This window comes from Lactuca virosa, chromosome 6, assembly GCF_052849685.1.
Source record: "Lactuca virosa cultivar CGN04683 chromosome 6, Lactuca_virosa_CGN04683_v6, whole genome shotgun sequence".
NCBI lineage: Eukaryota > Viridiplantae > Streptophyta > Magnoliopsida > Asterales > Asteraceae > Lactuca > Lactuca virosa.
The window spans coordinates 155,519,968-155,592,056 of record NC_136431.1 but is presented as its reverse complement, the minus strand read 5'-3'; the positions used below and the strand labels follow the sequence as shown (position 1 = coordinate 155,592,056).

Below are 72,089 nucleotides of genomic sequence, written 5' to 3'. Positions count from 1 at the left end.
AAGTTCGTGATTCAAGAATGCTTGCCTTTTGACCACTTCGACAACAAACGTTTGACTTCACTCATCCAAGATACTCTCCAACCACGATATTGCCATGTGAGTCGTACTTCTATTAGACGTGATTGTATTGAAATGTGGAAACTTGCAAAAAATGAATTGATTTTAGGATTTCAATCTTTAGAAACCGGTGTGAATTTAACTTGTGATGTTTGGACGGCTCCTCACGGTTCACCGGATGCGTACCTTTGTGTTACCGCTCATTGGATTAATCCAACTAATTGGGTAATGATGAAGCGTACGATTACGTTTGAATTGTTTGAGTACCCGCACACCGGTAGAAATTTATTTAAAATTTTAGATTGTGTGATCAAAACTTATAAACTTGAAGGAAAGATTTTTTCTATATCTTTTGATAATGCTTCAAACAACACCGTCGCGGTTGGACAACTAAAACTAAAATATAAACCAATTTGCGATGGTGTTTTTTTTCATAGTCGATGTGTTGCACATATCATTAATTTGGTTGTGCAAGATGGACTAACTAGCATTGAAACTATAAAAGATGGTTTCAAAGACATGCTAAAAGATATTTTTAGTTCAAGTAACGCTCGATATCATAATTATATGCAATTTTGTGTCGATGCGAATGCCCTCTTTTTAGGTCCGAATTGGGAAAATAATACCCGATGGAACTCCACTTGCAAAATGTTTGAATGTGCCTTACGTCAAAAAGATACTTTAAAAATGTTCCATGACAACCTTGCGGACCGTAACAAGGTTACGGCTTATCCGGAATCAAGTTGGGATACTATCAAACTTGTTACGGACATGCTTGATGTTTTTAAAAAAGCAACTACTTATTTATCGGGGGTTTATTACCCTACAAGTTGTTTAGTTTTAAACCAAATTTTTTTAATGAGTGCGAAAATAAATGAGTTTGAAATGAGGAGCGCAATGTTTGCTAATATGATGAAACCGATGAAAGCAAAGTTAAAAAAATATTTTCAAGAAATGCCTCCCATTATTACTTGTTCCGCCGCTTTGAATCCGGCTCTAAATGTTGGGGGGGGGGGTGGTTGAGACTTTAATTGAAAATATTTGTTACGATTTGCGTATATTGGATGATGACATTGATTATGCATCAAAGGAAGTTTCAAAATTTAACAAAGTTTTTCAAAATTTGTTTGAAGTTTATTTAACAAAATATGGTTCAACAAACATTCATGACATGATGCAAAATACGGGGGCATCCGGATCCACTTCTCACCAAAATAACGAAACAATTAGGCTTTATAATACTTTGAGGAATGAAAATTCCAAACGAGCTCGGTCTAACACCCCTAGTAGCGAGCTCGGAAGGTACATTGGTTCCGATTTCTTGTCTCAAATGAGTATTCAAGAGTTTGAAAATTTTGATATTTTGGCTTGGTGGAAAGGAAAGGAAACCCAATTTCCGATTCTAGCCGCTATGGACCGTGATCTACTAAGCTCCCAAGCTTCTACGGTAGCTTCGGAATCGGCTTTTTCTGTTAGTGGCAGGGTTATATCACCAAGAAGAACAAAACTCACCCCTTTGTCGGTGGAAGTGTGCATTTGCTTGAAATGCTACCTTGATGGTGTGGAACGGATACAAGATGTTGAAGCACTAGAAGGCACATCGTTGCATGCCGAAGCACGAGTACATGAGGAAGAAGTAGCAATGGGAATGTCGGTGCCACTCACCCTAGAAGAGCTCGAGTATGAGAGAGGATTGCGCAACGACATGGCGGATGACGAATAAATACAATGACTACGGACTTGGAATGAAGACTACGACGACAACAATGTTCCCTTTCTGAAGATGTATTAGTATGACGACAACAATGTTTTATATTTGGATGTTTTGTGTTTTTATGTTTGAAGTTGTATTATGTATTTCTAATATAAAAAAAACGAAAAAAAAATGAAAAAAAAGGTTGAAAATTGCTCCAAAAAATGTGTTGATTCAAGTTGAACAATTTTTTACATACATTATGTTTTTCTACATATACACAAACATAAAATTTAAAACCAAAAAAAAAGTTAATACATGAAAAGATATGTATATTATTGAACAAGAAAAAAAAAAACCTTTTGGCAATATGGTCCATATGGACGTGTATGTGTATGTATATATGTAAGGCTTATAAGCCTTTGCCTTCCCAATCCCCCAAACCACCTACTGTGAAGCCAAATTTTTTTTTTTGGTTCAAGACAATCTAGTGCTTTATACTCTAAACAAAAAAAAACCATTCCTATTTTACACTTATTAGCCCAAAAACAAAAAAAAATAATTAGAAAAGCTTATTTGCGTCGAACCGGTTTTGAACCGTTTTTGGACCGGTTTTTGAACCTGTTTTTGAACCGGTTTTTTGAACCGGTTTTCTGAACCGGTTTTTGCTGAACCGGTTTCTATTAAACCGAACCGGTTTACATATGTTCGGATATTTTTGGGGCAGAACCGGTTTGGAACCGAACCGGTTTGGGGGTGAACCGGTTTTGACTACGTTGACCGGAACCGAACCGGTTTTTTGAACCGGTCCGGTTCAGAAAAAAAATCAGTTTTTGCATGCCTACCACCCACTACCATCTCGGGTAGTGGTGGTCAACGGACGCTCACGGCGGCGGCCACCACCTTACGGTGGTGGTTTTGTGCTTCTTTTCATTATTCTTTTGTTAATTACAATTACAATGCTTGAAACCAAAAATAGACACACACACACACACTGACTAACATAATACACACACACACACACAACCACCCTAGTGGTGGCCGACGGTGGCACGTGGCGGCAATGGTTTTTTCCGGCCAAATAAAACACACCACACAAACTCAACGGAAAATACACCCACCCACGCTATAATCTTGCAAGCAACTCCAGCCACCCCTTGGTGGCCCATGGCGGCGACAGCAAGGCTCTCGGAATAGTACTACAACCACCACCTGGTGGCGCTCGGCGGTAACAACGGTGGTCTTGGGGTGGCGGTGGCGTTTGGCAGCAGCTCCCGGCAACAGCTAACGACGGTTTTTGGCGATGACAGCCACCACCTCACAGTGGTGGCAGCGTTTCCTCTTGGTTTTCCGGCTGAGACTCACTCACACAACGAACAACAACCTCAGGATTCACACAAACTTGCAACACAACAATTGGAAAGCACACCGCGACCTCCCTTAGGGTGGCGGATGTTGACCGGAGCAGAGAGGGAGCGTCCGAGAGCAACATCGACATGGCCCCAATGTTGGTCTTCAGCGACACCCGTCGTCGTCGGTAGCTGCTGAGGTGGTATCGTCCTGGTGGTTGCGTCCTCGACTTCGCCGGTGACCGGAGCAACGGTGATTCATGCTATGGCGGGGGAGATGGCGACTGAGAAGGCCCGAAGAAGAAATGGTGGTGGCTGGGAAGGGATATGCTAGGTTTAGGGTTTTGAAGGTGCACTGAAGGGGAAACGGGAATTGATGTCTTAAACCCGACTCCATAATAAACTTCTCTTCTTCTTATACAATCGTCCCTCCTTCACAAACCTTTAACAACTTAAGTCCAAAATTTACCTAACAGCCCCTAAGCCTCCAAAATCTCTTCAATAAAGTCCCAATAATTACCATTTAGTCCCTGCCTTCCATAATAGTTACAAATTAAATCCGGATTTTACACTTTTAACCTCCAACTTTTAAATTCTTCACAAATTAGTCCGGGACTTACATTTATTAATTTATTTAAATAAACAGGGCGTTACAACTCTCCCCCACTTAAATTAGATTTCGTCCTCGAAATCATTTCTTACCATTCCTTACACGCCCAACCACTTCTAGTAACATGGTCACCATCCTCGGCACACCCTAGCCCTCCTAGGGTAGCTGTGACCAATCTTCGCAAAAGCCCTAATAATCGCAGGTGAACGAGTTCCTCGCAACCAGACAAGATCTACTCGGTCTGCAATCTGTCCCTGACAGACCACTCATACTGAATCATCATTGTTGAACCCAATCCACTTATCCCTCAACTGACTACTCAACTTCTGATAACTCGAGGTTCCCACTGGAAAACAGAGTCACGGACCCCATTACCCTTGTAGCTCACTTATACTCGGCCAAGGCTCAGCTGATCCCGCTGTGAGTGACTTGTCACTTCCCAATCAACCAGCTATTCCGTCCGTATCTGCAACCTAAACACAATTACTAAACACTTCCCAAACACTTAAACTGTCCGAACACTGAACTGCCTAAAGCAGTATGTTGCCACATGGCGTCTTTCCAAAATCTATCGAGACCTTCCCGGTCTCAATTCATCCGTCAGTCATCTGAAACACTAGGTTTCGGCCCGGTCGCTGAGCTAAAAGGACTCCCACTTAGTCGCCTCACACAACTTCCGAATGAAATCCTTCTCTGGAACTAGTTGCCACTAGTTATCATGCCACTGAGGCCCTAATAACCTTCTGACCTAACTGATCGGGTCAATACGTCGGATCCGGGCATCACCAAATCCAAGTCTAAAAGTGATTGCTACCTGACCAATGGTAGCCTTATATCATAAACGACCTTAAGCAATCTGTTGCTTCCTTGATCTCATAACTGTAGTGGCGCTCCTACAGTCTCATCGTCGGCTCAACCAGATCTAAGCCATCTGGGAAATTGCGAAATCGAATCCGTGGATTTCCATATCCTCACTGCTACACCCGAACTGGTGGGTACTACTGTTCTTTCCGCGTCCTAACAACGCACTCACGCTATCTACCAACCTAGTGAATGCTACGGCTACACCCGCAGACTTACTACACTCTATCACTATCCGACTGCTAGTGAATGCTACGGCTACTCCCACAGACTTACAACACTCTAATACTATCTGGCTGCTAGTGAATGCTCCGGCTACACCCCCAGACTTACAACACTCTAACACTATCTGGCTGCTAGTGAATGCTACGGCTACACCCACAGACTTACAACACTCTAACACTATCTGGCTGCTAGTGAATGCTACGGTTACACCCGAAGACTTACAACACTTTCCATACTGGATCGAACACGCGCTTGACCCGCACTCAGCTGAACTCATGTCCTCACTGGAATCCCCAACCTGATTCCCTAAGGCTTGCTAGCAAACATCACGAGAACGCGATCTCCTTATTGGCAAGTTTTTCCGAACTTCCATCTCACACTATCCTCAAACCATACAGCCGCTTGGGTTGTCTTCCTTCCAGACAAGGATGTGAAACTTATCCCAGTTTCAAAACTGCTCCTACTTCTGAATCCTTGGATGATTCTCCCCCACTTTGATTCAATTAACGTCTTACAACACACAATACTGGAAGGATTCTCAATCCTTCTTACCATTCTATGCCCAATATACTGAAACCACGCTTACCATTGCTAGTGCTTCAATACTAGCCAGTCCAAAGATCACACCACCTCCAAGAACCCGAATAAATCTCCGGTAATGACCCGCTAAACCCAGGAAGCTCCGAATCTCAGTTGGAGACCTCGGAATCTCCCACTGCATCACGGCCTCTATCTTGGCCGGATCGACTAGTACACCCTTCTGGTTGACAAGGTGCCCAAGGAATTGCACCCCGCGCAACCAGAACTCACATTTGGAGAACCTTGCAAAAATTCTCTCCCTCCTCAAAGTCTCTAGCACCTCCCTCAGGTGCTTCTCGTGTTGCCCCTCAATCTTGGAATAAACCAAGATGACGCTGTACTCTCCCAATCCCGTAATTTGGGGAATTTCTCTATCACTATTCGCTAATGCTTCTCGGTATGCAATTGGCATATGACATCTCTTGAAAATATAATTCAGACACAAACCGAGGATAACTCAGGGTTACACTTACTCAAACCCTTGGAACGAAAGGATCCCTTGTGCAGTTTCCCGCATGTGCTGCACCGAATCTGGTCCTGCTGGTCTCTCGAAAGCTAATCCTAAATCTAGGGTCTCCTCCCGGGACCCTTCTATGTAAACAACTGATCTGGTTCCCTTTTCCTAATGTGCTCTAAGTCAATATCTCACTCTCGTGCTCTAGAAGTCATCTCATTGAGGGTCTCGCACCCCGAGTTACTCACGATCTCCCTGCTATCATTTGGAGTATGTCCTGTTACCTTACCTTCTTCATTTCCTCATCTGATGCATACTGTGGTACCAAATAAGCTCTTTCCCGAGACTTGACAGTGATCTCTGCCACAGTCTCAGTCATCTGGTGGAGATCTAACAACTCTTGCGCCAACTGCTGCGCCTCAATCGCCTGGGCACCCTCTGCCCAGAATCTGGTATAGAAGTCATCCCATGACATAGCATCATTCGCATCATCACTCAACCTTCTACCAACCTCTTCCTATCAATCTCGTGCTCTGTCCCTCAGGAGACAGGAAGTAAGTCGGATCTTGTCTCCTTTCGAGATAACGTCTGGTACAAAAGTGTTGGTAACATCTGCCAACCATCTGCTACTAACAATGGGGTCCCTAGCCCCATGGTAATCTGGAGCTTCTCAAGCTCTGAACTCCCGAATCATCAGCGTACGCATCCCTATCCTGGCTGCTATCTCAGTGCAGAGTGCACTCATCCTATCGTCACAAATCTCTAAAATTCCCTCCTTGATCATACTGAAGATCACAGGAGTCTAGTCAATGATACTGTGCGTACTATCAGATGGAATGAACTCCCTCATCTGACCATCGAGCTGCCCGGCTACAGAGTCCGAGTCTGATCCCTCGTCGACACCAGAACTACCATCTGGTCTACCACGTAGCTTCACTATACTCGGTAATATACCATCACTAACATCATAATACTCATCAAAACTCGAGAGATCTCATACACTACAAGTTCCCTGGTCTTATCTCAGCCTTCCTTGATTCGAGTACGGATCCTCTACTTTCAGTAGTACGGGCCCATATTACCTTCCACATACTTTCCTCAAGAACTGCCTTGACTCCACCAAGTCCCTTCTACTGCTACTGCTACTGCTCTCTGCTACTCTCATCCTAGGCTTGCCCTAGGGTAATCACCAACTCACTCTCCGCCATCAGCTGAATAAGATGTCCCTGCTTTCTTCCCCTAACTAGCTCGCGAATACTATTACATATTATTCAGACTAGATAATTCTTCGAATGAGAGATCCTACCCTACAACGGTTGGACTCAAACAAAAGCTGCGAAATAGAGCTAGACCTAACCTTCTGAAATTATTTTATCCTTGCAATATCTAACTTAACATATTCGTTTACTAGTTAGTGAAAGACAACTAGAACTCCTAAAAGCAAAAAACAAGCAGCATTCGGGCATTGAGTACACATAATCAAGCATATACTACTCTGGCTATCATATTGACTAATCTGTACTAGCATGCAACTTGTAAAGCCGATACACATATAACAGGCACATAAGGCATCCTCCCTAGATCCTTAGTCCTAATCTAGCATGCTGTTCTAATAAAGCTGATAATCATAACATAGCATAAACTTGTATGGGTAATTTGGGAGTACTTACTTGAGCCCGGCTGATTGCATGCACCACACCCTTTTCTCTTTTCAAAGTTCTTTTCTTTCTAAAAATTCCTTTCGCTTTTCTAAAACTCTTTTCTTTCCTCAAGATCCTTTTTACAAAAATTGATTTTCTTTTGAAAACTTTATACCACTTCCTTAGTTTGAGTTCAGACACACCCGAAAGTGTGTCCGAATCCCTCAAACCAAGGTTCTGATACCAACTTGAAACATCCTAAAAATACAGTCTAAAAATTTCGTTTTAATTTAATAATAAAAAACATAAATAACTTCTTCACATAAAAATCTTAAGTCATGTATCAAGTCTGATATCAAAATATATCATAGTATAAACATCCCAGGCTAAACAAATGGTGTGTGCACTGCAATCTTCCCGAGCTCCTCTTTTGAAAACTGAAGTACCTGAAACCAAAATTGAAAACTGTAAGCACAAAGCTTAGTGAGTCTCCCCATACTACCACATACCGTACACATAAACTCATAACTTGGGTCTAGCCCACTGCATCGGGACCTGCCCGGCATCGGATCGTAATCCGGTACACATTTAAACATATCAACAATGGATATAACATAAACACATAATATAACTCTAGGACTACTCCCAACTGCATCGGGCCGAATCCCGACATTGGATTACCCGGCATCGGACTCTTGCCTGGCATCGGGCTCACCCCGGCATCCGACCGCATCGGGCATCGGGCTCACCCAGGCATCGGGCTTACCCCGACACATACACAGCATAACATATATCATAAACACATAACATAATCACATTATCTGCATCGGGCTTGCCCCGGCATCTGACCGAAGCCCGGAACATATAATCATAACATATAAACTAGCATACATCGGGCTTGCCCCGGAACATATAATGCATGGCATAATAACTAACATACATCGGGCTTGCCCCGGCATCGGGCTTACCCCGGAACACATAATCACATAGCATGTAAACTAACATACATCGGGCTTACCCCGACATCGGGCCGAAGCCCGGAACACATAACACATATCATATAACACGCATGAATCACAAAGACATCACACATACTATAACTACTTCTCGGGACCGCTCCAAAAAATGTGTTGATTCAAGTTGAACAATTTTTTACATACATTATGTTTTTCTACATATACACAAACATAAAATTTAAAACAAAAAAAAAAAGTTAATACATGAAAAGATATGTATATTATTGAACAAGAAAAAAAAAACCTTTTGGCAATATGGTCCATATGGACGTGTATGTGTATGTATATATGTAAGGCTTATAAGTCTTTGCCTTCCCAATCCCCCAAACCACCTACTGTGAAGCCAAATTTTTTTTTTGGTTCAAGACAATCTAGTGCTTTATACTCTAAACAAAAAAAAACCATTCCTATTTTACACTTATTAGCCCAAAAACAAAAAAAAATAATTAGAAAAGCTTATTTGCGTCGAACCGTTTTTGAACCGGTTTTTGAACCTGTTTTTGAACCGGTTTTTTGAACCGGTTTTTGCTGAACCGGTTTCTATTAAACCGAACCGGTTTACATATATTCGGATATTTTTGGGGCAGAACCGGTTTGGAACCGAACTGGTTTGGGGGTGAACCGGTTTTGACTACGTTGACCGGAACCGAACCGGTTTTCTGAACCGGTCCGGTTCAAAAAAAAAACCAGTTTTTGCATGCCTACCACCCACTACCATCTCGGGTAGTGGTGGTCAACGGACGCTCACGGCGGCGGCCACCACCTTACGGTGGTGGTTTTGTGCTTCTTTTCATTATTCTTTTGTTAATTACAATTACAATGCTTGAAACCAAAAATAGACACACACACACACACACTGACTAACATAATACACACACACACACAACCACCCTAGTGGTGGCCGACGGTGGCACGTGGCGGCAATGGTTTTTTCCGGCCAAATAAAACACACCACACAAACTCAACGGAAAATACACCCACCCACGCTATAATCTTGCAAGCAACTCCAGCCACCCCTTGGTGGCCCATGGCGGCGACAGCAAGGCTCTCGGAATAGTACTACAACCACCACCTGGTGGCGCTCGGCGGTAACAACGGTGGTCTTGGGGTGGCGGTGGCGTTTGGCAGCAGCTCCCGGCAACAGCTAACGACGGTTTTTGGCGATGACAGCCACCACCTCACAGTGGTGGCAGCGTTTCCTCTTGGTTTTCCGGCTGAGACTCACTCACACAACGAACAACAACCTCAGGATTCACACAAACTTGCAACACAACAATTGGAAAGCACACCGCGACCTCCCTTAGGGTGGCGGATGTTGACCGGAGCAGAGAGGGAGCGTCCGAGAGCAACATCGACATGGCCCCAATGTTGGTCTTCAGCGACACCCGTCGTCGTCGGTAGCTGCTGAGGTGGTATCGGCTTGGTGGTTGCGTCCTCGACTTCGTCGGTGACCGGAGCAACGGTGATTCACGCTATGGCGGGGGAAATGGTGACTGAGAAGGCCCGAAGAAGAAATGGTGGCGGCTGGGAAGGGATATGCTAGGTTTAGGGTTTTGCAGATGCACTGAAGGGGAAACGGGAATTGATGTCTTAAACCCGACTCCATAATAAACTTCTCTCCTTTTTACACAATCGTCCCTCCTTTACAAACCTTTAACAACTTAAGTCCAAAATTTACCTAACAACCCTAAGCCTCCAAAATCTCTTCAATAAAGTCCCAATAATTACCATTTAGTCCCTGCCTTCCATAATAGTTACAAATTAAATCCGGATTTTACACTTTTAACCTCCAACTTCTAAATTCTTCACAAATTAGTCTGGAACTTACATTTATTAATTTATTTAAATAAACGTGGCGTTACAAGGGAGGTACCAGTTGTTTTAAGAAAGGCATCTATGTGGCAGCAAGGTGAGTTGGAGTGGTTTCAACGTTTTGGGATTCGTGTGTGGATTCATTTGTTATTCAGGGGAAAAAAGTAAGTTGCTTGCAGTGGATTAAATAATCATAGAGCGGTTGATTTGACCCTTTTACGCAACTCTCGTCTGAGTCTAATCGTTACACGGATGAATCTTCTACTTGAAAGATTATCTGATCCTTCTTTCAAGTACAAGTATTCTGCAGCTGTTTATGGTCAGTGGCTTTATTTTCGTAGGTTTCATCAAGATAATCAGGGTTGGAAGTGTTATGTTTGGCCTGTTATTCGATGAGGTTTTCGTTTGGTAATGTTTCAGCGTAGGCGGTCTGTCGGGAAGTCATACCATTATGGACCTCAGGTCTCAGAAAGGTAGAAGTGGTTTTGTAGGGGCTAAACGCTTGTTTTCTTCAGGATGAAAGTTTTGGTCGGGGTTTCGTTGTCTTGGGAAGGTCGTAATATGCACAGAATTTCCGGTTGTGTTCCTTAGGATGTTCGTTTTGTCATGAGTATTAGTAAGAAGAAATTTCGAGGACAAAATATAATTTAAGTGGGGGAGAGTTGTAACATCTTGTTTTGAATTGTTCTGTTTTTAGGATGGAGATCAAGGACCGAGTATTATCAGGCTTCGGATCCTCGAGGAATTGGGTTTTGGACCCAGTTGGGGTTGGTTAATGTATTTTGGTTGCTCGGGTATTCAGTTTGAGTTTTTGGCTCAAAGGGGTATTTCGGTAATTTGTCAGCTCGGGTTTTATGGAAAGTAGATTTTAGTTCGGGATATCTAATTGCAAGTATGAATTGATAATAGTGTTGAGTATCTCCATATCTTTCTATGGATATATGAATGGTCGAAATTGGGGTTATATCGAGTGAGTTATAGCGTTCGGAAGAATTAGGGTTTTGGGGGAAAACCCTAGTACGCGGGGCATACCATGGTGATACGCAGGGCGTAACGAGGAAAAGGAGTTACACGAGGCCTAGCTGGGAGGAACGCGGGGCGTAGAGGGTTGCATGGTCGCAGATGGTTTGTGAGTACGCCGGGCGTACTAAGGGGTACGCGAGGCATACTCCCTTCAGAGTAAAACCCTAATTTCATATCTTGTACCTTATTTAAACAAACTTATGTCATTGGAACCTAACCCTAATCAGCCTCTACAGCCTCTGTTCATCTTAACACCCTGGTTTTGCAAGGAAGTGTGAGATTTGAGCTTAAAAGTGTGTTTGGTGGCTTTTCTTAAGGATGTTCAAGAAGAAGAAGGCGGTGTTCAAGTTTGGATCATGGAAGGAGCTTTTGGATCCTGCATCTAGAGCCTCTTGGAGAGCTTTTGAAGGTAAAAAGATTGCATCTTGCCTATCCTCCTTGCTAGTTGAGTTAGGGTTTTCTAGAGTCCATTTGTGAGTCCATAAATCATCTCTTGTGACTTTGGGCAACTCCAGAGGTTAGGAAGGCTAGATCTGGGACTCTTGGACTTGGTTATAGTATAAAAATGCAATCTTGATGTCTTCTATGGTTTCATGCATGAGTTAAGACCTTTGGAAAGGTCTTAATGAGGAAGAATGAGTTGTTGGGACTTTTCATAGCATGCAGAGGCATAAAGTTGCCAACTTTATGCCTTAGAATCATTTAATCGACCAAGATCTAGAATTTGAGTGTTGAGCCTGCATGCATAAACACTTAATGGATTTTGTGCATAAGTTATTTGTACGCTGGGCGTATTATGTAGTACGCTGCGCGTACAACCCTTTTGCCCAGTACGCTAAGTATACAGAAGAGGTACGCTAAGCGTACGCTCTCAGGAAGACTTGGGCCTTAGCGGACTTCAGACCATTTGAACCTAATGGTTTTGGGCCTGGACTTGCTGGTGTTTGGACCTGAAAGTATCTTTGGATCAATGTTGATATGGTTAGGCCTATTGGGCCTTGTGGCCCAATATAGAAATGGACTTCGCATTTGTGGGCCTCAGGTTGGACCATTTCTTGGACTAAGTTGCTGTAGACCTTCACAGGTCAATTGGAATCAGGTTTATAGACTAAGGAAATTATTGGGCTTTAGGATAAGGACCATTGGAAACGCCTGGGCTCAATTTGGAAAATTGGGCCATATTTGGGCTTTGATGATTGTGAGATATTGGACCATTGGAATGCCAAGTGTTTGAACTAGAATAAAATGTTTAGGCCTCAAGGTAAGACCATGTAGAGGTTTGGGCCCAATTTGGAAATTTGGGCCACTGGTTGATTAATTGGCCTTTGGGCCTTTCAGATTATAGTTTGGGCAATAGTTTTGGACAGGGATAGGTTGGGGTAAAATGGTCTTTTTACCTCAGGTATGAAGTTATAATTATGGAGTAGAACCCAATTGCTAATTGGGTGTCTTTTGGTATTGTTAGCTCGGGAAGTTGTCAGGGCAGCAGCTAGGGATTTCTTTCAGAAAGCTTCTACATTCGAGGTGAGCCTCCTCATTATATCCATGGGTCGAAGGCACCAATGTCGGCCCATTATGTGTTATGTGGTATGCTAGTTGTTTATGTGATATGTGGTATGCTAGTTGTCTCTGTGATGCTTGCATGGAAGACCCCGGGGGGAGCCCGTGTCATTTGGATATTAGACCATGGGGGGAGCCCATGGCATTCCAGGTAAAGACCATGGGGGAGCCCATGACATATCAGATAAAGACCATGAGGGGAGCCCATGGTAACTATATGTACGTTGCATGATATTTTGTGGTTGTATGTTGTGTGGTATTTTGGGGAACTCACTAAGCTTTGTGCTTACAGTTTTCAATTTATGTCTCAAGTACTCTGGTTTTTAATTGGAAGGGCTCGGGATTATTTCAGAGCACACACCGCATGTTTCCGTTTTCTGTGAAATACTCTGATTGACAATGCTATGTAAAAAATTAATTTACCCTGGTTTTTATGGGAAAGATGTGTACTAACGATTTATTTTTCTAAAAATAAAAATTTTTAAGTCATGATTTTGGGGCGTTACATAGGAAAACACACCTTACATTATCAAGTCAAAACTAGAGATTACAACTAAGGCCAAAGGGCCTTCAACACGTGATACTAGCAAAAGCCATACAAAGTAAATACAAGCAAACAGGAGAAAGAGAACAAGCTTCACATTTTTCTTCACACCCCGAAGGGCAGCACACGGTACAAAAGTACCTTAAGAACCAACGGCATCATCGCCACCAATAGCACTTGCATCAACACCACCCGTTTCCACGCCATCACCGCCACCGCCCCCCATCGCTGCATCACCACCACCACCATTGCCTGTGCCGCCTCCGCTAGTTACACCAATCAGGATGTCATCAGAAACCTCACCCACATCCTCCAGAGCACAAAGTTTCCGCATCCCCGCCATATCCAAATGCCCCAGGCCCAAGAGAGAAGCATGGTCCATTATGGCAAAATCAAGTAGTTCAGCATTGAGGATGGTACTGTGGCTAGACCAGGAATCACTAGCTTCGGGATCATTTCACTTTTAAAATTTGATACTGTTCATACTCAAATTCATATTGAGCCCAAATCTTTTGATTCGACTATTATTCACTGATCCATATCTTGAGCCCAAAATCTAAATCAATTATTGTTCATGTCCAACTATTGAGCCCATGAATCGATATCTTAACACAAGGAGCCCAAAGATTCATTTAATCAGTATGATGCGTATTCACTATGTTCGTTCTTCATCATAAGCATACAGTGGTTGTACGTTCCAATTTTCTTGACTTGTTTTCTTACGTTTTCATTTTCTTCTTATCATTCCTAATAATTGATTGTTAATCTGAAATTGGGAATCAATTTCATATGATTTGTTATATGAGGAAATGGATTTTTTTCAAGCTGAAGTTGAGAAATCATCAAATTGGTTCTTTGATTTTGATGAAATTGATCAAGAATACTTGAATGTGATGAAGAACAATGTAACAAACACATTTTGATCTGAAATTTGGTATTAGAATCATCAGTTTCATGTTTGTTGATTTTTTTACTTCGAAAAGTCAAACGTGATTTTCAAGTGATGAATCTATGAATTGGAGGCTGAATTTGGTTGATACAAGTCATATATGGGTTGCGAATATTGAATATGTGGTTGATTTGGGTTTAATTTCGAAATGGGTTGCTCTTGTTCTTAATGTCGAGGGTTGTGGCAATTGTTTTCATTTGATACTTGAACTATGATATGGAAATCGAAGTTGTTTTGTGGTTAATATAGATTTCGAAATAAGAAGAATTGTTGTTGAGAAGAGTTAGTTTTAATTCTGAAAGTCAATTTTGGATTAGAATCCGTTTTTGGTATCGAATGTCCATGTTCGTGGTTAACTGATCAATGTTGGAATCGAAATTGGTTTTTGGAATCGTTTGTGTCGAACAAGTTGGAAAAGCTATGGATTTTGAGCAGATTTCAAATTTTCGTTTTTAGGGACAGTAAGTTTGGCGTATGAGAAGGTTTGAGTCGACATCGACAAGCAGATGGGCTAAGTCGAACATAAGTTTTAAGAATGAAGAGTCGAAAATCGACTGAGTTCTGGGAACAATGGTCAATGTATGGAGTCGAATGCCTTGGGATGTCGATTGTTGATCTTTGAGATCAAATTCTCTATGTCGACGATCGAAGGCTTGGGGTGCCTAATCGACATTCGCGGACTCTTGAGTCTTGAACGAATGAGTTTCAAAGTTGAGGGTTGATATGAGAATATGGTTGAGTGATTGTTGATTTCGAAATAGGTCAATCGAGCATCGAGCTTCGAAATGGGAGTCTTGATTTGGGAAGGTTTGATTTGGAAGGTTCGAAATGGGTATCGACAAGCTATGTTCGAAGGTCTTCATCGCATTTGTCTTCGAAATGCAGTGAAGAAGAAAAAATTGTGTCGATTCGAATCCCTCAACTATCAACGAATTGACATTTTCACCCACCTTCGAACTGGGAATAAAAATGGTATTAAAAACTAAATTTTCGTTTCGAATCCCTAGAGTTTATGCGAAATGGCAGAATTTACCCAGTTTCGAAATTGGGCTGAAAATTCTAAGAAATTGGAATATTTTTGAAACAGGCCCCTGCAGTTGATGAGAATTATCACTTTATGCCCAGTTTCGCAATTGGGGTAAAGTTTCGCATCTTAGGCTATTGTGGAGCACCGGGTCGCAGCAGAATTTCGAAATTGACAATTTCTACCCAAAATTTTGAAAATTTGTCAAAGGCGGTCCGTGAACGAATTCGAAAATTGAAGTATTTTTGGATTTTTTGGATTTATGCAAAACGTTTATGCCATGTGTTTTGGATAGAAAAATTCCGAATTGAGCGTTTTTTCATTCCTTTTTGGTTTTATAATCATTTTCCGATTATAAAAGGGGGGGGGGGGGAGAATTAAATATGCGAATTCGAAAGTTGAATTTTTCATATTACGTGGACTTGAAGACCAAAGTGACCTTGAGCAACGAAGTTTATGAAGTGATTCGACTGGAGATTCGGAAGTAATTAGTTCATGATGGGTTGGGACTTATTGAAGATTTTTGGGGTGTGCTTTTATGCTTAAAGTTCGGAAATCTTGTGGAGGTTTGGATACTCCTAATTTCCTTTTGATGCTTGGTTTGTACGGTCTCACACTCTAGAACCCGGATTGGAAGGTCATTGAAGAATTGAAGATTTGAAGTTCATCTCTACATGTGTCACGCTTGAGGCTTGGTTCATGAAGTTGCTAGATTTTGGAAGATTGAAGCGGGTCATCCATTCTTAACTTTGAGGGGGAGAATGTTGGGGTGCAAAGTTATCCATGTATGACTTTGTAATGGTTTGACTCTTGTAGACCCACTTGCATGTGGTAGTATAGCCTAGTGACATGATATATATATATATATATATATATATATATATATATATATATATATATATATATATATATATATATATATATATATATATATATATATATATATAGAGAGAGAGAGAGAGAGATAGAGAGAGAGAGAGAAAGAGAGAGAAAGAGAGAGATAGAGAGAGAGAGATGAACACCTCTATATAAAGTGGGTTTCATACCACTTGTAGAGGTGTGCTTGAGAGGTATAGTTCATGGTGACTAGTGAGGTATTTATGAAGTTCTAGTCTAGTACCCTTTTTGTACTCATTTACTATGATCGAATACATCTTTTAGCATCCAAATCACTATGTTCTTTGTGTTCTTTAATTTCCCATGCCAAATCAAATGATCATAATATACATCAAATAATACACTAACATTATTGTATTATTCTGTAAAGGCCCACATGCAAACATATTTATAGTGTTTTAATTAGATGAGATATGTATTGAAAAATATTTTTCCTTCAATGCAAGCCGTCTTGCACCCTGACAGATACTTCTGCCAAATTAGGACTGTCTGGTCCTCCGGTTAGAGATTCGACCTTATATAGCAGTCTTGCAGGCAGTCTCCAGTATCACACCTTTACTCGCTTAGACATTGCTTATGCGGTTCATCAGATATGTTTATACATGCACGAATCGCGGGAACCACACTCTGCTGCTCTCAAACACATCTTATTGTCTTAAAGTGGTAAGGACAATAATGTCTCCCAAATACATCTTGTGTTATATTTGTAGTTCCATTGATCATGGTCTTCAGTTATATGCATCTCCCGACCGAGGTCTTATTGCCTACATGAATGTTGACCGGGCAGGTTGTCCTTTTTCTAGCCACTCCACATTGGGTTATTGTGTGTTTCTGGGTCACAACCTGATATCAGGGTCCTCCAAATGACAAGGGAGGGTTTCAAGATCCAGTGTTGAGGTAGAGTATCGGGGGTAGAAAATGTTGTTGAATCTTGTTGGATCTGCAACTTACTTCGTGAACTTTTTTCAACCACCTCCTCGCGATAGTTTATTGTGACAATGTAAGTGCGGTATACTTATCTACAAATCCCGTTCAGCATCAAAGGACCAAACACATTGAGATGGATATTCACTTTGTTCGTGTCAAAGTCGCTTTAGGTCAGATCCGAGTCATGCATGTGCCCTTCTCTCACCAATTTGCTGATATTTTTACGAAGGGTTTGCCATCGTCTTTATTTTTAGACTTCAGATCGTTTGAACATCTGTAAACTTCCCGTTCCAACTGCAGGGGGTTATTAGTGTATTATTAGTTGTGATTGTATCTTTGTATAGCCCATTATTGTATTATTCTATAAAGGCTCACATGTAAACATTTTTATAGTGTTTTAGTGAGATGAGATACATATAGGAAAATAAGGCCCACATGTAAACATATTTATAGTGTTTTAATGAGATGAGATACATATGGGAAAATATTCTGCATTCACATTTTTCCACTTAAACCACTTCACCCAACATGACTTTTACCTATTCAAACTAACAAAGTGATAAAAAAATAACTTGAAAACAATAATTAAAACATGGCTGTGAAGTTGTATCAATACCAACAAATTGCCACAACCATTGAAAGAGGCACATCTTCTATAATCCTCATTACATGTATACTCTCATAAAATAAGTATATTTTGTTGTATACTTGTTTTGTAGGATATATTGAAAGAGCTGTACAAATGTTAATGTTATTGGAAGATAAATTCATTAGGTGAATAAATCGTTTCACACTATTTTGTAAACACAATCACTCACATAAATAAAATCCACTCATTGTACAAATCCAACCCCAATGCTTGATTACATGCCAATAACTTAAGGTTTTCTAAGTCCAAGGACCAAATGAAGATATATTTTACGTAAACCTTGGCATATTAGCTCGGCAATTCAATAAATGCTGCAAGCCCTCTATCCACTTTTGTTTTTCGTCTTTAGTGTTGCATTCAAACTCTATTACTCTTTCAGAGGTTTCTATCCCGAAATATTGCCTCTCTTCATTGCTATCATCCGTCTCTCTTCCAGGCCATGCTGGGACATCAACATAGACTCCAGAGACTACAACTGCAGGAGTAGCAATTCCACTTTCAGATGAACACAAAGCAATATTATAAATCTTATAAGTATGATATCATATATAATTCTTACACTTCTTTTTCTTTGTAAAAGTTCCTGCCATGTGCTTGCTTTTCATTTTTACTACCACCTGTTGGTAAAATAGATGTTATAATTTGGTATTTATGTAGAATCTTGAGAGAATTATACATATATAGATAGTATTGATTGAGTATTACCTGCCATTTTGTATTGACCTTGAAAGAAACTTGCTTCCAATGAAGGTCCCCTGTTATTGGAGAACAAAAGTCAACAAGTCAACCATTAGAGAAGTGATACGTCATTTAGTTTGTTAGAATCGTAATTAGTACGCAATGTTTTTCTGTTCAGTATATATTGATGTATTGTATTATTATTCAATGATGATGAAAAACACTTCTCTCAATTTTCTCTCTCAATCAATTCATTTCTCATCTTTCTACAATCGATAATCACATAATAGTTCAAAATGCTTCCTCGAAACTCACATTTTGCATACTTTTTGTGAAATTACCTTTTCTTGTAAGCTTTAAAAGTTCCCCCCCTTTAAAAACAAAGTTTAAGGCTGCCAAGACATTTAACTCTTTGCCTTCTTCAACGTGTTCCTCAGCCAATGCCATAGTTGTAGGACCCTTTTGCAGCCTAGATCGTAATGTTGCAGCTCCTCTCAATGCTGTAGGATTTTTTTTTTATAATATTTACAGTCACCCATAAAAGTGTTAATCAGTTAAATGCGAGAAGTAACAATGTAATTTTATTAATTTGTTTATTATAAAATCAATGCTTTTTTTCTTATTATAACATTGTACTTTAAAAAATCTATCAAATTATACAGTAGAGTCATCTAAAAAAAAATCTCTGTTATACCGGGGTATATTTTTCAACATATAATGTCCTAATAAGAAACACTAAAAGTAGAATGCTATAATTGGATCCATTTTTTCAAAGTGCAATACCTAAATAAGAAAATGGAAGTACAACTTTTTAATAGAAAGAAAAGAAAGTAGGTTTGCTAGAACACACAAATAAGTGAAAGTATATTGTACCCCATGAATTTTCTGAAGATGGGCAAAAAAAGTTAATTTTTTTATTGGGGCAAATATTTTTGAAATGTCAAAATATATTATTTTTGAATAAACATATTTTTTGGCACGCCCGTGGTTATTATGCATTTCATCTAGCCCTAGTAGTAAAACCTCTTTCACATAAAGATTGCCAATGGCATCTTTCGTTTCCTCTATTTTCATAATTAATCGATGCATTTAATTATTGTCTAGCTAAAAGATTGACATTTTGGTCGTGTTTGTCACACACGGGACATGACTAGACAGGATGAGGAGGACATTCACGTCTTTTCACAAACAAGAAAGTTCACTTTTTTGGTCACGACAAAAAATAGCAATTTTGTCCCATTAACATCAGTTCAAGTTCAAGAGTTGTAGTTCCAGTTCCGGTGTATGCATGTTTGTCCTCTTTAATTAGCAAAAGAAAAGAGGCGTAAAAACAAAAACCAATTATTACCAGTGGCTGCTCCAGCAGTGAGGGTCATTATATCACCATTACTCCTGGCAATAGTAGCAGAATTTACAGCTGATAAAATCTGGTCATGCTCAGCTCCCATGTCCTCTGCAATCTCTATGCAGTGTGATGCCACTAGAGCTGCTGCTGCTGCTATTGCATTTGATGTTTTTGAGCGCTCCTTATTACCTGAATTTTTGCTTAATGTTGCTGATGAAGCAGTAAGAGCAGCCACTGCTGCAGCAACACCAGCCACTGAAACTGCTGCATGCAGTTGAGCATTGTGTGTTCTTATCTCATGCTTCCTCCTCTCTTTCTGATCCTTTATCCATCTACCCATTGTCCTTCCTCTCATAATGTTCCTGTATAGCTGTAGATGGAATAATTAATGATGGGTTTAATTGGAAGAACTAGCAACTTACTTTCAGTTATTTATTTACTACTGAATCTTTATTTCATATTTTCTCTCTTATAGCATTGTACTTCAAAATACAAAATGATTTCACTGCTATAATTGGATAACTTTTTCCAAGTAAAGTGTCCTTATAATTTTTTTTTTTAAAGATAATGTTGTAACTGGTAGAATTTTAAATAAACAATTTGCATAGAAATGAAAGAAATATGCTATTATAAACAAAGAAATAAAAGTAGAATGTTATTCCTTGCATTTAGCCCTAGTAATTTGTTACAAGGCTACTTGCCAAAAATAGTAACGTACTTTCATTTATTTGTGCATTATAGCATCCTACTTTAATTTCATATAATTAAAACATTCTACCTTTCAATTTTTTTCTTCTTGTTACATTCTACTTTGAGGTATCTATCCGAATATAGCATTTTATTTTGATTTTGATTTTTATTAGGACATCACACTTTAAAAAATTTATCCAATTATAGCAATGAAACCGTTTTGCATTGTATTTTAATGGCATTGCTACAATTGGGTAGATTTTTCAAATCACAACGCTATAAAAGAAAACATGAAAGTAAGAGGCAATAATATACAAAACAATGAAAGTATTTTTTTTTTTTTTTTTTGATTTCTTGCATTAAGCCCATTATTATAATTCTAAATATGTAGGTGGTCAAGGTAGCCTATATTATATACATACCCCATTTTTGAGTAATTGATGATTAGAAAGAAAATCTTGGTTGAGAGCTTGATGAATCAGAAACAATTCCTGCAATGGATTAGATGACGGGTGAGCATGGTTTCTTGCTAATGCCCAAACCCCGTTTTTGTTCAATTTTTCCAGTTTCAGGTTTTTAGTTCTTAGGTTTGAGCAGATGGATTTGGGTGTTTCGATTTTTTGGTTTTTGGGTGTTTGAGTTGTATACATCAATAAAAATAGCAATTGAATATATGGGCTTGTTGAAGCCATAATCCATGAAAGCATTACAAAGATATTTCATTGAATTTTGCATGATGTAATAATTGCAAAAAGCCTCCCAAAAATTTATATCTAACTACACAACTAATGGAATGGAATGGAAACAAGAAATATCTTATTAGTTAATCAAATAAAGAATTAGTATGTTATAAAAACAACATAAGATATGGTTTGGTTTTTACTTTCTGTTTCAAAACAAAAACCAAGCCTAGCCTAAAGTTTTTGTTTTATTAAAAGCAAAGAACCAAACCATCGTTTTTTTTTTAATATCTCGGTGTTCAGTTACTGTTTCTCGGACTTTTTGTGTTTTTGGTTCAGTCTTATGGCTATAAGATTAAAGTACTCTAGCTGATTAATACCCAAAAGTCCAACATTATGCTGAAAATTTTAAAAACAACCTTTGATACTATGTTACTGGATGCCTAGTTCTATAAAGTATTTGATGTTAACCAATTCTATAAACATCCTTTCATTGTAGACCAAAAGCAACTAAAAGATAGCTAGCTAATATACATAATACTCACCTTCATTTCATCACTTTTTCTCGGAGAAACTGGAGGGCTGTCTGGTTTTGCTAATGGTTGAGGTTGCTGCAATAAAATGAAAATATACAAGTTTAATTAACATTTAACAGAATTTTGAGATAGAATGTATATTCTCTTATTCATTTTAGGTTTTGTTGCAAAACAAAATATGAACTAAATCCTATAAGTCCCTATATAATGATAAATCGCATGATTACTGAAAGATAGAAGCGAAAAGGGATCTTACATGTTCTTCTGACACTGTAGATGAACTCTCTTGATTACCTTCAGCATTGCAAAATAAATTCTGGTTTTCAACAAAAGTGTGGGAAAGAGCTTTCGAGACTTCCACAGATGAAACACTCCATGACCTCCCCAGAAACTCCATGGATTCCGTTGGGGTGTGGGGCAGTGGACATGCTGCCGGTAGCCAATTCTCCACGCCTTCCTCCTTTATGTTTTCAAGCCTATTTGCCATGCACTTTATACTTGTGGACACTACATATTGTTTATGAAAATTAAAATAAAACACCTCTTGCATTCAAATTGCCTCGGGCGATAATAACAACACGTATTTACATTTTATTAGCAATAATAGCAATATATAACTTCATTAAACAAGTAAAATCTTAACAATTTTCATGTTGCATATTAGTATTATTGCTAAAAAAATGGAAGTAGCATCACTATATATATTACTATATATTATGGGTAAACAAATATTAATTAGTATGTTTATATTATGAATTACAGAATAAGTACTATTGGGTAGATCCCTGCGACGTGCTATTTAAATACACTTGATGGAGGCTGCAACTTGTCATGCAGAAAGAGATGAGATGTGAGTGAGGTCAAAAACGAATAGACGAGCTTATTATTTAAGCATTTTAACTGTTTACCTTCAAGACTTGTGAAGAACAAATAGGAAGTTGAAGTGGTATATATGCTAATATGCCTGAAGTGTGGCTCGATCATTTGGGTTTTCGAATAGATATTTTCCAACTTGTAAGGCTCCGGCTCCATTCCTTTATTTCTATTACCTTTCGTGGATCCGGGCTTTATAATGGTATGTTATAGAAAGTGACCGATAAACTGAAAAATAAATATTCAAAAACATGGCCTACAAAATAAAAAGAGATGTGTATTGTCACATATGAAAATATGCCCTACAAAGAAACGAGATTAATTCTAGTGGTATAATAAGTTGTATAGTATTTTATTAATTTAGCCCCCACAAATGAAAGAAGGATTTGTAATTTTAAACATAAAGAAAATTGTTTATATGGGAAGCGGCCGACTTCATGATGAGAAATTAGTGAATTCCGGCTTTTGGGGGGTTCAAAGTATGGAAAAGGGTCCCTCCTTCCTGCTGCATTCAGCCTTAACCGGTACAAGTGTTAATTTGTTAGGAACTTTGTTTTGTGTTTTTGTTTTTTTTTTTTTAAATCAGGTTTCATATTATATGCTTTTAGATTAGAGATAATTACAAATTTAGCCAAATACACTAATTACCGTATAAATTTAGCCAAAAAAAATCAAAATTGCAATTATAACCACTGAAATCGCAGATGGAAATGACCCATCTGCGATTTTGCCCTTCTATCTGTGAAGGTACAAGCGCCTAAAGCACAGCTGTGCTTTAGACACTTGTACCTTCGCAGATAGAATAGTCATCTGCGATTTTTCATGTTCCACCTGCGATTTTCGGTTGAAAAAACTATAAAACAGTTTTTTTTTTTTTTTTTTCATTTTTCACTCTTCAATTTAGAAAAACTCTCTCTCTCTCTCGGCGATTCCCTCTGACAATTTCTTGAAGAAAATTGACGATTTTTTCAACAATCCCGAAAATATGGTTAGATTTTAACTATTTTTATGTTTTAATTAACATTTATTTAGTATATGTTTTTATTATTTTATTATTTATTGTATTAGTTTGTGTAAAAAAAATGAAATTATATTATTTGTGATTGGGTAATTTTGTTGTATTTGATAGATTTAATATTATTTATTAGTAACCTTGAAGTTTTAATTTTATTTTGTTAGTGGTTGTATGAATGTACAAATATAGACTGCGTAGAATGTGTATTGGCTTGTTGTACATTTAGTAAAATGGTTAAAATATGTTATTTTTTTTAAGTTCAAAGTTAAATAAATTGTTACAATAATGTTTACAATATGTTTGATTAGTGGTTTAAGTTGAGAAATTGATATAGCATGGTTAGAATATGTTATTTGTCGTTTGTATAGTTGTTGTATAACTTGAAAAATTGTATATACTTGTCGTATAAGTGGTCATATATCTTGAAAAATGATTATAATAATGTTTACAATATGTTTACAATAGTCGTTTGTATATTTGTCGTATAACTTGAAATTTTGTATATACTTGTCGTTTAAGTTGAAAAATTGTTATAGTTTGGTTAGAATATATTATTTTTTTTAATTTGAAATTTAAAAATCGTTTATATACTTGTCGTATAACTTGAAAAATTGTATATACTTGTCGTTTAAGTTGAAAAATTGTTATAGTATGTTATTGTTTTTCAGCGTAAATATAGAAATTATTGATTAAATGTTGGTTTTTGCATTGTTTATGTTTGTAATTTGAATGCTGGATTATTATTGCATTTAATATTCAGATATTTTAAAATGAAATAGTTATTTAGTTTTCTAATATGTTGTTGTTTTTTGTGCAGTATGATTCTAATAATTTCAATGTTAAAGCTATTGTGAACTTAAAAGGATCGGGGTGTAACATTTGGGAAGTGTTTGAGGTGTTAGATGGTGTCAGACGTGATATTTTTAGACAAACAGTATTTGGTTACTTGTTGGACGTCCCTCGTTTACAAGGGGACGAATTGCTGTTCCACAAGATGTTTCTTCATCAGATACGGTCGGATGTTGTTTTATCTCCAGATGGAATAAAACGGTTATATTTTAGAGTGGGTGATACGAAAATGGTATATGGCCCGGAAGAGTTTTGTTTGATAACCGGGTTGAATTTTGGCGAGTATCCTAAAATGATAGGCAAAAAAGTGTCAGAAAAAATAGTTAGTACTAAAAAAAGATGTTTATTGCGTGAATGTCTATTTCCGAACCATACAAATAGTTCGGTGAAAATCGGTGACCTGAAAAGTTATATTTTAAATCATTCATTCTTAGAAGTTGGCGACGCTGATGCAGTTAAAGTATGTTTGATATACATGTTGTGTGAATGATTTTTGGGAAAAAAGATATAAATGATCGGGTGCCACAAGATTGGTTTTTTTTTTGCTGAGAATTTGGATGTCTGGAACAGGTATTTTTTGTTTACTTTGAAAGTTTCATATTATTAATGTTAATGTATATTATAACTAATATTTTTTTGTTTTGTTAGTTTTGCTTGGGGCAACTATTTATGAGATTTTACCTATGGCGACCTTGAGGATACGTGGAACAAGATAAATAAATATTTATCACTGCCGGAGCGTCGTCAAACTTTAAAATACTCCGTCTTAGGATTTAAGGCTGCATTTAGGGTATAAAAAATTATTTATATTTAAATGCTTTTATTGTTATGTTAGTTATTTTAATTTTAATTTTTATTACTATAATTGTAAAAATTGTAGATATGGATATATGAGATGCTTCCGGCTGTTCGTGCTTGTGGATTTGTATTGAGAAAAAAAAATAGAGACATGTCACGGATGAAACGATGGAATGACACAAAAAATTTGAAATGAGTTGATGTGAACAATATTTTTTCAATGACAAAGGTTTATAATTTTTTTTATTTTTAATAAAATTCATTATTATACTTTTATATGCATTTTTAGTATGTTCAATTTTTTAGGAGGGACAACGACTAAGAAATAAAATGTCACCGAGTGATGATGAGATGACATCTTCTTATTATATGTCATTGCAATAGTATATATACGGTGAACGGAAATCAGTTCCATCCCCCGTATGGGACCATTTTAGGAGACAAGACGAATCTTCGTCTAGTATGTCGTCTAGTGGTCGCTCTCACGGTAGAGGTGGGCGTAGTGGGAAACCCAGCTTAGAGGAGGTGTTGAAACGGCTACATGTACTGGAGCAACAGGTGTTTATGAACTGAGAACCTACTGAGGTGTTTGTTGAAGAAGTGAATAATGAAGATCTATGGAATAACATCAGTTTTGAGGAGTCTGCAGTCTTCCAAACAAATTTAGGTCAACCGGTTAGTTACACGCTACATTTTTTTATATAACTTATTAAAATATTTGAAAATTTTTGTTCATATTTTATAGTTGAAAATGTAGGTTGTAGAAGATGAAGGGATGAATAAAAATAATACAAATGAAAATGTTTTTGGTGATATTGAAGATGAAAAGGTTATTATATATATTACAGTTACGATTTTAATAATTAAATTTTAAGGTGTCTTTCGCTAATAACTATAATGTGTTAATTTTAATGTAGGAGTTGGAGGAGAGGAATGAGAATGCGTGTTGTAGTAGGAACAAATTTGATGATGATGTGTTTGATTTAAATGATGATAAAGAGGTTGTTATACTTATATTTATTTTATTTTTTTAGTAGATTGAAACATTTTTTAATTAGAGATTATTGCTTATTAATTTAGGTGTCGGAGGAAGATGATTTAATAATTACGGGAAATGTAAATTATTATGATGATTATGGTTTTGATGGCAAAGAAGTTACAACCGATAGACTGGGGGCTCGAAATCCATCAAAGTATTTGTGCCCTCCTTACACCGAGGTATTCGTTTAATTTAAAAGCTTATATCGTAATAATAAAATTTTATTTTTATGTGAATTATTTGAAAGATAGAGATTTAAATATTTGAATATTGTTTTAGTTGCACATGACACCGAAGCAAAAAAGAAGACCAAAAAAGAAGGTTGATATCAAATCAACAAGCCCCGTTCCTCCTCCAACATTTGCTGTTGTTCACGACTTCTCCGTGTTGCACCTGCAACCTTATGTAGCAGGCGGTGAGGTTGTGATCCAGAATTATTGTAACATCCCAAAAATACAGTCTGAAAATTTCATTTTTAAGTCATAACTAAACCATAGTATTAAATCATTTCAAACATACTAAAAGAGTTATATAAAAAATTAGAGTATCTTTCAAAACACTTGTTCATTTCATCAGAGTAAAACATCCCAGGCTGGCTAATCAATGGTGTGTGCCATGCGATCACCCAGAGCTCTTCCCTCCGCTACCGGAAGTACCTGAAACCAAAACTGAAAACTGTAAGCACGAAGCTTAGTGAGTTCCCCAACCTACCACATACCATACACATAATCACATACTGGGCCTCGCCCCTGCTGCATCGGGACTAGCCTAGCATCAGACTTGCTCCGGCATCGGGCCCCGCCCGGCATCAGGCCCCGCCTGGCATCGAGCCCCGCTCGGTATACATATCTGTTTCTCTTAGGCCTCGCCTGTCTCTGGGCCTCGCCCGCTAAACATATACAAACATGTAAGATAAACGCATAATACATAACTAACATACACTACTGTATCCTGTCGTAAAGGCCTCGCCTATCTTGGGCCCCGCCCCTGTCCTGCTACTGATGAGTCATGGAACCCCATCCACACTCCTACTGATATTGAGATACGGGCCCAGCCCACACTCACTCCTTCCCTAACTTGGGCCTCGCCCCTGCTCTGCTGCTAATGAGATATGGAACACCGTCCACACTCTGCTATAGGTGAGATACGGGACCTCGCCCACACTCACCTCCTTACCAGGCACATACATGTATCACACAGACAACAAGTATACTCTATCATGCAAACCATTCCTTGGGCACCCGCCCGCTATCGGACCTTGGTCCTGAATATCATACTAGCATACGGTGCCTAGGGCTAACCCCCGGGTCTTCCTACTCATAACTACATGGGTCGGCATTGTGGCCGTAGACCCATCCACACAAAGGGAAACTCACCTGCACTGCTGAACTTGCTGATAACCCTCTACTGCTGACTGAAAATTCCCCGACTGCTGCTTCTTCGGCTCCCCGAGCTACCAAGATCATAATATTACTTAGCTCAATATCATAGTCTTTTCTCAGGGTAAGATTACTATTTTACCCCTACCCCAATATAGTCCATAACTAAGGCCCAAGCATAATATTTAAAAGCCCAAACCCTAGGTAGGCTTCCCAAGCCCACTAATGGCCCAATTTGCTACATTGGGCCCAATCTCTTTATTGGGCCTTACCCTAAGCCCAACACCCATACTTGGCCCATATTCCCTGACTCCTGATGGCCCATTAAGGCCCAAAGACCCAAAGTCCAAAGCACAGCCCACACCGAGGCCCAAATACTCAAGGCCCAAACTGGCAGCGTTACGCGGGGCGTAATTCAATGTACGCTGGGCGTACAGGCTTGATGACGTGTACGCTGGGCGTACCTGCACGTACGCTCGGCGTAATGCTCTGTTAAGTCCTTTCTCTATTAAGAGCTGAATACCTTGATCCAGAAGCTACCAACTCAGATCCAAGTCTTATTTCACGTCTTAAACCATAAAGTTGCTTACTTTATGGCTTCCTTGACTCACATAAACCCCAACTCCAAAAACCATAATCTATTTCCATGGGTGAAGGTGTTAATCCATGCATGAACTCATATAAGTCCTAAAGGTTGGAACTTTACTGCTTATGGGACACATATGACTCTAAGGGAGGCAACCCTGGTCTTAGAAACATGCTTAAGTCTCAAAGACTCATTCTTGGGACCAAAAAGTCCATAAACTTGTACTAAGAGAGATCTAAGAGACTAATCATCAAGCTCAAAACTTTTTACCTTGTAGAGGTCCGAAATGAAGCACTTATCCCAAATCTATAAGCTCTAGCTTCTAAGGTTCCTCCTTGCCAATCTTCTTCTTTTCTCTTACAAGCTTTAAACCACCAAAATAAGATTTTCAAGGTTAAGATCTCACAAAATGAAGGTTAGGACGTTCTAGGGTTTCTTCTGAGGTTGGGGAGGCTGATATGGGGGCTAGGGTTGAAGTCATTATGTTCTTTATATAGTGGCACTCCCAAAAATAGGGTTTAGAGGCTGTTAGCGTACGCTGGGCGTAATTCTCGTATGCTGGGCGTACGCCTTAAAAATCCGCGATCTTTTTGCCCCGCTACGCTGGGCGTACACCAGCCTTACGCTGGGCGTACCCAGCTAAACACGCGTGCACTTTGTGCATGCTAGGGACTGCATTGTCAACGTTTCCATTAAGGGCCATAAATGTCAATATCTTCAAAGTGTCATAACTCCTTCATTCTAGATCCGTTTCCGATGAACTTTATATCCACGGAAAGGTGGCGAGAAGTTCTACGCGTCTAACAACACTCCCTGGCCCAAAACCTTCTCAAATAATACCTCTAGGACTCTTAAAAGACTAGAACGCCCCTAGCCTTGGCCTCTGAAATTCTATAACTGAGTAATTTAGAACAGGGCGTTACAACTATTTATTTCATTCATATAACATGCAACATCGTTTGTTTAATTTGGTGTTAGATAGAGATTTTTGGAGCGCCTTGTTTGGGCATAAACATGACGGACGGTCGGAGGCAGCGGTAAAATAATTTTTATTTTATTATTTTATAAGTTTTTTGTTTTTTAGTTAATAACAAAAGTATCATAATTTTGTGCAGCATATGACCATTTGGTATAGACTACTGATGGAGAGACGTTTTGATAGCGACCGGCATACAATAATGCCTCCAAATTTTTTTGCTTGCCATGTTCAGGAGGATGGGTACGATTGGAGGGCGTTTATGTCTGGTATTGCTACATACCCCAACTTCATGGTTGCTTGGTGGGATGTCGATATGGTAAACTGAATTTTATTTTTTGAATTTTTTTTCATTATTGTCGTTATGTTTTGGTATTCTGATATGTAAACATAATTTTTTTTTACCTTATATAGGTCCTAATGCCGATTCATTCATCCCCTAATCACTAGTTATTTGGGGAACTACGATTGGCGTCAATGGAAGTCCATCTTTATGATAGTCTCAGTAGATGGGATTATGAAAAATTCAACTCTGATGGAACCTTTACCAAATTTGAAGCTCGGGTGGCAGATTATTTAGACAAGATTGACTATTGGGCCCGGAGGAACATCCCAAGGATTCCATTGAATATGCAGTTCATTTTCGAAACAAATGTTCCCCAACAAAGTAGTCATTTGGGAGATTGCAGTGTTTTTGTTTGTATGTTTATGGAACAATTAGTTTCAGGCCAACCAATACATGAACTTATTGACCCAAGGAACGCAGCTTTAGAGTTTCACCAACAGATGACAAAAATTTATTGGGGGTCGAGTCTTGGTCCTATGTAGTTGGATTATATATTTGTATATGTAATTGAATGTTGGATTTAATGACCTACTAATAACTTCAATACTTACAACATAACAACGACACCACCATTTGTTTTAACGTTACAAGTACACTGCTCTAAACATAACAACAAATACAACAATTTATTGACGTAACAACTTCAAAACTATCAAAACAATATTAAAAAGCTTACAACTTGTAAACAATAATTGCCAAAAACAACACCCAACTACAAACCAAGGCTATCTTTAACTTCTTATTTTCTGATTGAAAGTGCTTATTAGAGTTGGCTACTTTAGCTATTACCATAGATGATTGGTCCTTCTCTTCATCAACCCAACTGATAAACCCGCATTTTGGTCCCTGTAAATTTAAACATTGACAATAAGAGTTGTTGGCATATAGTCATGAGGGTGTAAATATGAATGAAGTTAAGAACATGATACCATATATGGGCAAGCGTAAAATAATCTTCCTGGGTTTTTAGTTGTGCCCGAAATCCTAATGATACATTCACCTCCGCAATTACAGTATGCCATTCGCCTTATTTATTCTATCAAATATGACTTACTTTCACAGATAAATTTCATGGAGTAACTTTACACCCATTTATAGAAGAAATTGTATTACAGACAAGTATGTTTGACTATGAAATGAACTGGTTTGACTATGAATTCAAAAAGTTGAACCATGAACTGCAGACAAGTACATTGTCTTGTCTTGTCTTGTCGGTCAGTGATGTTTGACTATGAAATGAACTGGTTTGACTATGAATTTATAAAGTTGAACTATGAAGTGCAGACAAGTACATTGTCTTGTCTTGTCTTGTCGGTCAGTGATGTTTGACTATGAATTTAAAAAGTTTAACTATGAAGTATGAACTATAGAGAAACACCAATTTGTATATAATTATAATCGGATTCGTGTGATGATTGTAAAACACTTTCATTGTTTGTGAAAATGAGTACTTACACCGAAAGAAGCTTTTCTCAGCTACCAATATTCTTGCATAATCTTCAAAGAACAAATCCTAATACCTTCACAGCCATCAAGAAAACGGATACCAACCGCTTTCAATTCTGTTTTGTGGCTTTAGCTTGCGTGGTATAACATATTTGTTTTATTAAGTTAATTAATATTTCTTGGTGAGGTATCTCGTTTATTCTTTACTTATCACTAATATATGTTTGTTTTTTATGCAGATTCGTACCTTCCTTAGGTGCATAATACCGTTAATATATGTTGGTTATTTACCCCTTCTTGGCAACTATCTGACAACAATGTACTTCGCAGTGGCTTTGGATGGAAACCATGAACCCCTACTCTTAGCAATTGGTTTGGGAACCTTAGTGTAACGCCCGTAGATCCGGGCTAGTCAGATTAGAGATAATAGGGGTCGAAAACGACTTTTTGACAAAAGATTATTTAGAATAAATAATCTTACCCAAGTTTTAGAATATGTCTCAAGGTTTCCGTACATATAAAGAACGCCGAAATCCAAGTTATGCAGTAGCCATAGTATCGTATGATGTAACCTGTTAGAGGCATAGTATAGGGTGAACTCGAACACCTATGTAATAGTTTCAAGAAATAATAAAGCCTTCGTTTTGTTATGTGGTGTGTTAAACTGTTATGTGATTTTTGTATGGTGACTTGGGGACTGCGAGACAATACTTGGGACGAGTATGAGTAGGTGTGAAAGGTAGTAGATGCATATACTACCGGAAGCACATGACTCACGCTTGGATCAGGGAAAGTCACAAGGTTACCAAGGAGTTAGTAATTCATTTCGTTTTATTCAAATATGTCGTTACCATCGTTTCGGTAATGACTAAGAAAATGATTGTTATTCCGACCCTAGTGGTCATATCAAATTGAGTCCGACTACGCTGAGTATGTTATGTGGTTCAGAGAACCAAGTTTGATGTAGCATCCGACTTAAGCCAGAAGATTGAAGATAGTCAAAGCGATTGTGATCGTTGTTAAAGTAAGAAACTTGTAGTTAGAAGTACTACGACGTGATTAAATCACATAAGAACATGAATGAAGGTATAGTCTGTTCTGGAATTTGACTCTAAGAGACCTGAGTCTAAACGTTGCATCATACGATGAGAGGTCATTAGAACATGACCCATCGGTCTATTATTATAATTGAAGGAAGAAACTTATCTCAAGTTTGTTAAATAAGGAGTCTCCAATAAAGATCGAGATCGTGACATGAAGATCATGATTGAAAGTCTAACATGAGATAGAGAGCGGATGCAAGATCGAGCACCGCTTGTAGTCAAGGAGTCTAAGAGTTAGATACTCGTTCGAAGAAACATCGAAGTTATGACTTAGGATAAAGAGATAACGTATGGAGTTATCACGTGAGCCCTGTTTCGTTGATGATTCCGGGACGTAATCATCCTAAGGGGGAGATAATTGTAACGCCCGTAGATCCGGGCTAGTCAATTTAGAGATAATAGGGGTCGAAAACGACTTTTTGACAAAAGATTATTTAGAATAAATAATCTTACCCAAGTTTTAGAATATGTCTCAAGGTTTCCGTACATATAAAGAACGCCGAAATTCGAGTTATAACGAAGAAGTTATGACCCGTCGAAGTTTTACGGCAAAACCGGCACGACACCGGGAAACGTAAATAGTAAATTTACGATAGAGCGAGTTTTAGCCTTAGCGATCTAAACAAAAGTCGTAGAAAACATTAAACCGAGAGCGTCCATAAAAAGAACGCCCAAATCTGACTTCGTATGAGGAAGTTATGATTTTTCTAAGATTTGGCATAGCAGTGCACGACCCGAAACTCGAATTTTAGTTCGAGCGGTTTTTGTCATATGCGACCTAAATGAGAGTTGAATATCTCATTAATAGGAACTCAACGACAAAAAGATAGACGAAAACGGAGTCCGTATGTAAAAGTTATGAATTTTACGCGGACATTTAACAGTGTAATCACCTCCTAATGTTAAATTTAAGATCGGTCGAGAATTAGCCGACGGAGTAAAAAGGAAAGCTGTAGATTTTATTTTTACCTACGCGTGGATATAAATAACGTCAAAAACGGAACTCGTATGCGAAAGTTATGGACGAAGCTTAGTCTCTACTTTTCGAGCGCGGCGAATTCGATACAGTTTTGTAAATCCGAGATAGAATGAGAATTAGCCAACGAGGTCTAAATGAAAGTTGTAGTACTCATAAATACCAACGCGTGGATATAAATAACGTCAAAAACGGAGCTCGTATGCGAAAGTTATGGACGAAGCTTAGTCTCTACTTTTCGAGCGCCGCGAATTCGATACAGTTTTTGTAAATCTGAGATAGAAGGAGAATTAGCCGACGGGGTCTAAATGAAAGTTGTAGTACTCGTAAATACCAATGCGTGGATATAAAGAACGTAGAAAACGGAGCTCGTACGTGAAAGATACGGACGAAGCTTGGAGGCTACTTTACTATAAAATTCCTATAAATAAGAGATGAACTCTTCATAATTTCTTCACACCATAAGCCTTTCTTTCTCTCTCTAACTTCTCCCTAACCTCCCTAAACCCCTCCCAAGTCTAGGGAACCTCCCTAGCACGAGAAGAAAGCCCCGGAGCGCCCGACGGCTCCGAGAAGAAAAGCTTTCGGCTCGGAAACGCTGCTCCAGCGAAGCCCGGTTTTTAATAAAAACCCGTTGTAAGTGAGCTACGCCTATACTATATTTAATATAGCTTTTATTTAATTATAGTAACATTATTAGGACCTTAAAATAATTATTTGGGCTATTATTATGAGTTATATTGAGTGTTATTTAACGCTTATATAATAGTAATAATAGCTAGACTATTAATTAGTCGCGGTTAACGTTAAAAACTAAACCCTAGTGGTATTGATACTAGGTTTTGTCGAGGAAAATTGTTTTGAGATAACAAAGCGCTGTCTGAGTTCGGAATCACCACCTAATCAAGTGAGTGCATAGTTACTTTCATCTTACACATAGATATGAAGTATTTTATATAAATTACGTGCTATGTGTGCATATTATTTGAATACTTGCTTTCTATGTTGGATGAACGATTTTATAAATGTTTTAAATAATTTAGACTGTATATGTATTTTATATCTACAAATATGTTGGGTAAAACATGGGTAGATGAATAATGAGAAATGAAAGATGATACGAGTGAACATCGGCAGCTATGGACTTAGTGCCTATCGAATAAACATTGGTAGCTATGGACTTAGTACGTGTTAGATAAACGTTGGTAGCTATGGACTTAGTACCTGTTAAATAAACGTTGGTAGCTATGGATTTAGTACCTATTAGCTGAACACTGGTAGCTATGGATTTAGTACCCGATGAATGAACTTTAGCAGCTATGGAATTAGTGCTTTACGAACAAGCATTGGCAGCTATGGACTTAGTGCCTATCATATAAACCCTGGAAGCAATAGGCTTTGAAATGAACGAATGCAGGATATATGATTCTTAGGGTAGATCCTTAAAAGTAAGGAAGATAATGGGGATGGGTAATTGGGTTGATGGTTTGATGTTTAAACATAATAATTAAATTATTGTGGGTTGAAAACCCTATGTACTCACCAGGTTTCCCAACCTGACCCACTCAGTTTATTTATATCACAGGTGTCGATATGAAGTTACATTACACTGAGAGATTAAGGAGATGTAAATCACTAGTGATAATGAATGTAAGTTCTGTTTATGCTTATGTTTCTGTATTGACGATGACATCCCGAATGTTTCAAAAACGAATAAAAATACATTTATTCGGAAATGTTTTGATAACTTATTTATCATGTTTTACTGGGAACAAATTCCGCAACATTTTTGTTAAAAGAAGTACTCTGATTTTTATAAAGCATAAACAAAATCGGTCTTTTTTGGCCGTGAAAAATGGGGATGTCACACTTAGAGTGTGAAGAATCATGGAGATGGTTCATGATGAAGTTAAAAGAGTGTTTAGGTGAGGATACAGAGGTTGGTTTCATAAGCAACCTATGTGTTAAAATAGACTTTGCTGTTCAGAGTGTCTACCCAGATTCGTATCATGGATATTGTCCTAAAGATATAGCTCGAAAAATACTAGATTCTGTCGGACATAATGATACGGAAGTTGAAACATTGTTTTGGAAGTCATGCAGTGCATATAGTGTTCATGATTTTTACTTGTGTCTGGAAAGGTTGCAAAGTGCATGTAGGAAACCACCTTTCTGCACCTTGCTTAGGAGTCCAATTTTCTGGCTTGACGATATAGCAATTTCAAAATGGACACGAGCATTTTTCCCAAAAGTACGTTACAATGTTAAATCAATTGATGTCCCTGAAATGTCGCAAATTATATCCACGTCCACACGTGAGTTTCCTATAACAACGATAATTGAGTTAATCAATACGTCGATAAAATCAAAGTATGCTGAATGGGCTGAAGTGGCAGGTAACTTTATACTTATATTTAGTTTTTCTTGTATTTTTATTTTAAAATTAACAAATATTGCAGGGAGGTTGTCTGGTGGGTTGACCCCTTATGTTGAGAATAAGGTTCAAAAGTGTGTCAACAAGTCTTATAATTGTGTGGCAAGACGTTTGTATGGGGATACATTTGAAGTCGATGACAATTTTGCCACCAACAAAGTACAATTTGAACGTAGGGTATGTAGTTGTGGGAAATGGCAAAAAAGCGGTATACCATGTGGCCACGCTATAGCATCTCTAAGAACCCGTACGTCTGAAGCCATTCACGAAATGGTTGATTATAAGTTCAATGTTGTCGTGTATCCAGTTGCATTTGGATCTGAGTCGGTGAATTCTATACCATCACATGTGCACTGTGAAATACCAAATGAAAGGGTGGTCCTGTTACCTCCCTAAAAGAAGTAGCTATTCATGTACCCCGTTTGCATTTTATGTCCTATTATGTATTAGTTATTTATGTACGACGTTGCATTTTATGTCATGTTATGTACTAGTTATGGGTTAATGTTTTAATGAATTGATTATGGACCTGTTATCTTAATTCATTTTTAATTGCGATTGAGGAAACAACATACATTAAAAGTAAGGGAGATTTATTAACTACTCACATAACACACGTACAAAAACAAGCAACGTAACTAACGAAAAACAAACAACTTAACCAACATGCATATTAAAAGTGAGGGGCATTCTTTAAAAGATTCCATGCATCTCCATGGGTAAACTCTCTACCATTAGATTCGAAACGATATAGTTCCAAAGCCACCTGTATGAGAATGTCTTCATCCATATTCGCATGTTCATTATCCAGCTCGTTATAAATACGTTGAAAATGCTTGACCTTTATTTTCAAATCCAGAAACTTCGCTTTGACATCTCTTCTTCTTCGATATTGAGTACGCCCCATTTGATGGTGAAACAAATGACAGACACGAGACCAAAATGATCCAGCGCGAACTTCTGGCAGACCCAGTGGAAAATCGTCCTCTACAGTTACAATCCAAGCTTGAACCAAAGCGACCTCCTCTTCGTTGGTCCATCTAAGTGGTACAGGTGAGTCCATAGTTGCAAGGGGAAAAAGTAATTTGATACAATTAAAATGGATATGAACAACTATTTATAGCGACTCCTTATTTTCCCGGTGCAATGGCTTGTCAACTCAAGTAACAGTGTATTGTGTTGTCATTCGATGCAATGGCTTGTCAACTCGAACAGTGATCTCTTGTGTTCTCAGTTAGTGCACTGCGTTCTTCAGTTAAGTTGGACTATGAATTGCAGACAAATTAGAAGATTGGACTATGATATTGTGTATAAACTACTATAAATTGACATTAAGTTAAAAAAACAGTTTACTAAACGATGTTACAGTTATTCATATATTATTTTTGAAAATCTACTCTCTTTGTTTCACTAAAAATGAGTTCAATACCATGGAACAATGAGGAGTTCTTGGTTCTTACACGTGCATATATTCATGTGTACGAGACCAGCAAGTTGAACGATCCAATGTTTTGGACTCGTTTAACCAATATCTTCAACACTGAAAACCGAATGACTACAGCAAACGATCGTGACGAACTGGCATCTTAGCAAGATGGTATGAAATGAAAACTGAAGTTCTATTATTCAACGATCTTTATACCAAAATTGACGACACCCGTTTAAATGCTACTGAGGAGGTCATCTTGGAAGCTGCTAAGGAGGAATACAAGTCATTAAGTGACGGGTTTGAATTCCAGTTTGAAGCCCCTTGGAATATTTTGAAATATATCCTGTTTATTTAATATCTATTTCTATTTATTAGGTATGTACTAGGTTATTTTCATGTATTACGTATGTATTGGATGCACATCCTATGTTTAATTTTAATTAATAAATGCTCATTGCATTAGTTTTCACGATACATTACAATACATTACTAACAACAATTCCATGAACCATTAAACTTAAAACATTACAAACATTACTAAAAACAACGCATTAAACTTAAACTATTAAACTAACAACCATTACATGAAACATTAAACTTAAAACATTACTGATAATAGAGCGGTCTACATGAAATACTGATTATTTTTAACAACCTTCCAAATTTCCTCATATTCGAAGTCTCTGCCCTCACACTCACAGATGTAAAAATCTGTAACAACTTCCAAGAACTCTTCTTCGTCTCGACAACGAAGTTTGGTACTTTTTGCATAATTACATGCTCGATTGAACCATGTGACTTCTTCCTTTACATCCATCCATTTACTAACAATATCTGATTGTTTTCGTTGTTGTCCTTCTCCCATCTCATGGTTGAACAAAGCTGTTATGCGGGTCCATTCATCACCTACTAGGCAATGCGGGGGAGCAAGTAACGGTACACCCTCCTTAACACTTAGCCAGTATCGTGTTAGAACCAACACCTCGTTTGTCGTCCATGGTCGTTCAGAATTGGAACTAGGTACTTCATTCGAAGAAGTTGTTGCATTCGACGACATTTCTAAATACGGGAGTTGGTTTCGTTTAGATGATATGGGTGTTTGGTTTGTAGAGCTTAAACATCTATTTATATTAATAAAGACAGGACTATGAATTACAACTTTGACTACGAAATGGTTGCATTTGGACTATGATTTGCAGGTTACTGCAGTGACTTATCATGTCAAACAGTCATTTATGTCTTGTCACTTCAGAGTTTGACTACGATTTGCATGTTACTATAGTGACTTGTCATTAATGTGTAGTCATTTCAAAGTTCGACTATGAATTACAACTCTGACTACGAAATGGTTGCATTTGGACTATGATTTGCAGATGGACTAGTATGTATAAATACCACTTATAGCACCAGTTTATTATAGTATCGACTTTATTATGAGTTCCTCACAAAATTTTGAAATTTGCTCATGCAACGAAGTACATTTTTACTACTGTGATTCAGTCGACCCTTTTTTACACCCTCTTCAGCAGGCCCATATATGTCAGATGAAAATTTTGAAGAATTGAAAAAGGCTGAAGAACAACAAGAACAGGACAAAGAGTCATCCCGACTTCTCACTCAACGTGGTAATGAAATTGCATCGGAATGCAAACAAGCTCAAGAATGGATAGACCTCAATAAAAACAAAATCAAAGAGCATGAAGAATGGATAAAAAAGACTAAGAAGACAATCAAAACGACTGAAAATGCCTTCCTGAGAACGACGAGTAGATGATACACCTTAGGGTGCAAAATGATCGTTTGGAAGATAAAATGAGAATTAGGGATGACTATATAACAACCGAGAAAGATAAGTACCCATTGCAGTTTCCTGAGTTTAAAAATTAGTTACAAAAATGTTGTAACATTATCATGATACACCTTAGGGTGCAAAAGGATCGTTTGTTGTTTTTTTTTTAAATAACATCTTTTTTTACCGTTAAGCATCATTTGTTGTTATAATCCGCAAACTAAATATTATAATATAAAAGCTTCATTAATTGTTATAATATGCAAACTAAACTAAAATATGAAAGCATAACAATGTCTTGTAAGATTTAATAAAAAAATTACAATACATAATAAGTTAACAACTCTTTATTTCAAGGTTGTTTTATATCAAAATCAGCGTCATAGGTTTGTGAGCAACTCGTTAAACCACCAATATTAAATGTCATTTCTGTAGTAGAAATTGTCGTGCGACGTGCTCCACTACCGGACGCCCTTCCAGTACAATTGTTTCTCATGTGTCCTACTTGACCACATGTAGAACATCTTTTCTAATTGGACCCCCGCCTTGGGATGGAATGCGGTTTGTGTTTCTTGGCCTGCCTGGCTGACGTTTATCCATTATTGGTGGCTTAACAATCATCAAATCATCGGGGATATCCCATTCGGATGGCTTTGGCAAAGGGTTTATTGATTCCTCATACGTTTTCCTCAGTGTTTCGGTAAAGTAAGCATTTAATGCATACCTCGAGCAGTCTTGGTAATTGTTGACTATTAAACATCTTATGACATGACCACAAGGTATCTCATCAAGTTGCCAATGCCTACATGTACATGTCATTTGTTGGAAATCAACAATCACGTTTTGTGCCCCCTTTTTGACCTCGCATTTCGTATTTGAGATCATGCGAACATCCCACTTAGTAAAAAAAATTTTGTTTTCTTTTACAATATCATCGGCCCAAGGGGTGAGTGTTGTTGTTGCTTCCGCTTAAAAAATAGACAAAATGAAGAAGTTAAGATCAATAACATTTAATAAAACATTAATATTAAAAATTAACTTAATACATGCAAAGTTACGTCTTTGAAACCACCACTGTTGCAATTTTTGCATGAAAAAAATCGATCAACATAAGTATCGGCACCTTACGTGCGTGTCTAGATAATGCATTTATAGACTCCGCACAGTTGGACGACATAAGATTGTATCGGTTCCCTCTAAAATGTGCCATAGACCAAGTTTCTGGATTTATACTTTTTAAGTACTCCCATACTAGTTCTTTTGTCTTTTTCATAAGTTCCATGGCAACGTCAAAAGCATCAATTGTATACGCCCTACAAGCCTCCCAAAAAATTCCTTTAACTGTCTTACTCTTCCCGAATCTAGATACTATGTTGAAATACAAATGGACACCACATATTCCGTGATGAGCGTGAGGAAAAATGTTGGCAACGGATGTCGCTATAGATGGAGACCTATCAGATATAATTGTAAGCTCCTGCATATTGCCTATGCAATCACGTAGTTTTTGAAAAAACCATGTCCAAGAATCTGTACACTCATTTTTGCATATACCATATGCAACTGGAAATATTTGGTTTTGTCTGTCCTTAGTAACTGCAAGTAACATGGTACCTTTGAACTCGCCCTTTAGGTGGGCTCCATCTACTACAAGGGTCGGTTTACAAAAATTGACAAAAGCACGTACCTACAATACATTGTATATCTATTCAAATATACCAAAATAAAAATAAAAAATAATAAAATATTAAAATACTAACTGAACAACCAAGTGCAACACATAAAAACTCAAAGCGATCATCACCATCTGTTTTAATATGTGTCACTATTCCCGGATTATGTTTGACCAAATTGTGGAAATAAGCCGAAAGTTTGGTAAAAGAATCCTCTTTCGTACCCCTTAACAACAACAATGCATATTGCTTCGCACACCATGCCTGATGGTATGAGATATTGATATTCAATTGAGCATTCATATCATTAATAATATATTTTCCCCGATAAACTCTACTATAATCTTCAACCAAAACATCAGCAAGATATTCACCCAAAATATATTTGTTTGCTTGTCGATGATTAGGTTGCAAAATTGTTGAAGAACATGTGTATACATCAACAAATTTATTCACTTGGAAAAGTCCATCAAAATTTTTAATTGCTTTTGCTCTTAGTAACTAAGAACAATTTTTCGAAACACACACAACCTCATACCTTGATTTGGTGGATCTACTTGTCCTCGTCTGAAAACCTTCTCGAAGACATTTTTTACCAATTGCCCGCTTTAAAAGTTCTTTGTTCTTAAATATACTCTCACATTCAATCTTTTGAAGATTAATGTCTACCATCTGTGTTGGGATATCTTCATTAATATCAACTGGAGATGTTGGTAGAGGGGGCATACCGTAAAAAAGGTTATTGGGAAACTTAGCTTTAACTTCATCACCCAACTCATCTCCATCTGAATTGCTTTCTAAGTCGGTTATATCTAAAGCTACACCAGCAACATCAACATAATCCCCGTAAACATGCTTTTTTTCATCTTTTTGACGCATATTTTTTTCTTTTTACTTTTATCTACTACACGCCTATTCATAACTTTAACTTCTTGTTCAGGAACATCAACACAACGACCACCCACGTCATTAAGATATGTACCAACATCATCATTACCAACATACTTGTAATTCTCAGGATCCACATAGTGAATAGTTGAATAAGTAATATTAACATTTTCAGCAACACTGTGAAATTGAGGTACACTAGGAGTATTGAAAGTACCTATCGGATCATTGCTCCCTTTATAGTTGCATAAATTGCCAACCGGCTGATTTCCACTTTGACCAACCTCATTAACCTCATCTCCTTCATCAACCACCACAAACACTTTGACAGCCCTTCCTCCACTACATTTGATTACATTTATCAACATTCTAACATCCATGTCTTCAACTATGGCTATATAATAATTCAATTCAGGATGATGGAAATGAAGACTAATTCTATATTTGTCTAACAAACCAATTTTGCTTTCACCAAAGATACAAAATCACTATAACTAATATACTCAGAAAATATCAAAGCGAATTCAGAAATACCTCCCTGTGGACATACGTATTCCAGATTTGTTTCAATAACTTGCCATCTCCCACCAGTTACAAGACAAACCAAATATTCAATCATTTTTTTTAGAGAGATTTTAAAGAAATTTCCTACAGAAATAACAAGTAAACTGATAATTTTCTACAAAAGTTTATATATAATAAGGTTATTTCGTAGTCAAACCCATTGATTTCATAGTTAAAAAAAAACATAAAATTGCAGATCAAAGAGAGTAGAAATCGCAGATGGACACAGTCCATCTGTGATTTTAGCCTGGTAACCCTATATATATAAAAAAAATTAAAAAAAATACCCAACTTGCGAATGTGCAAGTGGCTAAAACACGTCTGTGCTTTAGCCACTTGTACATTCGCAGATGAGATGTGAAAATTGCAGATGGACCATTCCCATCTGCGATTTCGGTGGCCAAATTTGCAATTTCAATTTTTTTTTGACTATTTTCCACAAAGTAATTAATATATTTGGTTAAATTAATATATTTGGTTAAATTTAACATTTTTTTTACTATCTATAATGTTTTGTATTCATTTTGTGATCTTGATGCTTTAATATTCCAAAAAAAAAACACTTATAATGGTCTACTTTTGTATAGTATCGAATTTAATGTCCACTTATATACCAAGGCCACATGTTATAACTTAATTTAAACTTATATTTATATTATAACAACAATACGTGATATCCATATGAAAATTAGTTATCTTTATAAAATTTTCATAAAACACCAACGATCCTACTTTAGAGTTTACAAATTACGACTTTCGGATATCCAAATTCCAAGTATGATATGTGTATGGATAACCTGTATTACAAAGAAGACAATGAAAAAGCGACATCAATTATGCAAAAGCTATGAAATTGAAAGTTGGATCCTTTTTATATTTCACACAAAATAGTATATTTTAGAGGTAAAACGATATTCAAATTTGTAGCGTGAATCCCTCATTACAAAGAAAACTGTGAAAAAGAAAATCAGGTCAAAGTTTGTATAAAAAAATTACAAATGTTCTATAATCAAATAAGTTTTTTTTTTCTTTTTTGATAAAAATATTTAGTAGCTTATATGATAATAAAAATAAGTTTTCTTAAAATATTTGAGTTAATTTATATGGTGGCAATAAACTATAAAAATTGATAATACGTAAATGTAATGTTTTAAATAATATGTAACATTTTAAATATACATTGTTATAATTTTTGTGATACTATAAAGGATTTCACGTACAAAATGAAATGATTATATATTTGAACATCTTACATAAACTATATTACTATTCAAACAAATAAAACTAATTGATTGATTAAACCATTAAAAGATAATAATTTGTTCTTCAATAAAATAATAATAATAATAATAAATTTTTGATATTAAAAATTAAACGACATTAATATAATAAAAAAAACTATTAGAGATAAACTTCACTTTAATTAATAGCCTAAATGATTTAATTGGTTAGACTTATTAAATTATTTTTAGTCAAACACGAAAACAATTTAATTTGAACATCAAAAAGAGAATAATTTAGCATCATAGTAATTGATATATTAACCTAAAAATCTAGCCTTTCTTTAAAAAAAAAAAAAAAAAAAAAAAAAACCTTATGAGATTAATTATATATCACACTAAGGTTTTTGCTATTATGGTTTCTTTGAGTGTGTCATTGTTTTTTTTAAATATTGCCATCCATTCATCACTTTTGCAAGAGTAAAAGCGAAGACCTAATTATGTCTTTTCCAAACTTAATTGTTACTTGTTAGTGCTCTTTAAAGTAATCTCCACCCTAGTCCTTAATCATACCTCATAATAACAAACCTTCACTTAAATCCATCCCCCTCCTTCTAAAATAACATACTATCATTATCTTAAATTTCTTATTTCATGAATAATGATGTGATTATGCATGAGCCTTTTTTTAATTTATGTATTGGTTAATGGATCTTTGCAAAGATATTCACACGGGCAGAATTGTTTAATACCACAAACATGATTTATGATGATTATGAAAATATTTTGGCGTCTAGCAGGTGGACTCGATGTTGAACCTAGCGGTGTGCATGTTCGGTGTTAGGTGTGATTTGAAATCTAAAATGGAGACCATATATCACAAATGCGCTTTGGTACGTCTTTTGAAAACGGCAAACTATACCGTGAAGTACTAAGTTATAGGTTTCGGTGCGGGTTGGTATTGTGTGAACGATTTATGTGATTTAATTAACACCTAATATATGTACACTTAGTTTTACAATAATTACCAGTGTTATAAAAATCCGGACTAATATCCGTTTAATCCCTAGATGGTACGCGAACGACTAAATGATTAATCATTGCTTAGACAATTAGTGAAGTTGTTGATGTTGATAAATTATTAATATCTTCAACAAGTTCTATCTCAATAAAAACTATTTGAATAAGTATTAGTATTTTATTAGTCATATAAAGTTATTTTGTTATTATATTTGTAACATCCCCAAAATCGAGACCCAAAAAAATTTTGTTTAATTATATCACTTTAGAAATAGTTTACGGAAAACATCATTAAAATCATTTCAAACATCAAGTCACAGATCACAAGTCTCGGAAACCATAATATCAATAGTAAAATGTCAGAGTACAATCTCAGGGTTCTCAATGCGGAAATCATGTGTGTGTGTGTGATGCGCTGCTACCCTGCCAGCTCCTTCCCCTTGGATGAAGAGGTACCTGAAACCAAAACTGAAAAATGTAAGCACAAAGCTTAGTGAGTTCCCCCATCATACCGCATACCATACAACATACATATTGTCGGGCAATTCTGTGGAGCCCGACCTACCCATGTCAAGCCATTCTGGGGTGCTGACCTACCCATGTCAAGTCGTTCTAGGGTGCTGACCTACCCATGTCAGGCCATTCTGGGGTGCCGACCTACCCTCCGGTCTATCTCACCCGGCTACGGGGACTATTTCACTCCCTACCACTATCACATAATAACATATAATAATTATGTCGTCAGACATATCTGGGGTGTCCGACCTACCCTTCGGTCCTAACGACCGAATCGGGGGACTATTCCCCTCCTACTACCACTATCGCATACAACTTATCATGCTGGCACATAAAGCACATCAGGTAATAGCAACCTAGACAATTATCACAAAGACAATTATCTAAAGACAACTCCTGCTGGTGGGCCGACATTGTGGCCTTAGACCCACCTCTACTGGAAGGTAACTTACCTCAATGTCGTGTAGTGTCTGATCCGACCGCGATATGGAAACCAACTCTCCTCGACTCCTCAGTCCCTACATGACAACTTTTCTAAGTTATCCATTCATACTCATAACCCTTACAAGGGTCATCTCAAGTCCAAGCCAAAGTCAAGGTCAACCCTAGTCAAAGTCAACTTGGTCAAAGTCAACATCCAGTTGACTCGACTCGCGAAGTTGGTCCCCCAACTCGCCGAGTCCCTACTTCCACGATATGCTGAAACTGTGATTCCACTCACCGAGTCTAGCAAGAGCTCTGTAACATCCCAAGTTCGGAAGCAAGAAGTTGAAGGGTGCAAAGTGTAAATTCGAAGAAGGGACTCGACGAGTAGGTACGCTTACTCGCCGAGTCGAAGCGGGTTTGGGTCGCGGATTAAGTGGCCAACTCGCCGAGTCGGCGGCTTGGACTCGACGAGTTGGTGCTGGAATGAGAAAACCCTAATCTCGGGGGTTGCACCCTATTTAAAGGACTTTATGTCCTTCTCTCAGCCTCCTTACCACTCTTGAGAGCATGTAAACCCTAGAAATCGAGTGAGCCTTCACTATTAGAGAGAATAGAGCTTTGGAGGAGGAAATCTTGAAAAGAGGCTTGAAGATCAAGAGGCTTGCTGCAAAGGAGTGGTGTAGATCCGGGATCTACTTCAGTTAGAGCTTATATTGGAGGTAATAATGTGTTGCTTGGGCTCTTTTGCATCTAGATCTATTATTGTTTGAGATTTGGGGCATTTTTGGTATGATTGAAGGTTATTTCGGGTTTGGAGGGTAGATCTGAGGTTGCTACCTCAGATCTAGACTTGAGCTGGTCCAGAATGTCATAAAGTATCTGTCTAAGAGTTGTTGGTGAAGCCCCCTAGTCCTTAACCCTAGCCCTAATGTGTTTTGGGCCTATATCTCCTTGGTCTCACGTAAAGTTTGCAACTTTATGTGAGGGTTAGACTGTAGAAGAGTGGATCTATGGATTGGAGCCCCTGCATGGCTCGAAAGCCACTGTATGGATTGAGAACCGGAGAGTCTCGACGAGTCACATGGGTGTACTCGACGAGTTGTATGAACATAGGCATGGACTCGGCGAGTTGAAGAACAACTCGGCGAGCTGTTGAAGATTGTCTTGGACTCGGCGAGTCTGTTCTTGGACTCGACGAGTCTGGTCGCAGAACCCCAAATCTTTTCTGGTTAAACCTTGAAGCAGCGAGTCGGGAGGTGACTCAGTGAGTTGAGCAGGATGGGACTCGGAGATCGTTGTACTCGACGAGTCTTGGGGTGACTTGGCGAGTAGAGTCGTGTTATGGGAGTTTCTAAGTATAGGGACTCGACGAGTCGACGGGTCGACTCGGCGAGTAGAATCGGTCTGGGAGGTTGACTTTGACTGAGGACTTTGACTTTGACCAAGAGTTGACCAGTTTGTCTACCAAGGGGTATGCTTGTTTACCAATCCTATGGAGGATTTTGAAAGGACCAACAAATCTAGGACTTAGTTTTCCTTTCTTTCCAAATCGCATAAGACCTTTCCATGAGGATACCTTCTGATGGGTTTTAGGTAAAACAAATAAACTAGAAAAACAATTCCTAAGTTCACATGCAACCTACTTTGGATCTATGTTTTAACTATTGAACATACAACTTTGAATTGCAATACAAGAACCCTAGAGGAGAGAGGCTATTATCGAAAATAGTAAACTAGGGTTTAGGGTTTACATACCTTTCAATTGTTATAGCAAACAATTGATATTCCCTTGATCTTGATCTTGATCTTCTTGGAAGCTTTAGCACCACAAGTGTAATGCCTCTAATGGAGTCACACCCAAACTAGCAAGAAGGAAAGTAGAAGAGAGAGAGAGGAGAGAGAGTATGCAAAATCTCGGCCTTAGGGTTTCTTCAAAAGAAAGAGTGACCAAAAACATGAACCAGGAGGCTCCTTATATAGCTGAGGGATCTAGGGTTTAAGGGAAACCCTAGTTATCCTTTGCTTAGGGCCTAAGCAAACCCAAGGGCCTTATCCAAGCCCCTATGGACGAAATTATTAGGGTTTCCCCTAAAGATTTCGTCCACCCTCTTCCAAGGGGGTTCTAGAGCCTTCCACTCAACTATTAGATAATTGCAAACTAGTCCCTGCACCTTATAATTAATTCTTTTAACCCCAAAATCAATTCTGATTAATTTCTGGCTAACAATTAATTAAACATAATGATTTCTAATTAATATATTAATCCATTAACATATTAATAAATCATTTATATATATATATTAATTTATTAATCTTATAAATTAATATCTCTCCTTTCATAATTTCCTTGTCCAGTTGCTAGGTTGAGGGCAACCCAAAAGGACTGTGCTGCTGTCAATTCAAGTACATACCAATTATAGTTATGGGCTTAGACACCTAATCCAACAGTCTCCCACTTGGATAAGTCTGTAACTATAATTGCTAGTATGCCTTCTAAATTTGACCAGCAAATTATAGCTTCCAAAAGCTGCTGTCGAACTCTGACCCAGTCAGTTACGTGTCCTAAGATAAGTGATCATATAACCCTTCGTTCTGCTTGATATCCCCAGACAAAAGACATGGAATGTAATCAATCTGTTTGTCCAGAATCTATGTTTCCCGATTCCTGATTTGTGATGATGTAGGACTTCTAATCGAACACATCAATTTAGTCCTGGCTGGGCCCAGCACATAAGTCAACACCAAATCATCGAGGGGCCCACAGATATCGCTTTTCCTGTTAGGGCAAAAGGAACGAATAAACGTTGACTCATATGCTTGTATCTTTTACTCATCAAATTATGCATGACAATACGTTTTATAACACCAAGTTACTGATGCGTTTTCGTATCACCAATGCACAACCGACTTGTAAATTACAACTCATATATCTTCGTTTCAAGATTATAAGATATTATCGTCTCAGTATTACTCGTGATGAATTCCATGAAGTAATACTCTGAGCGTGGGTTTATCCAATACTCAAATCTCAATTTCTGAGTACTCATGAACATTGCAGCAATTCTATTGCCATGTCTATCCTTAGACAATCTGCAATCCAATTCATGACAGTCTTAATTCACTACTTACTTCCAAGAGTACGAGCGACTGTGGAGTTTGAATAATCTCATTATTCAGGAAGTAAAACATGCAAAATATGAAACACAGTAATAAACAATTGACAAAAGGTAGTAGCCAAACTTATAAATAATACTTTATTATTTAATCACCAAAAGTCAATTACATTTACTTTGTTACAAGTTTCAAAAACTAATCTAACTACTAAAACTAATATCATCTTTCAGTCCTATGCTCCGAGCATGCTGAATATGCTTAGCCCTACTCAGACCCTTTGTGAGAGGATCTGCTGGGTTATCTTCAGATGACACCCTCTTTACTATAAGATGGCCTTCTTCTACTCTATGTCTGATGAAATGGTACTTTCTGTCGATATGTCTGGTCTTACCATGATCTCTTGGTTCCTTTGTCAAGGCAACCGCTCCTTCATTATCGCAGAAAAGTTCCATAGGCTCCTGGATGGTTGGAACAACTCCGAGATCCCCGATGAAGTTCCTCAACCAAGCTGCTTCTTTCGACGCTTCACTTGCTGCTATGTACTCTGATTCACAAGTAGAATCAGCCACCGTATTTTGCTTGGAACTCTTCCAAGTAACTGCTCCTCCATTCAGTAAAAACACCCAGCCTGACTGAGAACGGAAGTTATCTCTATCCGTCTGAAAGCTGGCATCACTGTAACCATCTACTCTCAAAGTATCACTGCCACCAAGCACAAGGACCCAGTCCTTTGTCCTTCGCAAATACTTGAGTATATTCTTAACTGCTATCCAATGAGCTCTACCTGGGTTTCCCTGATAGCGACTGACCATGCTCAAAGCAAATGCCACATCAGGGCGAGTACATGTCATAGCGTACATGATCGATCCGACAGCGGAAGCATAAGGTACACGACTCATGTCATCTATTTCAACATCTGTACTCGGGCATTGAGTCTTACTCAATTTGGTATTGCTCTGGATAGGTAGCTCTCCCTTCTTGGAATTTTCCATACTAAACCTCTTTAGTACCTTATCCAAGTATGTGCTCTGACTAAGTCCAATTAGTCTCTTCTTTCTATCTCTCAATATTCTAATCCCAAGAATATAGGCAGCTTCTCCAAGGTCTTTCATTGCAAAACACTTTCCAAGCCAAGACTTAACCTCTTTCAAGGTTGGAACGTCGTTACCAATGAGTAATATGTCATCGACATATAACACCAGAAAAGTTACTATACTCCCACTAGCCTTGATATACACACAAAACTCATCTTCACTTCTAGAGAAACCAAACTCTTTGACTTTCTCATGGAAGCAAAGATTCCAACTGCGAGATGCTTGTTTCAATCCATAAATGGATTTCTCAAGCTTGCACACTCTATTGGGAAACTTTGCATCAACAAAACCCTCTGGCTGACTCATGTAAACATCTTCAGCCAACTTCCCATTAAGGAAAGCAGTTTTGACATCCATCTGCCAGATTTCATAATCATGAAAGGCAGCTATGGCGAGCAATATCCTAATAGATTTAATCTTAGCCACTGGCGAGAAGGTCTCATCATAGTCAACCCCTGGGGTTTGAGTGAAACCTTTTGCAACCAGTCGAGCCTTGAATGTGTGCACATTTCCATCCATGTCTGTCTTCTTCTTGAAGATCCATTTGCACCCAACTGTCTTACGACCTGGTGCACTATCAACCAAATTCCAAACTTGGTTGTCATACATGGACTTAATCTCGCTGTCCATTGCCTCTTTCCACTTGGAAGCCTTTGGGCCTGCCATTGCTTCCTTATAAGTGACTGGTTCATCTAAGTTTACTAGTGTTCTGTCACTTATGAATGTGTCACCATCTGAAGTAATATGAAAACCATACAACTCAGGTGGCACACTCACCCTAGTGGATCTTCTAAGAGGTAATGAGTTATCGATTGGTTCAACAGGAACTGTTTCCTCTGGTTGAGTGCTAGTGTCATCTAAGGTTCCTTCATTGGCTGACTCTTGAATTTCTTCAAGGTCAATAGTGCTCCCACTGTCCTCTTTGAATATGAGCTCTCTTTCAAGAAAGACTCCTCTTCGTGCTACAAAGACCACGTTCTCACTAGGCCTGTAGAACAAATATCCAAAAGACTGCTTTGGGTAACCAATGAAAACACATTTCTCACTTCTAGCTGCTAGCTTGTCGTGAGTCTCTCGTCTTACGAAAGCTTCACAACCCCAGACTTTAATATGTGCTAACGAGGGAACTTTCCCTGTCCACATTTCGTGAGGTGTTTTGGCAGCCTTCTTTGTAGGGACAAGATTGAGGATGTGGGCGGCTGTCTCTAAGGCATACCCCCAGAAGTGAATAGGAAGCGAAGCCCGACTCATCATAGAACGAACCATGTCTAACAAGGTTCGATTGCGCCTCTCAGCTACACCATTTAACTGTGGTGTCCTAGGAGGAGTCAATTGTGAGACTATCCCACATTCTTTCAGATAGTCGTTAAACTCGATACTAAGATACTCCCCGCCTCTATCGGATCTAAGTATCTTTATCTTTCTGCCCAATTGATTTTCGACTTCATGCTTAAACTCTTTGAACTTTTCAAAAGTTTCTGACTTATGCTTGATCAAGTAGATATATCCATATCTGCTATAATCGTCAGTGAAAGTCACATAGAATCGATTAGCATCTCTTGTAGTTGATCTGAAGGGCCCACACACATCTGTGTGTATGAGATCCAACAGACCTTCACCTCTTTTACAAGACCCTGTGAATGGTGATTTTGTCATCTTTCCCAAAAGACAAGACTCACACATATCATCTGACTTTAGGTCAAATGATTCCAACACTCCATCCTTTTGGAGTTGGGCTATGCGTTTCTTGTTAATGTGTCCAAGACGACAATGCCACAAGCATGCCTTGTCTACACTATTAGACAAGTCAATATTAAGTACACTATTTCCTAGGCTATCAACACAAGTCACTGTTTCATACACACCATTACAAGGCAAAGCTTCAAACATAAAAACACCATTCTTATAAACAGAAATTGAACCATTCAAATCATTAAAAGAATATGTAAAACCTTGTCTGAACAATGCATGAAATGAAATAATGTTTCTCGTCATCTCAGACGAATAGCAACAATTTATTAAATCTAATCTAACATCATTACTAAGCAGAAGCTGATAAACTCCGATCTTGGTTACTGGTGAAGACTTTCTGTTTCCCATGATCAGGTTTATCCTTCCTCGCTCTATCTCCTCACTTTCCTTTAGACCCTGCAAATCAGAACAGATATGAAAACCACATCCTGTATCAAGGACCCATGAACGAGAAGATAATGAGTTATTAGCAGAAATAGTGTAAATACCTGCCGAAGATGGCTTCACTTTGCCATCCTTGATATCTTGCAGATACTGTGGGCAAGATCTCTTCCAATGCCCCTTTTGGTTGCAGTAAAAGCAAACTGCCTCTTTTGGATCAGAAACATGGGGAGTGGAACCATTGGGCTTAGCCTTTGGGCCATTACTAGATGACCCAACTTGAGCCTTGCTCTTCCAGTTTTGCTTGGGAGGACCTTTCCTCTTTTTCCCCTTTCCCTGTCCAATAGCCAAAACAGGGGCACTCGTAGGTGTGGAGGGTATACTTTTACCCTTCATCCCTGCCTCAGCTGTCTGCAACAAGTTGTGCAATTGGGCCAAGGTCTGCTCAGTATTGTTCAAATGGTAAGTTAGAATAAACTGACCATAACATTCAGGAAGTGAGTTCAAGACCATGTCAATGGCCAATTCCTCATCAAAGTGAATATTGAGCTTGACCAAACGCTCTATGTAGCGTTGCATTCTTTGCACATGTGACACAACTGACTCCCCGTCTTTCATCTTGCAAGCCAAGAGTGACTTGACTACTTCGAACTTTTCTTGACGAGCTCGCTTATGGTACTTTTCCATAAGGTCCTTGTTCATCTCGAAAGGCCAGTAGTCCTCATAGTACCTCTGCAGTTCTGGGGACATAGTTGCCACCATGATGCATGCCACTTTGGTAGCATCATCGTAATGTTTCTTGTAGGCAGCAAGATCTTCAGGAGTAGCTTCATTCTCATCAAGGTCTTTGAGCTCCTTTTCAAGAACATATTCTTTGTTCTCGAAACGAAGAGCCATCTTGATGTTGCGCATCCAATCGTTATAGTTTGAGCCATCCATAACGACTTTGGAGCAAATATTGAGCAAAGAGAAGTTTTGGTTGGAGGAGGACGAAGCAGAAGTGTTTCCAGGAGTAGACATCTGAAAAGAAAGAAAGTTTTAGTTAGATTTCAAGATACCTTAATAAAATAACCCAAAGATATAATATCAAGGTTAGGATCCAACTATGAAGATTCACAACTCAGAAATGGGATGCCGAGATCCAAGTGCAAATTTCATAAAGGTAGGTGAATGACGATTCACCAATTCCACCATTAGACGAAACAAACGAAGTGAAATTCCTAATTCTTTTGAGATACATTGAAACTATTCAATGGCATGTTTTAATCTCAGATTATGCTCTTCTATTTGTGACTGGGATGCCGAGGATCACAAACAAGATGTGAATAACCATGCAAATGTGCTTGGTAACCTCATTGTCTTTATCATTAACTATTGATGTGCTGGTAAACCACACACGCTCCATCAAAATGACAATTATGAGATACCCATTACTACTCTTTATTAGTGCCTTTTAGTGTGCTGGTTAACCACACACGCTCCACTAACGACCAATAAAGCATAATGTGCAATTTCATGGATTAGCATACTTTTCACATTTTTCCTAAAGTAACTAGAGTTGGGATTTTGAAAATAATGTTCTAGTACTTTCTTTAATATCATTATACTTTTAATGAGAAGTAGTTGTCCTATCAAATCCGTTCTGCTAACGACCCTCCACTAATCAAGGAAGCGGTGGGTGAGAGTGGACACCCATTCAACTACCATTTTATAGGCAGTTTCCTTATACCCCCCTTATAGATTAGCTTCGTGAATGAGGCATACTAGCGATTTGACTGACCATGTTCTTATACATATATAATATTAAACTTTTAATTATAATATATAAGGTGTGTTTTAAAACATTTTAAAACTTCAAGGGTTTATAAATTTCGAAATTTAAGCTATTAAATTTAAATTTAAATAAACCAATTCACTAGATTTAATATTTATCTATTAATTAACTATTAATCAAATTATTAAATCTTGTAAGGATTATCTAATTAAATTAATCAATTAATTTAATCCTAATCCTTATCCCTCTAATTTCGAAAAATAGGGTAAGGATAATTATCCAATTAATCTAATTAAGTAACAATTATCCAAAAAACAAGAAACCCTAGTTATCCTCTAGCATATTTCGAAATTTACAAGGGAGGAGGCTAGGGTTTTTCAAAACCCTAACCCTAATTTCGATTAGGGTTCTTTGGAGGCTAGGGTTTTCGAAAAAAAACCCTTTGATCCAAAACCCTAGAAATCGAAAATTTGGCCTTTAGGGTTTAATAGCTATAAACCCTAATTTGCAATTCAACAATTGTAGCAATTCAATTTAAAACAACAATGGCTCTGATACCACTGATGGGTTTTAGGTAAAACAAATAAACTAGAAAAACAATTCCTAAGTTCACATGCAACCTACTTTGGATCTATGTTTTAACTATTGAACATACAACTTTGAATTGCAATACAAGAACCCTAGAGGAGAGAGGCTATTATCGAAAATAGTAAACTAGGGTTTAGGGTTTACATACCTTTCAATTGTTATAGCAAACAATTGATATTCCCTTGATCTTGATCTTGATCTTCTTGGAAGCTTTAGCACCACAAGTGTAATGCCTCTAATGGAGTCACACCCAAACTAGCAAGAAGGAAAGTAGAAGAGAGAGAGAGGAGAGAGAGTATGCAAAATCTCGGCCTTAGGGTTTCTTCAAAAGAAAGAGTGACCAAAAACATGAACCAGGAGGCTCCTTATATAGCTGAGGGATCTAGGGTTTAAGGGAAACCCTAGTTATCCTTTGCTTAGGGCCTAAGCAAACCCAAGGGCCTTATCCAAGCCCCTATGGACGAAATTATTAGGGTTTCCCCTAAAGATTTCGTCCACCCTCTTCCAAGGGGGTTCTAGAGCCTTCCACTCAACTATTAGATAATTGCAAACTAGTCCCTGCACCTTATAATTAATTCTTTTAACCCCAAAATCAATTCTGATTAATTTCTGGCTAACAATTAATTAAACATAATGATTTCTAATTAATATATTAATCCATTAACATATTAATAAATCATTTATATATATATATTAATTTATTAATCTTATAAATTAATATCTCTCCTTTCATAATTTCCTTGTCCAGTTGCTAGGTTGAGGGCAACCCAAAAGGACTGTGCTGCTGTCAATTCAAGTACATACCAATTATAGTTATGGGCTTAGACACCTAATCCAACACCTTCAACATTACGAAATCCCCCACCTGGAATTCTATTGGTCGTCTCCTCTTTTCCGTATAGGACTTTTGTCGATCCTGGGCGGCTTTCATTCTTTCTCGTACAATTTGAATCTTGTCGGTGGTGTCTTGAATCATTTCAGGGCCTCCAAGGATTTTCTGTCCTATTTCACGCCAACATAATGGAGTACGACACTTGCGACCATATAATGCCTCATATGGCGGCATTTTGATTGAAGCGTGGTAACTGTTATTATACGAGAATTCGACAAGAGGTAAGTATTTATCCCAGTTACCATCGAACTCCAAGACACATGCACGAAGCATATCTTCTACAGTTTGGATTGTTCTCTCCGTCTGACCATCTGTCTGGGGATGATAGGCTGTGCTGAGAGCAACTCGAGATCCCAATTCACGTTGCATACTCGCCCAAAAGTGAGAAGTGAAGCGAGTATCACGATCGGAAACGATCTTTAGTGGCACACCATGTCTTGCAACAATTTCATCCAAGTATACTTGTGCGTATTTCTCCATTGGAGCCGTTTCACGTATGGCAAGAAAATGAGCGCTTTTAGTCAGGCGGTCGATGATTACCCAAATGCTATCATGCTGTCTAGCAGTCTTTGGAAATTTGGTAATAAAATCCATGGACAATTCTTCCCATTTCCATACAGGTACACTAAGGCTTTCTGGGGTTCCGTAAGGTTTTTGGTGCTCTGTTTTGACTTGTAAGCATACTAAGCATTCTTGTACATATCTTCCAATGTCTCTCTTTAATCCAGGCCACCAATAATCAGCTCTTACATCGTAGTACATTTTACTTGTACCAGGATGTATTGACAGTTTAGACTTATGGGCTTCATCTAAAATCTTCTTTCTTAATCCACCAATCTTCGGAATCCACAGCCGATTCTTGAATACCTTCAGTCCTTGGGGATCATCAAGTAAAACATCGGTGTAATGTACCATCCCTTCTTTCTTCACATTTTCTGGCTTTAGGGCTTCTACTTGCCATTTCTCTAGTTCATCTAGGATAGTGAACTTTACTGTGGTGTGAGTAATAGCATATCACATACTATTACGATAAACCTTTCTGCTAAGTGCATCGGCAACTACATTAGCCTTTCCAAGATGATATAGGATTTCACAGTCATAGTCTTTGATCAGCTCCATGGCTCGTTGTTGTCTCATATTCAGAGTTTGCTGACTGAATATATACTTGAGACTCTTGTGGTCAGTATACAATTGACATTTTGTACCAAAGAGGTAATGTCTCCAAAATTTTAGGGCAAATACCACTGCAGCGAGTTCGAGATCATGAGTGGGATAATTCTTTTCATAATCTTTTAGTTGTCTTGAGGCATAGGCTATCACTTTACCACGTTGCATCAACACACAACCGAGTCCTAATCTTGAAGCATCGCTATATACAGAGAAATCATCATCACCTTCTGGAAGTGATAAGATTGGATCATGAGTCAAAAGATCTTTTAAAGTCGAGAAAGCTTTTTCTTGGGCTTCACCCCATTCGAACTTCACTTCCTTTCGTGTAAGACTCGTGAGAGGTACGGCCATACAAGTCTTTAATAAATCTCCGGTAATATCCCGCGATAACCAAGAAACTACGAATTTCGGAAGCATTACGGGGCACTTCCCAATTTTGAATAGCTTCAATTTTAGTAGGATCTACGGATACACCGTCACCAGAAATAACATGGCCGAGAAATTGAACTTGGCGAAGCCAAAATTCACATTTCGAGAATTTAGCATAAAGCTTCTCCTTTCGAAGAAGTTCTAACACCGCACGAATATGAATGGCATGATCAGCTTCAGACTTGGAATAGATTAGAATATCGTCTATGAATACGATGACAGATTTATCGAGCATTGGGCGGCATACCCGATTCATCATATCCATGAATACAGCAGGAGCATTCGTTAAACCAAACAGCATAAGAAGGAATTCGTAATGCCCATATCGAGTACGAAAAGCAGTCTTCGGTACATCCTGCTCGTGAACTTTCAACTGATGATAGCCAGATCTTAGATCAATCTTGGAGAAATAGCTAACACCCTGAAGTTGATCAAATAAATCGTCAATGCGAGGTAGTGGGTATTTGTTCTTGATAGTCACCTTATTCAGCTACACGATAATCAATGCACATTCGCATCGATCCGTCCTTCTTCTTGACAAACAATACCGGAGCACCCCAGGGAGAGGTACTTGGTCGGAAAAAGCCTTTGTCAAGTAATTCCTGCAGTTGGATCATCATTTCTTTCATCTCAGCTGGCGCAAGACGATAAGGAGTCTTAGCAATCGGAGCAGCACCAGGCACAAGGTCAATTCGGAATTCTACTTGTCTGTCCGGAGGAAGACCAGACAATTATTCGGGAAAAACATCTGGATATTCCTTAGCAATGGGAACATCATTCACCGTTTTCTTATCTTCTTTCGAGACATCGACTGTGTAGGCCAAATAGATAGAACACCCTTTCGATATGAATTTACGGGCTTTGAGGAAAGATATTATTTTTAAGGTTCCTTGTTCACCATAGACATAGATAGGATTCTCCCCTTCAATGGGAATACGTACTATCTTTTCATAACACAAGAGGTCTGTGTGGTTCTTTGACAACCAATCCATGCCGAGAATAATGTCAAAGTTGGGCAAGGAGATAGGAATTAGATTAGCAAGAAAATTGTAGCCTTCAATTTCTATAACACAATTCCTATAGACTTTATCGGCAAGTAATGATATACTTCCAGCAGTCTCTACGTGAAAGGGTTGTGCGAGTGCATAGCAAGCAATTTGAAAAGAATGCGCAAATTCATAAGACACAAAAGAATCAGAGGCACCAGAATCAAATAAGATGTGAGCAGGTCTAGAGTTAACAAGAAATGTACCCGTCACAACATTCGGGTCCTCGCGTGCCTCTTCTGTGGTGATCTGGAATGCACGTCCCTTAGCTTTTGGAACCTCCTCCTTTTTAGTTGGAGTACCCCTTGATTGTTGAACAGGAGCTTGACTTTTCGCCGGTTGTTGAACGAAAGCTTGACTTTTCGCCGGTTGTTGAACGGAAGCTTGACTTCCCGTCATCTGACTAGTAAGAGTGGGGCAAAAACGCTTCCTGTGGCCAGTAACACCACATGTAAAGCATGTAACACCTTTCATTGGACACACGGGCCTCTTGTGTCCTACTTCTCCACATCCAAAACAGACCACGGTTCTTTCCTCTAGTCTGCATTCGCCCGGATGATTATTTCCACAATTTCGACAAGCTGGCGACTGAAGAGAAAAAGATTGTGACCTGCCGCGGCCACGAAAAGCACTCTGAGATTGTACTTGCTTGCTAGGTTCAGATCGAACGGATTGAGTTGGTGGAATAGGGGAAGCTGGAGTAGTCCTTTCAGTACGTGGATGTTTCGGAACAGTAAGAGTGGCACCACGTATTTCTAAGTCATGCTCACGCTTTCGAGCATACTCAACAGCTTTATCAAATGATAGTACTTCCCGATTGGCAACGAAATCGTGAATTTCGTGCCGTAGTCCTTCTAAGAATAACTGAATTTTCTCATCTTCAGTTGGAATATACTTTACGGCAAACCGTGCTTTTTGATTGAACCGAGTTTCATACTCATTCACAGTCATTCCTCCCTGTTTAAGCTCGAGGAATTCTTTCTCCAACCTCCTCCTCATGTCTAGAGGACAATACTTCTCTAGCACACGAGTTTTGAACATTTCCCAGGATAAATTCTCCTGGTCAAACTTGCTGAGAGCTTCATAGGTTGCTTCCCACCAAACCAAGGCTTCTCCGATGAGCATTGCAGAAGTATAGTTAGCCTTGTCTTCAGCATCTACATGAGAAATACGAAACACTTTTTCTGTGTTCTGGATCCAAGTAAGAACAACAATTGGATTAAGAACACCAGAAAACTCTGTAGCACCGCTACTCTTGAAATCTTTAAACGAGGGACGCTTCACCTCTCCTCTCGAAGATTCTCCAGTGGCTTTCTCTTTTCCTTTATCACCACTCTTTTTGTGTTCTTCGAGAGTCTGTCGAATAACACCGGTAAGTTTACCCAAGAGTCGCTCCTCACGAGGAGATACTGGAGTATTCACTTCCTCAGGTTGAGGACCTCCACCAACCTCGAGGGTATGGCTACTAACCTGTTCAGCCATTGCTCTGCAATAGGGAGTAATATTGTATTTTAGAATATTAGGGTTTACTATTACCTAATACTTATATATATATTTCCTATGGTTTGTATCCCTATACTTATAATGATTAAGTTCATATATTGAACTTCCAATAGTTTAAGTCTAAATACCAATCCGTGGAATTTAGTTCACTTAAACCACTGCTCTAATACCATGAGTGAAAGAACCCCTTTCTATACTTTCATATTTATGAATGAACCAAATTTTCATGTTTGACAATTGTTATTCCGAAACATGCTACATGCATATTCATAAAACAATATTTTATATTGATAAAACGGTTACAAACTACTGGATACAAACCCACTATTTCATAGTGTTATATATTACATAACTCCCCATGATACTATAGTTTTATACATATGGGAGTGCAAAATACAATAGTTTCAAACTATTCGAAAATCTTCTAACAAAACAGTAGTTTCAAACTATTCAAAAATCTTCTACCAGTATATCACTATACTGGGTGCTTATCTCCTGCAAATTAGTTAAACATTGAGAGGGGTAAGCGGTGATGCTTAGTGAGTTCAATAATAGATACAATATAACGTTATGCCATATATATACTGTAATATGCCAGAAGCAAAGAGGAACAAGGAACAACAAAGGCATAATGCGAAAAGCTTTCCATATTAATCAATGAGACATAACAAATTCCATACTTGATATAAAATAATAAAGTTTCAGCACAAATGGCACAGTAAATACTCAGGAATATCATTTTGCTAGAATATTTAGGCTTTCAGCCTTATCTTAGCATACTACCGAAGCCAAAGTGATGCCTATGTCATACACTTCATGGTCAACGGTTCATACCAATACCCAAGTGATGCTTATGTCATACACTTTAAGTCAGAGGTACAGCCTTGCTATAAAATAGCAGATACAACAACTCGAGATGATAACATGGAAAAGTACATAGCACATATAACACATAACATACAATTGTTCCTATATATTAAACTCACCGTGAAATAACCGGGGGTCAAAATAGTAATTCGGGCAGCACTTCGGCTCTAAATATGACTTTCTTCGTTGAAAACCGGGAGTTTTCTTGAAAACCGGGCTCTGCGAAGGTAGAGCTTCGAAACCGAAAAGATAAATTTTTCGGGCTTCTCGGGAATCTCGGGGTGCGCTTCGGGCTTTGGAATAAGTACCGAGGCTTCGGGGGAAGTCGGAATGTAAGAAAATGTTGAAATGGGGTGAAAAAGACCAAAATTCAAACTTTTAACCGGGAGGTCTCGCACCCCTTATATAGGTGCGAGCCTCGGATCCGAAGCGAGGGGATGAGGGCAGCTGGCTGCGAGGCTCGGACCAGGTGGCAGCAGGGCGTGGCTCGGACGGACAGGTGCTCGCTTCGCATTGGTCGGATGACGCGTCTACAGCTTCGGATCGGGTCAGGAGCCTTGGTCGAATCAGGAGCCAACACGAGGTTCGGATCACGTGTGGCATGCGAGGATCACGTGCGGCATGCGAGGATCACGTGCTTCTTCGGACACCTGTACGACACGCGATGCTTCTCGGACATGCCACACAGCAGCTTCGGACACGTGGCCAACTCCGAGCGAGGGTGACGTGGCAATCACTATTCATGCAATTTTTCTCGAAAATTGTGCCAAATCTTGTAAAATCCATAACTTTCTCATACGAGCTCCGTTTTTGACGTTCTTTATATGCACGCGTAGAGAAAATTATGCTCTACAACTTTTGTTTAGACTTCGTCGGAAAATTTTGACTTTATTTTTATATTATTATTTTTAACAGACCGGGACTGGTAAATCCGTTAAAAATTCATAACTTCTTCATCCGATGTCCGTTTTTGTCAGACTTTTTACCGTTGTACTACTAATGACGACACCTTCGATTCTCGTTTAGGTTGTGTCGGCTAAAAATCACTCGATCTAAAATTCGAGTTTTTAGCTGTCTACTGCTAAGCTAAAACTTGTAAAAATCATAACTACCTCATACGAAGTCAGATTTTGGCGTTCTTTTTATCGAACTTCTCGGTTTAACGAATACTACGACTTTCATTTAGATCACTAAGGCTAAAAAGTAGTTTATCAAAAACTCACTTTTTACGTCATTCGGCACCGTGCCGGTTTTATCGCGGATCTTCGATTGGTCATAACTTGTTCGTTATAACTCGGATTTCGATGCGGTTTTCGCCTATATGTTTCTAACGAGATTATCTACAACTTTCAAAAATAAAATTTTACTTATTTAAAGTTTTATATTTTCGCTAAATTTCACTATTTAGCTTTTAATTGGAATCTCATAAGACTTACATAGTTTTACCTTATTTCTAGTAAAAACTATCTGTTAGAACTCAATACTCAATATCACATAATATTTCATAATATTATTTATATAAAACACGATCTCAAAACGTGTATGTTACAGAGTTTCTGAGTATAGGGACTCGACGAGTCGACGGGTCGACTCGGCGAGTAGAATCGGTCTGGGAGGTTGACTTTGACTGAGGACTTTGACTTTGACCAAGAGTTGACCAGTTTGTCTACCAAGGGTATTTTGGTGATTTTGGTATTTATGGAATTGGTTCTTTGGTAGTGTTCGGTGGTAGAGTTCGTGTCGGTGGTCGGAGCAGCTTGGTCTTATCTTTTCAGTCGACAATTGCAGGTGAGTTATCCTCACTATATCGACAGGGTCTACGGCACCAAGGCCGACCCTTTATCGGATGGAAATCCGGGTATTGCTTGTTATGTTATTGTTTTGCTAGATCTACATCCTGGTATTTAGGATGGTGTTATGTTAGTGACCTGGTTAAGGTCGGTACCCGGGATATAGGGTAATGTTATGCTAGTGACCGGTTAGGTCGGAATCCTGGTTAGGATGTTGATATGCTATGTGATCTGTTAGACTGTTTGTCTGGTTGAGGATTGTTATGTGATTAATTGTTTTATGTGCACATGGTTGTTTGACGGGGGTTGGGTTGAGGCGGGTCCTGCTTTGTGCTGTAGGCCAACATACCCAGGGCGGACCGGATATTCCGAAGGCCCAGCGAGCGGTCCGGATAGGCTGAAGGCCCCAAGAGGGCGGACCAGACGTGCCGAGGCTCGGAGGGTGGACCAGGCCGACTGAAGGCCCGGTGCGGGCGGACCAGTCATACTGTAGACTCAGAGAGTGGACCAGGTGGATTGAAGGCCCGGTGCGGGCGGACCAATCACACTGTATACTTGACGTACATGGCTAGACTCGGAGGGTGGACCAGGTGGACTGAAGGCCCGGTGCGGGCGGACCAGTCACACAGTAGACCCGATGTGCATGGCTGTTCTATTTGTGATATGTTATGAGTATGATATGTGTGGTTGGTATTTTGGGGGTAACTCACTAAGCTTTCGGGCTTACAGTTTCAGTGTATTGTTTCAGGTACTTCAGGAGATCGTGGCAAGGCGAAGGCGTGATCGTACCGCTCCTCATGTTTTATGATTTATATGATATGGTTCTGGGGGATACTCTGATGTTAAAACTATTTTGAAAACGAATTGTATGAACGTAATGGTTTTTGAATGATTTAAAATGTTTTAAATTGGCTCAAATTTTATGGGTGTTACAAGTTGGTATCAGAGCCTTGGTTTGAGTGAATTGGAGGAACATTCGTGTGAATCCAGTCTCAAATCAAGGAGAGATTTTCAAAATGGTTTTCAAAAGGTTTTCGAAATAAGTAAAGGAGGATGCAGAGGGTACGATCAACCAGAGCCAGTAAGTAACCCCAAAATACCATACAAGTTATTTGTTTATGTGATATGTTAGAACAGCATGCTAGTACTAGGCTAGGGATCTTCAGGAATTGCATGATAGAATTGCCTGATTTATGATGCCTGCTAGCCTAGGGTTTTCCTTATATGAGATATTCAGTATTCCTCTAGGGGTAAGGATGGAGTGCTTGTTATGTATATTGTAGGGTGTTGTGGTGATACTTGAGACAAATATGGGTAGGTGTGGTAGGTAGTATGGGCCCGTACTACTGAAAGCACAGGACCCATACGCGTATCGAGGAAGTCACAACTCTCTAGGGTATCGGTTATGAGATAGTTCCCCGGGTGAATATGTGATGTGTCTAAGGGTCTCGTTGGTGTATTGCAGTATGGCGATTACGAGACGTTTCGAGGCAGGATCCGGTTCGGGATCAGGATCGGGAGAGGGTGGTCAGGATGGGTCAGTACCACCCGAGGTCATTGGTCAGATGAGTACGGACGAGTTGGATGCCAGGATTCGTGAGATCCTGCATGATGAGGTTGCTGCTATGTTCCGGGCCGAGTTGCCGGAGATGTTTGGGTCAATGAAGACTGCCATGGTTGAGTACTTTGATGAGCGCTATGCAGCTCTTGCGGAGGCAGCTGCCTTGGCAGCTACAACGGCTGTAGCAGTGGCAGGGGGAGGAACCGGTCGAGGTTTTCAGTATCAGGACTTCGATAATACGAAGCCCCCTACTTTCGATGGAGTTCAGGATCCGATCGTTGCTATGAGATGGTTGTCAGACGTGGAGGGTTGTTTCTTCACGTGTTCATGCCCTGCGGATCAGAGGGTGAGGTGTGCTCTGAACCTTTTGAGGCTCGGGGCGAAGGACTGGTGGAGGTTGACTACGAGATCTTACTCTGATGCGCAGCGGGCTGCAGTTACTTGGGACCAGTTCCGGGAGATGTTCAGCACTCGTTATGTTCCATGGGTTGAGAGAGAGAGGTTGGCTCAGGAGTTCCTGGAGCTGAAGCAGGATTCAGAGTCGGTGACGGAGATCACCAGCATGTTTACTGAGAGGGTGATGTTTTGCCCGGAGTTTGCTTCGGAGCAGGCTCAGATGTCCCGATATCTGAGTATGCTCAAGAGGGATATTCGACAGTTTATGTCCACACAGAGGTGTGATACCTTGTTAGAGTTGCAGGAGGCCGCCAGGCGGCGTGAGTTGGAGATTGAGTTGCAGTTGCGAGAGCAGAGGCAGGCCCCGGTGCAGTCGCAGCCGGCGCCGAAACGGTTCAAAACCGTTGACTCCAGGACTGGGAGTCAGAGCAGCCACACTTGCGAAAAGTGTGGGAAGGGTCACACCGGAGTGTGTAGGTCCGGTGGTGCGTGCCGCAAGTGCGGAAGAGAGGGTCATTATGCGAGGGATTGCCATCAGTCAGCCCCGGTGCAGAATATGAGGATTTGCTATCATTGCCATCAGGTTGGGCACTTGAGGGCCAACTGCCCACAGTTTGCTGCAGGATCGGTGCAGGCTCCAGCACCGGCCACTTTGAGGATTACTGGCAGGGGTCAGGGTGGAGCGGAGCCTCCGAGGGCTCAGGGACGTGCTTTTCAGCTTACAACAGAGGAGGTCAGGGCAGAGCTGGATGCAGCTGCGGGTATGTTTCCTTTTTGATATCTTGCTATCTTGTTATTGGTGTGGTATTGTAAATCTGTCTGCATTGTTCCGCATGTTTCGTAGTATGATTGAGGATCTTAGTAGTTAGGATTTGTAGTTAGCGTTCAGGAGGACTCTTGTTCGAAAGATAAGGTTTATTATCTCGTTGCTAGGAATAGCAACTGCGATGCGAGAAGTGTTCAGTTGAGATTCGAACTTCCTTGGAGTTCGGTTGTGCGATGGCGGAAGGGTTATTCGGTGAAGGTTATGCACTCCCGAGGGAGTCAATTCATGGTTAAGAGGGAATATATGGAGTAAGGGCGATTGAGCTATGCCGGTTTTGGACATCGGTGGTTAGTAGTCAGTGCACTAAGTGGGGGAGAATTGGAAAATTCTCCGGTGAGACAACATGCATCCAAGAATGGTTAGCTGTTTGGATTTCAGAACTGTCTTGCTGAGGGTGTGGATCGGTGAGAGCAAGTGGTAGACAAGTGGGGCGGAGCACAGACCATGGGTTTCGGAAAAGGTGACTGATTGTTGTAAGGCCTAGGGTTAGGCCGGGAATGGAGTATATGGAATGGCTCTGGAGTTCGGAACCCCAAGAGGGCTAGAATAGTATGCATGGGAGAGATTCCCAGGAAGAATGGTTCAGGATGGCGTATGACAGTTTTGAGCAGTCCGGATAGACTGAAGGCCGGAAGGCGTACCAGTCAGACCGAAGGCTCGGGGAACGGTCCAGACAGGCTGAAGGCCCAGGAGGGTGGTCCAGACATGCTGAAGGTTCTGAGAGTGGTCCAGATAGGCTGAAGGCCTGGTAAGACGGTCCAGTCATGCTGAAGACTCTAGATGTGTTAGTAGACCTGTATGCGGAGAATGAGTGAATATGTCGCCATGCAATAGTAATCGATATGGTCTGGCCCCAAGTATTGATCATGATGATGAAGTTGGCTGGAGGCCGTGCGTTGGCCTTGTTAGTTATGTGATCGGATCCGGAGTATATGGGAGTCCGAGAATAACAGTTGCTCTACATGGATAGTGTAGAGTGGAGTTTAGCTCAGTGGCACTTATAGGTGCGGTAAGGGTTGTTGAGTAGACTTCCTGGAAAGGAAGGGTATGTAACTCCGGAAGGAGTGTGGGTCCTCTGAGAGGGAGGCAGCAGAGTAAAAGGATGATCGAAAGTGCTTCGGTTATTGGTAGTAAGCACTGGGATTGTACCAGATATATGGAGGCACATACGGGTTGGATGCCCGTTGAGGTTGTGGCAATGTTGGATGATGCACATGCGTGTTTTCGGTCTCCTTGGAAGAGGAGAAGGAAAGGGATTCCCGATTGGAGATTGGGACAGAGGAAGGTGAGACAGCAGGTTAACAGACTCGAGAGTAGTCTGGACCGGTGCTGAGGACTGCATAAGGATATTACAGTCGGAGGTCAAGGACCTATAGATCGTGATAGGGAGGTGTGAGTGGATTGCACTCCGTTGTGTCGAACCGAAGGGTTCGAGGGTGACGCAAGGACAACGTCCTTAGTTCCGAGTATGGTTGTAGGATTGAGTTATGTATGTGGAGGCATTCCAATATGGGGTATTCCATCATGAGGATTCGTTCCAGGTTGCAAGTTATCAGGGTTATCGACAATTTTGGGCGAACGAAGATGGATTAGTGTTTTGGCAGAGCGCAGTGCGTGTCTGTGAGATCTAACGTTGCAGGGCGCGGAAGCGTGTCCCTGATATGAAGGGTTAGTATTATCGAGTGATACGTGATTGATATGTGGCGACATTGAGTAGAAAAGACCGGTTGTCGGCTTGGAGTATTGGCAGGGATGCCAGGCGAGAAGAGGTTATGTTAAGAGAGATGCAGTAGTAGGGTTGGCAAGAACCTGAGTTAATTGAGATATCGGAGTCTGCAGTGCAAGGGGTTTGTTCTGAAGCGTATACTGCAGTAGGCTTCGAGGACGAAGCCTAATTTAAGTGGGGGAGAATTGTAACATCCCAAGTTCGGAAGCAAGAAGTTGAAGGGTACAAAGTGTAAATTCGAAGAAGGGACTCGACGAGTAGGTACGCTTACTCGCCGAGTCGGAGCGGGTTTAGGTCGCGGATTAAGTGGCCAACTCGCCGAGTCGGCGGCTTGGACTCGACGAGTTGGTGCTGGAATGAGAAAACCCTAATCTCGGGGGTTGCACCCGGTTTAAAGGACTTTATGTCCTTCTCTCAGCCTCCTTACCACTCTTGAGAGCCTGTAAACCCTAGAAATCGAGTGAGCCTTCACTATTAGAGAGAATAGAGCTTTGGAGGAGGAAATCTTGAAAAGAGGCTTGAAGATCAAGAGGCTTGCTGCAAAGGAGTGGTGTAGATCCGGGATCTACTTCAGTTAGAGCTTATATTGGAGGTAATAATGTGTTGCTTGGGCTCTTTTGCATCTAGATCTATTATTGTTTGAGATTTGGGGCATTTTTGGTATGATTGAAGGTTATTTCGGGTTTGGAGGGTAGATCTGAGGTTGCTACCTCAGATCTAGACTTGAGCTTGTCCAGAATGTCATAAAGTATCTGTCTAAGAGTTGTTGGTGAAGCCCCCTAGTCCTTAACCCTAGCCCTAATGTGTTTTGGGCCTATATCTCCTTGGTCTCACGTAAAGTTTGCAACTTTATGTGAGGGTTAGACTGTAGAAGAGTGGATCTATGGATTGGAGCCCCTGCATGGCTCGAAAGCCACTGTATGGATTGAGAACTGGAGAGTCTCGACGAGTCACATGGGTGTACTCGACGAGTTGTATGAACATAGGCATGGACTCAGCGAGTTGAAGAACAACTCGGCGAGTCTGTTGAAGATTGTCTTGGACTCGGCGAGTCTGTTCTTGGACTCGACGAGTCTGGTCGCAGAACCCCAAATCTTTTCTGGTTAAACCTTGAAGCAGCGAGTCGGGAGGTGACTCGGTGAGTTGAGCAGGATAGGACCCGGAGATCGTTGTACTCGACGAGTGTTGGGGTGACTCGGCGAGTAGAGTCGTGTTATGGGAGTTTCTGAGTATAGGGACTCGACGAGTCGACGGGTCGACTCGGCGAGTAGAATCGGTCTGGGAGGTTGACTTTGACTGAGGACTTTGACTTTGACCGAGGACTTTGACTTTGACCAAGAGTTGACCAGTTTGTCTACCAAGTGTATTTTGGTGATTTTGGTATTTATGGAATTGGTTCTTTGGTAGTGTTCGGTGGTAGAGTTCGTGTCGGTGGTCGGAGCAACTTGGTCTTATCTTTTCAGTCGGTAATTGCAGGTGAGTTATCCTCACTATATCGACAGGGTCTACGACACCAAGGCCGGCCCTTTATCAGATGGAAATCCGAGTATTGTTTGTTATGTTATTGTTTTGCTAGATCTGCATCCTGGTATTTAGGATGGTGTTATGTTAGTGACCTAGTTAAGGTCGGTACCCGGGATATAGGTTAATGTTATGCTAGTGACCAGTTAGGTCGGAATCCTGGTTAGGATGTTGATATGCTATGTGATCTGTTAAACTGTTTGTCTGGTTGGGGATTGTTATGTGATTAATTGTTTTATGTGCACATGGTTGTTTGACGGGGGTTGGGTTGAGGCGGGTCCTGCTTTGTGCTGTAGGCCAACATACCCAGGGCGGACCGAATATTCCGAAGGCCAAGCGAGCGGTCCGGATAGGCTGAAGGCCCCAAGAGGGCGGACCAGACGTGCCGAGGCACGGAGGGTGGACCAGGCCGACTGAAGGCCCGGTGCGGGCGGACCAGTCATACTGTAGACTCAGAGAGTGGACCAGGTGGATTGAAGGCCCGGTGCGGGGTGACCAATCACACTGTAGACTCGACGTACATGGCTAGACTCGGAGGGTGGACCAGGTGGACTGAAGGCCCGGTGCGGGCGGACCAGTCACACAGTAGACTCGATGTGTATGGCTATTCTATTTGTGATATGTTATGAGTATGATATGTGTGGTTGGTATTTTGGGGGTAACTCACTAAGCTTTCGGGCTTACAGTTTCAGTGTATTGTTTCAGGTACTTCAGGAGATCGTGGCAAGGCGAAGGCGTGATCGTACCGCTCCTCATGTTTTATGATTTATATGATATGGTTTTGGGGGATACTCTGATGTTTAAACTATTTTGAAAACGAATTGTATGAACGTAATGGTTTTTGAATGATTTAAAATGTTTTAAATTGGCTCAAATTTTATGGGTGTTACAAGCTCGACGAGTTCTCCTTTAACCAAAACATCGAGACCTTCTTCAACCGACTCGTCGAGTTCATCCTTGAGCTCTTCGAGTTCATCTTCATCCAAATGAATGTGTCTAGTCTGTGACTCGCCGAGTTCTCCTTGAACACGTCGAGTCCGTCTTCATGGGTTGGTACATTGACTTGAACTCGCCGAGTCTGTTCATCCACTCGCCGAGTTTCATGATTTCCAGGTCCCTAATGAGCCTAGACAACTGGGTGTCCTCTATCTTAGCGTTTGGTCCCTCGACAGAAAGAATTTAACGAGGAACACGACCCAACTAGCCGAGTCCCATGAAGGACTCGTCGAGTCCCTCTTCGTTCAAAACTATATAGTCGATTACAGCGGGTCTTAATGCATCCAAATCATAGATCTGGCCTCCTAGTGTAACACCGTAAATTTCAAATAAAATTTTCATTTTTAAATTACAAAAATTCTCATAATACATTTCACAAAAATCCCAATTATCAAATTAACAAAACACAATTTCATAATTGTTTGATTAATAATCCAGGATCCTCCAAAACATAACTCTTTATCTCGTGTGTACAATCGAGTCGTCGCCTTCCCGTGATCCTGAGAAGTACCTGAAACACATAACACATAACACGGTAAGCACGAAGCTTAGTGAGTTCCCTAAAATACCACGCACAAGTAATTAGCCACTCGAGGCTATAGCTCTGTAAGACCCTCCGGTCAATGTGTCTCAGTGGGACCCTCCAGTCCCACAGCTCGTTGGACCCACTGGTCCGGTCTAGGTGAGAACCCTCCCGTCTCACTGCTCGTTGGACCCTCCGGTCCGGTCTAAATATCACATAATATAGCACACAACACATATCACATAGAAAATGCACAACTCAAGCAAGCACATAAGACCCTCTCGTCACACATAACTACCACTCTAGGTAAAGTATAGTGAAAAGACTCACCTCATATGGCGAACAGATCCTATAAATCCTGCTGCTACACTCCAACTTCTATCACTAAGCCAAACCCACAAATAACCCCATTAGGATCTAAGACCAACCTTCACATTATTAGGTCTAAATACGGTCCACCAATCCGGTCCATAAATAATCCAAGCCCAATGGGCCTACCAAGGCCCAATACCAAATGGGTTCACAAAAAGTCCTCTAATCGCTCAACTAAAAAATTGGGCCCAAACCCTCATTTGGGCCCAAACCCTCATATGGGCCTTACCCTTAGGCCCATCTAAATATTCTAGTCCACATGATTACTCTTGGATGGCCCATCAATAGCCCAAACACCAAAGCCCAATAGAAAGGCCCAACACAAGGCCCAAGAAAAATCAGGGTTTTCACATGAAATGATGATTAGGGTTAAGTATTTCTCACTTAACCCATTAAGTCCATTACTCCACTAAGCCATCACACAATGGAAATGGGATGAGTCACAACTTCACTTCACTGGTCCAAACGCGGGTCCCAATAGGCCCAAACCAACAAACCCAAAATTAGGGTTTGCTAAACCCTAATTAGGGTTTCTGGCCTACTCACGAGCCAACCCAGTCCAATAATAAGCAATTGGGCCAACTAGGGTTCACTATGCCAAGCACCACCCACTACCACCTCAGGTAGTGGTGGTCAGTAGCGGCTCACGGCGGTGGTGCTGGCGGTTTTCTCTCAATCCTTTCGCCAAAAATGCTAAATAAATTCCCATTCCACTATATATACCCATAACAACACAAATCTATGCACACAGCCACCACCATATGGCGGCTGGTGGTGGTGATGCGGCGGCAGCCACCACTTCATGCTGGTGGCTGTGGATTTTGGCTCTAAATGGCACAAACAACACCAAAAACACCTTACAACATATAAATAGTCGAGCATCTAACATCTTACCGCCTTAAATATGGCTGGCGTCGCCGGAAATGACGACCACAGCAGCCCAAAAGCCACTGGCGGCCATACTAATGCACATAACGTCAAACAGGGAGAGAGACGACGGAGAGGAGAAAAAATTCAATCTTACCGAGGGTTTCCGGTTGTTCACGACGCCACTCAAGGATGAACTCCGCCCAATCCTCCGTCTTCAACGGTCTTCTCGGCTGCCCACGGTAGTTACCGCTTCACCTTGACTTCGCCGACGACAGGGGCGACAGCGGTGGTGTTCGACGGCCATGCGACGAGGAGGTGGTGATCGGTGGAGTGTGAGGGCACAAGGGTGGCTGCTGGACTTCAAGCATGGCTGTTGTATCACAATGTTAGGGTTAGGGTTGCTGGAGCACCTTTACACGGGATGAAACTGCCGAGTCTATAACCCGTGTACCAACAAAACTTGCTTTCCATTTATCCAATTTCGGTCCTTCCTCCACAATCCTTTTCAACTTTAGTCCAATTTTTCCCTTTTAGTCCCTGGAGCCTTTAAATCCTTTCAAATTAAGTCCATTAATTACCAAACGCAGCTTGGCTTCTAAAATCTTTCTCAAATTAAAGCCAGAACTTATTCTTTCAACCCTCAAAATCCAAAAATTATATCAATTGGCACCCCAACACCAACACTCCGCTAAATATTATTTACTTTAGGGCTATAAATCTTTATCTATTTATTTATTCAATAATCGGGATGTTACAACTTTCCCCCACTTAAATTAGATTTCGTCCTCGAAATCTTTCCTCACCATCCCTTTCACGCCTGATAACTTGAACGATATAGCCACAAGCCCGAGCATAACCCCAACCGTTCAATCCAACAGAGCTATCTCAACCAACTACATGTACAAACCACTAAGTTCACTTTACTTCAAGCAATGCTACAACCGATCTGCAGTCACACATCATTTCCGACCTCTGTCGCCTAAAACTCACTAACTCTACGGATGCTGCGATCCTTCTCAAACCAATCGAACCGACCCTCCCAGGTCTAGAACATCAGATGCAACCCAAAACCACTACAAATGAAAACCATCAGTGCCACACCCCCAGACCAGACGGCGGAAACGTCCGGAGGCGGGTGACTTCATTGTACAGTATCATAACAATTGAATATAAATGAAATAGAGCAATCCAAACATCATACATTGAGATAACAAACTTACATTGTTTACATATTGAATTTGTTCTTCGAGTTACATAAAAGAGACATAAGTAGAAATTCCAAACTACAGCTAAATAGTCTTGCATCCGCGTCCCTTGTTACCTGCTTACTAGATACCTGAGAATACAAGTCGTTTTGAAAAGTGTCAACTAAAAAGTTGGTGAGTTCATAAGCAGTTTTGTGTATAAAATCGCTTACACTTGTTTAGAATCGTTCTTGTTGTATTTTCAGAAAATCCAATATTTTCTATGAAATCGTTTGAAGTCTTGCCTTAAAAATCATGAATATGTGTGTGCATGTCATTACTTTTGTTCATCCTTATAAGGAGTGATTTTGAAAAGTAGTGTGATTTGTAAAAGCGAGCTATGTCCGAGAATAGTTCTTTTAGATAGTAACAATCAACCGTTTCAAGAAAAATCCCTTATTTTCAAAAAGGAAATATGGTTGAAAATCTTGTTCCTCTTATCGAGTAAAATTGAGTGTGTGCTTTCTAGTTTATCGTTATCGAAATCGTAGAAAAATCGTTTTCCCCAGAA

General features: G+C 39.5%; 2 protein-coding genes across 6 annotated transcripts; one reads left to right on the top strand and one right to left on the bottom strand.

Moving 5' to 3' along the window:
* Positions 1 to 17,971: 17,971 nt before the first annotated feature.
* Positions 17,972 to 22,855, bottom strand: LOC145122787 (phosphoinositide binding protein). Of its 5 annotated transcripts, none has more exons than XM_079058362.1 (10): positions 22,707 to 22,811; positions 22,559 to 22,617; positions 22,055 to 22,305; positions 21,808 to 21,873; positions 21,005 to 21,073; positions 19,896 to 20,262; positions 18,889 to 19,047; positions 18,575 to 18,624; positions 18,429 to 18,486; positions 17,972 to 18,344 (listed from the first exon to the last, which is right to left on the bottom strand). In XM_079058362.1, the coding sequence occupies exons 3-10, from the start codon at positions 22,283 to 22,285 to the stop codon at positions 18,139 to 18,141; spliced, it is 1,206 nt and encodes a 401-aa protein (XP_078914488.1). In that variant the 5' UTR covers positions 22,286 to 22,305; positions 22,559 to 22,617; positions 22,707 to 22,811; the 3' UTR covers positions 17,972 to 18,138. The 5 variants fall into 5 exon arrangements, with proteins under 5 accessions (XP_078914488.1, XP_078914487.1, XP_078914485.1 ...); XM_079058361.1 differs by having other exon boundaries at positions 22,570 to 22,617; XM_079058359.1 differs by lacking the exon at positions 22,559 to 22,617 and having other exon boundaries at positions 22,707 to 22,855.
* Positions 22,856 to 35,039: 12,184 nt separating this feature from the next.
* On the top strand, positions 35,040 to 36,014 carry LOC145122023 (uncharacterized). The gene is made up of 2 exons (XM_079057701.1): positions 35,040 to 35,580; positions 35,644 to 36,014. The coding sequence occupies exons 1-2, from the start codon at positions 35,040 to 35,042 to the stop codon at positions 36,012 to 36,014; spliced, it is 912 nt and encodes a 303-aa protein (XP_078913827.1).
* Positions 36,015 to 72,089: the final 36,075 nt, after the last annotated feature.

Coding starts and splice junctions, on each gene's coding strand:
- LOC145122787 (XM_079058359.1), bottom strand. CDS start 22,830: ATGGAGCCGGAGCCTTACAAGTTGGAAAATATCTATTCGAAAACCCAA. Junction 22,306..22,706: donor GTTCTTCACAAGTCTTGAAG/GTAAACAGTTAA, acceptor AACAATATGTAG/TGTCCACAAGTATAAAGTGC. Junction 21,074..21,807: donor GAAAAAGTGATGAAATGAAG/GTGAGTATTATG, acceptor AATCCATTGCAG/GAATTGTTTCTGATTCATCA.
- LOC145122023 (XM_079057701.1), top strand. CDS start 35,040: ATGGGGATGTCACACTTAGAGTGTGAAGAATCATGGAGATGGTTCATG. Junction 35,581..35,643: donor TGAATGGGCTGAAGTGGCAG/GTAACTTTATAC, acceptor CAAATATTGCAG/GGAGGTTGTCTGGTGGGTTG.